This window comes from Tauraco erythrolophus, chromosome 6, assembly GCF_009769465.1.
Source record: "Tauraco erythrolophus isolate bTauEry1 chromosome 6, bTauEry1.pri, whole genome shotgun sequence".
Lineage (NCBI taxonomy): Eukaryota > Metazoa > Chordata > Aves > Musophagiformes > Musophagidae > Tauraco > Tauraco erythrolophus.
In genome coordinates this window covers 52016853-52088941 of record NC_141470.1, presented here as the reverse complement: position 1 = coordinate 52088941, position 72089 = coordinate 52016853, and positions in this window count along the sequence as shown.

Below are 72089 nucleotides of genomic sequence, written 5' to 3'. Positions count from 1 at the left end.
AGCTACTGCACCTCCTCTTGGCCAGGTTCCCACAGCTCACCCTGGCTCTCTGGAGCCAGGAAACAAGAAAAGGTGGATGTGGATGTAGGCAGATATGGATTCAGTCTTCCTTCTAGGCATATATTCTGGCAACAAAGTGTCATAGCCAAGTTCACATAGCCAGGTCCAGGTCTCACAGTTACCAATGACAGACAAACTACCTTTAGCTAATTAGTAAGTCTGAAAAAAAAACAGCTTTATTAAGGCTGAAGTGAGATGCCTCGGGAAATCTCAACACTTCTATTTATCATTACTATTAAAGCAAAAAATATATTTTAAAATTATTAAATTCAACATAGTTCTCATTTTCATAGATTTTGTTAAGGGATAAATAGAAAATAATCAGGATTTAGAGCTAGGACAGTGCAGATTTGCCCCAAAGCAGTAGGGGTCAAATGCAATTAGTCCTAGCTTCCACATCAAAGTCAGATGGATCTATAATAGTTTCTGCATGACCTGCTCTTAGTTTCAGTCTATAAAAGTTTAGATTGGAAATACTGTCCTGAAAAGAACACTGATTGTAGATACGGTATTAGATTAAAATAATTATGAAGAACTATTTAATTAATTAACTTGAAAATAAAACACAATATCCCTCAGACTTTAGCATATGATTTCAAATTAAGGTCAGCTGGACTCAACAGTTGTTGCCAGCTGATGGCAATTCTGTATGAAATAAGTGGAGTCCAGCACAGTTATCTCTGGGCATGTGTGCACAGCAAAAGTCACAGTCCCTGTTTGCTATAACTGGCCCCTTGTGAGGCCAAACAAGCAAATAAGCATGGAGATGAAATTATCCACTTATTCACTGAAATGTCCCTCTGGGCTAAGTTGAGGGACAGAGTGAGACAATATGTATGTGTGAAAGGAGGATAAAAGCATGGCTTGTGCTTGTGCTGTATTTCTTTTATGAATAATTGGAGACTTTCATTGTTCAAGGCTTTCAGTCTGATAAAGCAGCACTGCAACGATTAATCATAGAAAACAGTGAAAATAAATCTTTTCTACTCACTAAAATTACAAGATGGGTAAATATAGAACAATGCATAGGCATCTTAGTATGTTTTCTACTCTGTATTAAAATGAGAAGCCATATAAATGTCTTTATTCTTATTCTTCTTAATATGCTATCAAATAAAAATTAATCACACTCATCTCTTCTCACCTTCACCAAAAAAGTGAAGAGAAAGATTTCTTTATACTGCACACAGACTTATGTACAATCTCCATTAACATTAACGACAGCCTTCGGCTAAATCCCCAGCAGACTTCTACTCTTTATAATTTAGGGAAGAACTGAAAAGATAGTGGAGTAAGACCCAACAAACATTAAAAAAAATATCAGCAGAAATCAAATAGTAACTGGAATTGCAATAGGGGGCAGCAAAAACACTGCAGAAGTTTGCAGTTCGCAAAGGAACTTGGATTCCGACAGGGTTCTGAAAAGGTAAAAATAGAGCTGGTGTGAAAAGGAGTGACAGGAGTCCAAGCAGCTTAGGAAGCTCAGTAGCCTATCATCACCTCCAGAAATAGTGGCATAAGCAACTCCATGATGCTGCAGAATGGAAGATATGGTATTATTTTCCAGGCATGAATCAAAGTGATACTTTCTGTCTGTATACTGTTCTTGGTTAGTGGGTAATTGGCTTCTTGGAAAGAAATTTATCTGTCCTTGTTTCAGCAAAGGGAACATGGAAGAAGATATATATGAACAACTCTGCTTTTCCAAACAAAAGTCAAAATAATATTTCAGACCAGATGAGCTCTTGTTATAGCTGGCTGTATATTAAATACAATTTTGCACCGTAAAAGTTCATTCTTTCCGTTTTCCTCTGTCTCTTCACACTGCACGCGCACTGAAAGAAAATGAGACACATTCAGGGGTGAATATGTCAGTCTTGGCGAACTAAGTTACTGTATCTTATCACAACTTCTGTTCTCTTATCCCACATCTTGTAAGTTAAATCCCATATCAAATCAGACCCTGTACATGACAGCAGAATTTGATGTAAACAGAAAGCAAGATTTAATGGAATTATGCCAAGAATATTTTTGGGCCAAACTGTATGTAATAAAATTTTTGCCAGTGAATTGGGTGACAGGAGCAGGAAAACTAATAAACTTTTTTACCGTGTTATCATCTTTGAATTTAAGTATAGACAAATAAATGTCAGAATGTATCATTTCCATGTTGTGGGAGGGTTGCAAAAATATGCATATTAAATGAAATAGTCATTTGAAAGGCAGAAAAGAAGGTGAGTTTAAAGGAGTCTGATCCAGCGTGGGTGAGGGTCTCCAGTATATGGTCTGGGAAAGTATTTTTTACACCTGGAAGAGCTGTGCTGCAGAGCAGGGTATTTACGCAGGGCAAAGACAGAAGTAATGAAAGATTTAATTTATCATGTGCTCTACAAAAAGGCCAGCTTCTTAAGGAGCAGGAATAATTAAATTTGAGCATTAATTTAACATGTAGAAGTCTGTTCTCCGAGTTGTGATTAGCACTATGATTCTAGGTTAAGAAACACAGATTTGGTCAACATTTGTGTGATACGTTATCTGTGCTGTCTGCTTCCAACAAATATGCAAGACCCTTCTGTGTTCATTCAAGTCACTAACCACAGCTTGTTTTTCACTCCCCTTTCAGCTGTAGTGAAATCCAGAAGTTAATCCATAACTTGAAACTTGACACTGCAAACAGTTTGGCCCTCTTGCAAACCAAGAAGCCTTGGTTTACTGTGTCCCTTCTAGCTGTTATCTTACTTTGCAGTGAGTCACACCTATAGTTAGTTGTATTTCTTAACGAATGAAGAATCAGCAGAGTAAAATGGCTACAAAAAATGACAAAGACTGTGTTTCACAGTAACAGATGTAACCTAAATACTGCACAGAATAGAGAAGAACTGATATTTAGGATCAATATAGGGAAAAGACTTACATTAGCCAAAATAAAAGAAAATTCTCTACTGAAATAGCTAAACAGCTGTTCCTTCTTCCCCATTAAACTCTTCTATTATTGAAATTAATACATTGATGTAGATGGACTTTATCAGGAAATTCTGAAGGATTACGTTTTTAAATATATGGGATCTAACTTCTCTTTCACTTATAAATGAAAAGTAAAGAACTACCACAATTAATGTCATCATTTTGAAAAAGTGATGAGAGTTCTAAAAAAAATCAGAAATCCATGTTCTGAAATTTGTTACAAGAAATACAGTGTATGAATGTATATGTGTATATTTTTCTGTGAAGTTTTTTCCCTTCCTTCTAAATCTGATACAAGTTTAACCAGAGCAATGATATCAAAGGGGTTAAAGACATAACATTAGTGCTATATCACACTGATGTCAGCAATTTCTAATGGGATAGTGGGTTTCAGTGAATGGCACAGGACAGAATGTTATTTTAACGGCATGAAAGCCTGTCATCTTCTGTTCTTGAACCTTTGCTAACGTACTAAGGTGCCATGCACAGATAGAAAAGGAATGTTTTTCAGCTGTTATGTGGTGGCTATTAATATAGTTACTGCTATACAATAAATATGCTGCTACTGCTTGCCATCATTTTAAATTGAAAAAGATATAGGAATCTCTCAGGACACCATTGTTTCTAAAGGGTTATATCCTTCATCCAACCTGGCCTTGAACACTTCCAGGGATGGGGCAGCCACAACTTCTCTGGGCAACCTGTTCCAGTGCCTTTGAGTTAAATTGATTGTCAGGTTTGGGTTTGAAAGTAAATGTTTTCTCATTCTCAATTGGTTTTGGAGAGAGGGCATTATTTATTGTCCTGCCTACTGTGGGTAATATTCCACTTCCTAGGCTCATGTTGGAGTTTTGGGCAACCTGGTGTAGTGGAGGGTGTCCCTGCCCATAGCAGGGGAGTTGGAACTAGATGATCTTTAAGGTCCCTTCCAACTTTAACTATTCTATGATTCTAAGATTCATTCCCTATTCAGATGAAACGCTTAATAACTTAGCTCAGGAGAAATTCTCCTTTCAAGAATTTTAAGCCCTTGAGATCATTCGGGTACATATACCATGCTGTGTCAGGGCATATTCACTGTGACTGACAGGGCATAATGCAACACACAAGTTTGAATTTTTCTGCATTGCTGCTCTCATACTCCTTTAATATTTTTCTAACATGCCTGAAAATACCATAGTCAGATCCAGCACATGCTCAGCAGAAGGAAGACAGACAAAATGCTGAACATTAGGACTGATTTACCATTATGTCTGACTAAAAACCCTCACGACTCATGCTGGATGAATAAAAAGTTTAGCATTTGTTTAACTCTTTCCAGAATTTCCTTTCTTTCTGCTACCACTTTCTCAAATCACTCACCTGCATTCCAAAGCTTTTCTTACTTCTTTTCCAAAATCAAATAAAAGGTAAAGAAAAACATTTTGTCTAGTAAAAAGGAGGTTTTTTTATATACGGCGTTTGACCAGTTTCACATGGTTTTCTTTTGGCTAGGAAGTTCTTGAAACATCATGGCCAAAGACTATAGAGCTAATTCTTCAAGGCCCAATAGACAGTCTTACATATTGTTCATAGATTACACATGTGCTCTTCTAGACAAATTATCAATAATGCTTGTTCTTTAAAAAAAAAATTCTATCTATACCATTCAACAAGAAAGAAATCTGAGTCACCAAGATGAGCAGATGCACCTTGATCATCCCAGTCACCTGAGCTAATTAGGCCACCTGAGCTAACATGGCACTTGGAGGCATCGGATCGCTCACAGCATCAGCTCAGTAAGCTGGAAGAGCAAGAAAATTCTGTGGAATCAGAGGAACTTATACAAAAAACATCTATAGAAAAATATTTACATGTCTGTATTTGAATTTTCTATATGTCTGTAAAAATAAAATACTTCTTTAATCAAAGAAGCTGTTAAATCAAAGTAGCTGTTAATGCCTTTTATACCAAAATAGAATGTAACATGTGTGTATACATTACTGCTCATATTTAAAGTAGTGCTACAATAGCTGTAAAACTGGTTATTGTTCATACCTACTCATACATTATTCCTGCTCAGAAAGTTTACCACCTACCTTTCATGTACTTTGTTGCCTTTACTCACTCTGATCTGTTTTTCTGACAAAAATACATGAAACAAAACTTGAAAATTCACTGGAAAATGCAGAAGTGTAGTATCATTTCCCTTATACACACAAGACAGAGAGAGAAGGGGGAAAAGAAAGGAAAAATAAAAAAGAAACAAACTAAAACTGTCTCCTGACTGCATCGCTGCTGGAAATGAAAATTGAAGAAACTTTAGACAATGCTGAACAAGATCTCAGCAGAGGAAGCAACTAATCACAGAAATAGGTGATCTACTGGTCCAAGCATAGAACTGCAATTTGTATGAGCACATGCTGTAGAACTAGAGGAGGCATCCTGGGTCAGTGAATCCAATTCCCTGCTATCATAAGTAATCATGTCATATAATCCCATTCATCTCATTTGAACTCCATCTTAAAACCCTTTTTATGAATTTACAGAATAAATGCATTCATAGCTAGTTTATATTCATTTGTTCTTGTGTAACCTTGTCCTTTAGCAAAAAATAGCTCATCCTCCTCCCACTTTCCATTTATTTATAGAAAGCAATCATACTTTTTCTCAGCTATTATTTTGCTAGGCTAAGTCCAGCTCTTCTAGTTCCCTCGTGTAAAATAGGTTCTGTATTCCTCTAATTATCAAAGCAGGTGGACTGTGTACCTGCTCCAGCTCAAACATTTGTTTTTGAATACTCTCTACAATGTTCCAAATAGTTCTAACCATTCATACTATTAATCATCAAGTTTTCTCTACCTACTGGAAATACTTTGCTTCACATATTCTAAGATGTTTTCCTTTTCTCATTCTCTGTCTCTCTCTTTCTCTTTTTTTTCTTTCTCTCTCTTTCTCTCTCTGTCATGGCCAAGTCACACAAGTGTTTTGTGATCGACTCATACATCCAAGTCTTCATTCCAATGTGTTGTTTTCCCAGCCTGCAAGTTACATTTTTTGCTAATTAACAATATAAATGAATCAACACCTAATATCTTTGTTTGTTTTGCTTCGTTTCATCATAAATATGTTATTTCTGTGTCCTAGAACTGTCAAAGACTTCTCATATATTATCGTAGCACTCTAATGAGAATTCATCTCAAATTTGTGTCATTGGTTAATTTTATTCCTGATAAATTCCTAAATGAAAATGATAACAATTGTCAGATCCAAAGGTAATGCTAGAGGAATTCTGACAATAATATCTGTGGAGACAAGTGATTCCTTTTTTTAGCTCTCTTCCTTTTAGTTGTTTTACACTTAGAAAACTAATTGTTTCTAAGTCTCTTAAGTCTCTAAGTGTCTTCCTCAGGCTAAATAATTTCACCATATCAGATGTTCTCTTGAAGTCCAGATAGAAAATGTGCACTATAATTTTCTTCTAGAAAACCAGTTGTGTTGTTAAATACAGCAATCAGGCTAGTCTAACATGACTCCTCCCTCTATCTTTGGCTAATGCAAATTGCATTCCATCCCATTTTTCACAGATATCTATGTTCTTAAATATTTGTCTCAAAATGTGTTTTAAATCCTTGGTTATGACAAAGGCAAAGAACCATTAGCCACCATAACAAAGATGATCACTTCCTTCTTCTATCTTCTCATATTCCTTGTGTGCTATTCCACAATTATGAAGAATGCTTCAGCAGTTACTGTTTCAAATCTTCCAGATTTCCAGGCTGAAATTTATATGTCCTTAACTCTTGCTGCGTTCTCCGATGAAGGATCACCAGTTTTTAAATACATGTTTCTATTAGCCTTTCTGCCTTTGCATTTTTCAGTGTAATCTTCACTGAAAACTCAGTTATAGAGTTCTAACCCTGATACTGAGACTAATTACTTGGAAGGAGTTATAAAAACCTCTATCTTCAACCGTTTCTTTAAAATAGGGATAACAAAATATACGTCACTGATATATTTTATTGTATTTACATGTTGCTTTGAAAACAAAAAGCACTGTCTATGGCATCATCATATGACCAGTAAATGACACTGTGATCTCATAACCTAAGTGTCCAAATGCTAGCCCTTTTGAGTGTCTCACAAGTTCGCGGATGAAGACTCTCATATATTTAGGTAGTTTCTAGAAGTGTGTCTAGATAATCATTATAGTCTATTTTTTTGCTGTTGTGCTATGATATAAGTTATTATCTGTTACTATTGTTACAGATTATCTTACAGTGACAAAATTGCTACAGTTTTATTACAATATCTTATAATTCATGAGAGCAGATAAGAAATAGAAAATGCAATTTAGGCTGAAAATTCTATAAGCAATGTATGCAGCATAGATAATATTATATGCAGGTATGTATATATACATATGTATGAAAAATATTTATAAAATATAGCTCAGTAATGTAGACTAGTAGCTGAAATAAATGCACTTTAATCGGTACTAAACCTAGTCAGTAGGTGCTGAAAACACTGCATGGTGCCAAAAATATAAGAAAAAGAAGACAGTATAAAGTTTTAAACAATATGGTAAGTAGCAAAATCCTAACTAATATAAAATAATTGTTTATATTGAAAATATATGCTATACATCACAGAAGAAAGAAGGGCAAGCCAGACACTTCAGAAAGTTCTAAAGTCTAAAACACTACAGAAATCCTAAACTCTAATTGTTTACAGATTTTTAAACAAGTTTCTAAGCTCCTACTTAGCTCCTGAATGATTAACAGCTGTCTTATTCGCTCCCTTACAAGGGCGTGTATCTTCATATCCATTAAATATTTTTAATTTGTATGAAGAATGTCCCGTATCCATACAAATAGTCGATACCTGTCCTGATCATAACTTTTTCACTTGTGGATATCCTGTGGCACTGCATTCAGCAAGATAGCTCCTAACTATAGAGAATACAATCACTTTAGTAAGTATTTGTCCATTTTATAGTATTCTTCATTATAGACCCTTGTTCTGATATAATGAAAAAGACAATGTGAATATTCAATTTCTCCCTATCTGCCTAATAGCCTTTGTATTAAAACATCAGCTAAGTGGCTCTTCACTAACTAAACTTTTAAAGGCTGATAATTTTTTAAAGGTGACAATTTTTGCCCACTAATGTACTTGATTTCACATGATTTCACAAAAGTGTTCATCATGATTATTTCAATAAGCTTAGGCAAGTAGCATGATTTAAACTTTACTGACACTATAATCCCTTTAAATAGTTCCAGCATAGCATTAACTTATTACAGGGAATGAAAATGACAGTATAATACCAAAATTGAATCAAGTAAACTATAAATAAATTTCTGTAGAAAGATAGATCTCATTTCAGACTATTTGCAGCAAAGAACATGATGATAATGTACACTATTTGTGTACTTGGTCTAGAAATGCTTTAACAACTTTTGCTATTTTGGGACCTCATACTAATAACAATGATAGTATTTTCTGTCTTAAATCTTTGGAAACTGTGAGATAAGGTAAATTAAATAAAACAATTGTATTTTGTTCAGTCTGGAAAAAACTTGAATAGTCCATCTGGATTAAATTTTCTGTCTTTTGATAGCAACAAAACTGTTCAGGTACTTTCCCCAAATACCTTTTTTTCATTCTTCTTTTTATTAGTACTATACTGATAAGCTTATCACAAAAATTTTGTGAACACCAAATCTCTTTTAATGTTTTGCAGCAACACGTAAAAATTACTGGAAGCTTAGCTCGGACATTTCAATTTTTTTGCTCAAAATGCTTGAGCATATTTGAAATGGAAGGACGATTCTTTAATATTTATATTTTTAACTAATACAGATGGACATATTTTCCATGCAGTTTTACCAGTGAATTCATCTGGACAGCTACAGTTCTCATATTACTGAGATAATGTTATTGCTATTATAATCTCAAAGAACCCCTGAGTTTGAAGGTATTGCATAGAGCTGCAGATGCTGCATAAAGTTATGTTTTTATAGCTAAACCTTAAAAATACTGGAACTCCATACACATGCGTTGTTCTGCTGTGTGTTTACCAACAAAAAGCCAGAAATGAATGTGACAGGAATGAATACTTGAAGGAAACATAACACTATATAAATGACACTCTAGTGCAAGCTAAGCTTATGGTAATATAAATATTGATGTTATTAATGCACCTAAAGTATCCAAGTATAAAATATACCTCCCTATCTCGTGTGCAACATAGCAGTTATGTCAGCGAGGAATTACTTCTGTTGCTATAAGTTTTATTTTAAAATTATTTATTGCACTGAAGTCCATCAGGAAGGAAGAGGAGCTTGAGGAGACGCACAATGGGAGCAAGAGAGGCATGGGCAAAGAAGGGAGAACCAGATGCATGCAGAGGTCAGTAACATAAATGATCATAGTACCTTTCCAGAGCTTTCTACAGTACATAATTTTTAATGTTGGCTGTAACACACCTACTTCTCTTACGCGAATGTGGCTGCCTGAAGTGAATGGAAATTTGGACATTTGTAAGGGTTTAGCAAATTGGCCCTATGCATATAAGATCTGGAATATATACATAACAGATCTTAAGAATAGGCACCTGGACAAAAACTCTGTCAGTGCTCAATAGACTCCTGCTGTTATTTCAGTGTCAAATAAAAGTGTACCCATTATCTTCTTAATTACTCGCTCACAGCTCCAATTGCCGACAATGATGTTGCAGTCAATGTATTCTTTGTTAAAGGAAAAGGTAGGAATCTTATGGTAAGACTTAACCCTGGTCATTCCTTTCTGCTATTCCAAATGGTCAAACTTGGTAAATTAGTTTATCTTAAGTGATGAGATGTTTTCTTATGCCAGCTGTACCAGCCGTCACTGCAGGCATATTTTCAACACTAATACATCAGTACTTTTTGAAGTTAATTTTATTTGTGCCTAGAAATGAGGCTCCATAATTTCTTGGAGACTGTGTAATAGGTTTTGCTCTTAGAAAAATATCCTGATGTTTCTGCTAAGTTGAAACAACAGCTAAAAGAGTAAGCTGGTTCCCGGTGCTGAGACAGTATCATGATTTTCTGTTTCTCGAAGAATACTCAGCATCTCTCAATAATTTTTACCTGATTATCTGGAGACCTACACTTTAAGAAAGGCCAGTTTATTAGGGTCTGTGAAGAATTCAAACCTGAATATTACAAATAGTCTATAAGGCAAAACTATACATGCAAATTTTGGCCCTGGTTTTACAGACTTCCTTTAGTTTTTGCTGACAGATGCTACATGCGATACTGAGCCCTGATTATACACAGAACTCATATGTATTATCTTAGATTCCATGTGCCTGTAAAACACTTTTTTTGTCTGACTTTGGTGTGTGGAGTTGTCTCAGTACCAATGTTCCATCAGTGCACTGAGCAGGAAGAAAAGGATATATCCCTTGCCAGGTTGCTTGTAGGGCTTCAGAGTGGAGTTAACACTAGCAATCAGATCACAAGTTCGGGGTTTATTTGTGACCTTTTATAGATAGTGCTCTTTGCATGAGAGAGAAAACATAAAGAGTTCATAGCATATTAAAAGTTTAGCAACTACCCAATGATGTACTTGAATGAAGTCCTAATTAGCCATAAGGGGCATGGACAGGGTTGCCCGAAGAAGTAACTCCGCTCCTTTGAAGTCAGTGGGAATTATTTTTATTGATTTTGCTGAGGGCCAAAGCATCACCTAGGTCTTTGACTCCAGGAACTTTAGCCACTTATATTAGACATAGTAACTCTTAGCTTATTTTGGTGTTATTAGACATGCAAGTGCTTAAAGATCAACTATATTCAAATTAATCATTACATATAACAATGGGCTGGTATTAAATTTCTGAGGTTCATGTCAACCAAAATATTTCTTGGAGGAAGCAAAGTAAAAAATTCTGAATCACTTCGATACCTTATTTCACCAAAGTAAAATGTTTATTCAAAATTTATTTAAATATTTCTAAAATTATCAGCCAATTCGGAGGCATAATGTCAAAAAGAAAATTCATGACTTTGTGTTAAATTTAAGAGGAATAGCTTCATCATCAATATATTATATTTTTATATATTATAATTTTTGCTACTCTGGGTAGCTAATCTAGAGATCAGATCATCTAATTGACCATTCATTCCTTGATTCAATCCTAAACTAATGAACTCATCTGAGATAATTAAAGCCAAGAAATTATGTCAGGACAGACCAGCTGAGTAGCAGGCCTGTTTGTTCAAATTATAAATATTTATTTTGGCATCATCAGATACGCTAAATACCAAATCAATAACTAAATGACCAACTTCCAACCCACTGGAATCACACCTACTGCAATATTATAATATTTTCGCTCCAGGAAACACTTGCGAAGGGATAATTTGAGATATAAAGGAGAAGAACTTACTCAGGTGAACCTCACATTGTGAAAGGATTCTAGTAAACATTCCTTGTTTGGGAAATTAATTTTGGATTTTTAGTACAGAGAAAAGTTGAGCAATTCAAGCAAACCAAGATGTTGATGGACACGCAGAAAACGTTTCCTTTGAAACAAATTTTACTTCCTCCAATGTCTCTAGAAGAAAACTGTTTTCAACAGACTATATTTTGCCACTCTTTTATTTAATAATTCATATCAGCATTTATCAAGGGAGATTGGTCTTTGCTTTAACTCTCATTGCATGCCAGCCAACCTGCTACCTATTCTTATGACTTTTATTACTTATTGCTGTAGTTTTGTGGATTTTGCAGGTGATATTGCTACAATTAAACCAAAAAAATCATCAGCATGGGAAAATTTGATCTTCAGAAAGGCTTTTATTTCAAACTGTCTCAGATTTATAATTTAGGTCACATAATATTTTGAAATGAAATCTTTCTCACTCGAAAAACTAACATTATCATAAGTGATGCTTCTTGTTCCTTCAAATAGAGAGCTGCAAGCCATTTCTGTCTGTTTAAATATATGGTGGAGACCACCCTGCAAGACAGTTATCGTATTCAAACATATTGACTTGGAATAGAATTGAAAGTATCCAGAAATTTGCAGAACTTGGTCTCAGCTGTGGAAAGGGGATTGCTTCCCAAATTTATTTTCAGTCAGGCTGGAAACAGAAAGAGCCTATATCATATGTAGAAGAAAATGGAGGCCTGTGTTTCTCAGGAGTAATACCTTACCCACCTTTGTGTGACACTGGGAAGAGGTAGGGGAGAAATCAAAGCAACTTCTATTGTTTTGGCAAGGAATGACTGCAAAAATGAGTGCAGCTGCATCATTCTTAAGCTTCGGGGAAAAAAAAACAGTCTTAGATACTGTAAATTCAAGTCATGATGGAGTCAATTCTTCTCAGGAGCAGTACTCTATATGCACTGAAATACTAAGAAAATATTCCTGACATATTGCTACAACGGAGTGTACAATCCTTAGAAATCAACTGTGGTTGCCTATAGCTCTTTGTAAAAAGTGATATATACATAAGTTTTAATAGTAATAGTCACTTTTTACAGTATTCTTAAGATCTTTCAGCCTTATAACATCCTTCCCCTATTTACTCCAAATTCTGTTTGTGTACGGAAAAATAAGATACTGTCAAGTTGCAGCTTCATTAGGAATTATCTGATTACAGTAACATTTCTAATGCAGACAATTGTTTTGCTGGATTTATTTTATTATCCTCTATGGGCCCCACACACTCAAGAGGCAGAATGGCCGCATGCTAAGCACGTGTATGAGTTTCTCTACAGGATGGCATGCTAATCATCAAAATAAATCAAGATATTTGGCTCAAATAATGTGATAATTCTGCTATTGATGGATGCCAATTTTTTTCACAGTTCATATTAAAAACTAGAGGATTCTTTTTCATTTCTCTACTACTCAGTATTTTTAACAAAAATCTAGCACACTTTAAAAAATGAATTTGGGACACTCCCTTTGGACTAAACGTTCTACTTTTGATTTTATTTTCAAAATGTTGTGATTTTTGCACTTACTTTTAAACTCTGCTATGAGTGGTGTGTACAAATAGGCAGCCTCTTGTAGTTACCCATTTGATTTGTCAATATCCTGATATCCCAGCATTGATCCATAAACTATCAGCACCCTCTACTTTACTTCAGTCATTTCACACAGTTCCTGCACATGCACTGCATTTTAGTTATTTACAGTTCTAAACATGTTTTGCAGTGAGGCTGTCAATTGGTCTGATGTAAGGATGGTCATCTTTTTTCTGCTTTACCCAATGGATGAAGATTTGAAACAGTGAGTCTCTTCATTTTCAGTTTGTAGATGTAAAATAATTCCAGATTTCAGAAAAATTAACCTGGATTTATACTGAAGAAAATCTGTGGTGAAAGTGTGACCAGTCACACACTAGACTTGCTAGTCACTTGCTCTTCCCGAGAAGATTTAAATACTGCAAAATCATCAGAAAGATCCTCTGCAATTTCAGGCTAGTAACACAAGATATGGAAATATCTGGTTCACAGGATTTTACTTCCAACATTGCAATGCATATAAGGGAAAGAAATAAGGATCTCCATATGATTGTCAGCAATTATATAGCACACTTATCTATTTGTAATAAGGAGAATCTTCCTACTGGAAATTGCCTGAAAAGCAAGCAGTACGCTGGGCTGATGAATTCAACTCATATAATTACCTGGGAGAAAGGAACTAGAGTGAAGGAAAGGGAGATTTTATTCTTGTCAGATCTGCTCTAATCTCATTTCCACAAAGTCTAAATGACAGCTTTGTACCTATAGCTATTAGTGAACCTGTAGACTCCTTTGTAAACTAGCTCTCTCAGATAAGAGATGTGAAAATAGAATCATAGGTCTGTGAAAGTACACCCTTTAATCTTAGTGGGAAGATCGAGGTTTCAATATATCTAGCATTTTAAGCATTGGAGGTCGAGATAGTAGTTAGAAAGAGGCAGAGTGCAACAGTGAGAGAGAGTTGCTGTATACCATATTTACAAAGAACGATCCATTGGGATTCCCTTTTGCAACACTGTTATTTGCAGTTGGAATATGCAGCACAATTGATGTCATTTTGCTAATTACTTATCTAAGAGTATTCATAAGTATAAAGTCATTGGAGTTAAAATATGATCCATACAATCATAAATAATTGTAGGTACAAACCACTGCCCTGAATTTCATGTTCAGAAGTGAATTTAAAGCTTTGCAATTCTGACTCACCAAGCCTCTTGTATTAATAATTGTCTGTGTGCAATAAAGTCATTCGATATTATCAAACACCGTATAATTCTTTTGTAATGACACCTTTCACTAAAGTTTACAGATTGGCGTTAGGCTACTACAGTGATGAAGCAGAGTATAGATCAAATAGAACAGGACTGGCTCATTACTATTCAGATTGTTTTATATTAGTTGCAAAGCACTATACTAGTTTCTATAAAAGAACAATGACTAACAAATGGATACATTTATTCTTAGACATTAACTGCCTCTGGTGTACTACTTTAATTTATACTGAAAAGGTCACTAAATCCTGTACTAAAAGACATCACTGGTTACCAGTGAGCAAAGCTCTGCACACTTTTGCTGCCCATTTCTGTGTAAAGTCTGCTGTAGATTCTGGAGGTAAATATTCACTCGCAAAGCAGCAATACTTGATTATCTTCAGTAACATTAAAGCTATTTCCTCATGCTATTCTTATCTTCTTAGACAACACCATCATCAGAATATGCACAACTATAGACTTAATTGAAATAAACAAGTGGCAAATTGATAAGAGGACGTCTGTCATTATTCTCCCTACTCCTGCAGTAGAGAGTTCCCATAGCAAGAGAAATTATTGAATTCACTAAAACCAATCAGTTTGAAATTTAATGCAACTGTCAAAAGTCTACAGTTGCATGACAAAACCATTATGTCTGTAGTCCTCCAGCAAAAGGAGATGAAGGTTAGGCTGGTAAATTTTTTAGAGTCATACTACATAGCCACAATGGTCACATGCGTGTAAAAATCAAGCTTCATTAGATATAGCAATGGTGGAATGTGTGAAAATGTCATGGAAAATATGTCAGTCACAATGGGTACAGCAATGAGAGGGATATAAGAAACATAACTGAAGTATAAATAGATACCTCAATAAATTACATAACCATATCCGCATACGAATCTGAAACTCCAAACCATGCAGCCAGTAACTAGACCAGTGCTGTAAACCTGACCTTAGATAATCGTATGCCAAGCATTTCCTTAAATTACTAGTTAAATCAGGAAAAAAAATATTTACATTATGTGAGAGATTTGAAGAGCGGGGTCCTCTATTGATTCAGAGGCAGCTTTGGGCACAAACAGCACAGTGTCAGCTCACAGACCACAATTCTCTCCCTTATTGCTAAAGAAGGAAGGCTGGCCTACAGTCATGGCTCTAACAAGGAACTCAACAGAGAAGTTTTCTGTTTTACACTGTGGAATATTCAGCTGCTGTAAACTGCTCCAGCCCTGATTTACGCGAGTGCTACGCATCTAATATCAAGCAGGTTTCTGAATCTGCTTGTGCATCAGCGCTCCTTTAATCAAACGCTGTTATTAACTCTTCCTTCTATCTTTCATTTGCATTATTCCTTTTTATGTTAGGAAAAATAGTACAGAATTTGTTTCTGATTATGTGCTTTTACAAGGACTTGTATGTGTGACTTAGGCCTCAGTTCTGCTTTATAAGCACAAAGGAAGAAGAGAGCGTGGAGGTGAAAGAGCAGTTCATCCCCTTACCCAATAAATCTTTTCACTTCTGACAGGAACTGGAAAAATGAGGCTCAGTTTAATAGTGGTGAGTTACCTGAGTCCACCTTTCATTTCATATAGATCACTGTAGACTATGTCTGGATTTCAAATAGAAACAGAAAGATTTTGTATTCAGTAGGATAAACCTGTGTCATTCTGTCCCCTCTTAAGCTTTAAGAATATCGCATCTTTTTGTTATTCTTCTTAGATTGTTAAGAAAGATGGGTTAGAAGCCATGATATTGTTGCTGTTCTCAGGAAATAAAACAGCACTTGGCTAGTAAGAATAATTCAGGGTATTTTCATTTTCAGTCTACTTCATTTCTGTAAGATATATAATAAAAGACTGGTAAATCTGGCAAAATATTAATTTTCATCCAACTCCCTAAAAACAATTATTTTAAAAAAAAACATGTTTGGCCAAAATTTAGTGCTCATGAAAAGAGAAGAGATACCACTGAGTGAAGCGTCGCACACAAGTACCCCTGAGCAGTTCTGCCAATGCTGTTCAGTCCCACACCTGTCCTGGAACTATTCACAGAGCTAATCTATGCGGTAGCTATTCCCATGTGGGCAACTATCCATGAGAGCTTGACTGAGACCAGCCAAATCATCTGACTTGTATTTTATTACTCACAGGAAGCTCGATGTGAAAGAATGAAGGGCTAACACGTTAACTCATACAGTGCCATCTTTCCACTGAGTTTTTCCTTCTCTTTTGCAGCTACGATCACTGGATCCTAGTCAGATTCTTTACTAGACTTTCTGCAAGATTACAAGTAAACAAGTAAGTAGAGCCATATACTGTCCCAAATATTATTACTACTTGTGGAGAATGCTGAAATCATAAAAAAATTGCACACCCTCTCTAACAAAGCAAGGGCATATATCTTTAGCATAACCTTCCCCATAAATTATCTCCTTCCTTCACATTAAAGCACTCAGATTTGGTGCTGCTGATGACTGTGGGCATTTGCTGTGCCTCGGGAAGAGAAATGCCAACCTTCCCATATGTACACACATGCAGGGAGTTTCTGTGACCGCCGCGGGTTCAGTCCTCAGTGTGCACCACTTCTTGTCCCCTTGCTGTTTTTAGAATCCAGTGTTGAATTCTGCCTTGCCTTAAGCTGCAAGGGGAAAGGGCATACTGCAAGCTCAGACCATATGTAGAGTTTGATCAATGTTTGACCTAGACGGTGATTTAATCAACAGGACAGCATGAATGTGCCAATGACGCAGAAGCAACATCACATTTCTGTACGTTGCTGTGCACGATGATCTTTTCCCTCAGTATGTTTCTTATAAGTAAGAATAATAAAGATCCACTTCAGTGCCATTTGCCCCCATTGTACTGTCCCCAGTGCTCCCCTAATTCAATCGTTTTTCATTACATAATGGATCTCTAATCTTTCAGATGAGAGGTCTAATGGCAAGAGAAAACTGAACAACACAAAAGCTGTCAGACCTATATTATATATTTTAAATAACAATACTACTCATTATTCCCTTTTTAATTTACCTATATAAAGCTGAATTTCTGTGTATATACCTATGCCTAAGAGGAAAATTGGAGACTAGTTACTAATGGCTTTATCCATCTTCACTCTGTATCCATTTTTACTTACCATTAACATGCACAGTTTCTAAGGTCACAAAACTGGGGATGTGGAATAATATTAAGAGGGAATACACAAAGCTCACCAAACCAGACTCACCAACCCAGTAAGGGTTCTGTTCTAGACCTAATATGCTCTGAGATAGCATTAGCTTTGCCTGATGATTCCCATGTGTTATTCTCACCACAGAAAGGGGTAGGAATCTGTGAGGGGACTTCACAAATCCTTTTGTCCCCTCACAGCTCCTCCTAGATTGTGCATTGCCCTACCTCTACCTCTCACGGCAGTGAACAGTCTTCCTCTCAGAGGAACAACAGCTTAGGTGCTTAAAACTGTGACTATTAGGAAACTCTGAGTTCCTGTTGCACTGGAAGTCAACAGTTTATCTCTGCACTTCATTCAGTCAGGACAATTTTGATTACTCACTTTCATCCTGTTTTCCCCCCAGTTTTTCCTAGTCACTTTCCCTTTCCTGCTTTTATCTTCCCTTTGCACAATATTACAATACTTAACCTGCAAAAACAATATGGGAAATATTTAAATGAAAAGAAAAGCTTCCATCAGCATTATTGCTTATTTTAGTCTTGATAGTATCTTTAGGACACTTTGCGTCCTCAATGCAACTGATACGACAGACATAACACAATGAACTCCAGCTTAAGAGAGAGATCCTTCTTAGCTAAAGAGCTCACTAAAAATTATGATTTAGCCTGTGCTGCCGCATGTATTTAAAAAATAAAGAGTGAGTGAGAGTAAGAAACAGCAGAGAAGTACGCTGCTACCAGAATACAAATGCATGTTAATAAAAGTGCCCCAGACGGTGGAAGGGAGTGTAAATTTCATAGCAAAGCTACAGATCTTTTCAGGTTTTCTGCTTCTAATATGCAAGAGATACTCCTTTAGCACAGCATTGAAGGAGTTAAAAAGAATGCCTTTTTTGCTAAACATGGTTATCATTCAACGCAAGACAATACACAGGGCTACACTTAAACACCCCTTCCCACAGATCGCCAAATATTTCTTCACAAGACCTAAGCATCTTGTGAACTGATACTGATGTAATCTGAAATGTAAAGGTGTTTATTCTCCCAGTGCTCAAAAGGATCATCTTTCTGCAGTTCATTGGCTGGACTGCGCAATGTCCTCTCTCGGTCAGCACATGCATAACCAGACAATCATTCGGCAGCTTGTAAAATATGATTGCATATTAGATATCGATGGCCTAAGGGAAGTTCTGAATATCAGAGGTTCATAATTAGAATACCTATGCATTTGATCCAATAGAGTTTCCATCAATGTCACAGAGATGAGTGGTTATGAATTTCAGAGTCATCTCTGCTCGTACAGACTGATTATGCACTTCCAACTTTGGGCAAATGAAGGGCGAAGAATTAAAGTCAAACTCTTCTACCTAGAGAGCTCCTTATCCTTTGAGGGTTCCTGAAATTTATAATGGCCCCTCCTGGAGCTCAGGATCAAGCTCTGCAGTTGGTAACTCATGACCTATTTATGCTCATGCCATCCCTCCACTTTCAGTCATTCTGTCCTCTTATCTGTAAATCCACAGTCACACCATGTAGGATGTGTGGATCTGCTGATAAGAAATTTTTGCAGGAAAGAGAATCTCGGCAGATCAACAGTTCTGTTGCCAGAGCTGCTGGCAGCAACTCTAACATCTCATTTGTTCCAGATTTATAAAGATCTGCTGTGCTGATCTGAGCACAGAGCTGAGTGTTTGACTTTTGTGATAATAGACTATCTAGTTGAAACCTGTATTTGGTACTAAATATAAGTTAAATAGATACTGATAAGATTATCCCATGTGGGAAAGAAAACAACCATCTTGTTGGCATTAAGATTTCCACAGTTCCTGGGCTATGGGTTTGAGTTTTCTTTGGTTTTGCTTTTGGGGTTTTTTTTTTGTTTGTTATTCGTTTTATTTAATTTTAAATCACTGCATTTTGCTGGAATTATACGTAACTAAAAACTAAGGCAATAGTGTGAAGAAAAGGATTCAGTACTCTGTAGGCAGTACCCAAAAAAAAAAAAATCCTATTGCATAATTCTTTTTAAAACTGTATTAAACAGTACTACTTGCAAAAACAGTTCTCTATTTAAACTATGAGGGGAAAGCACCAGGGAGAAAGGTAAACAAACTAGAAAAACCCATATACAGTTTCCATTTCAAAATTCTACAGGATCACTGACTGCCCTGCTATCTAGTTAAATAAAAAAAACAAGGAAGATGCTAACTAAGCTTCAGAAGAAATAAATTTTGTGAAATAATCCTTTACCACTCTAATTCTCTCAGAAAGCTCTTTTTTTTTAACATATTATTTGTGTGTGTGTGTGTGTGTCCTGCATGCGTGTATGGTTATCATTCTGAATACACAATTCCACATGGATAAAAAGAGCTTTTGATAGGGCACAACATGGATAAAGCAATTAGAGTACTCTTACGGTTAGATGCTCTGCCACAGAGGCTTAGGCATCTCTGGGCAATGATAAGGGACTTGGCTCCGTCTGTGGCATTCAAAAGTGCACACTGAAAAAAAAGAAGAGAGATGTCCATTGTGCTTCTTTCTTGCCTAAGTATTTTCAAAGCTATAATATTAGGCACTTTTCTCTCTGAGTAAAGACTGTTATTCTGTTGCACAACTGCTAAAGAATAAGGTTCTGAAATTAATTTCGTCAAACAGCGAAAGTAATTTCTCAAATAAAAAAAGACTTCTACTGGCAAAATGCATTTTACAATTTACTGCTGAACTGCTGCTAGAAGCAGCTCTTCACTGAGAAGCATGGCACAGGGCCAGAACGAGCTATTTCAAAAATCACTGTTGGGCATACACCAATTTGATACACAGGATTTTGCCACACAGTTGAGAATGACTCTGCGTGTATGTGTGTATGTGTTCATGTTCTGTTAAATTTTAGTAGCCTCTAACTGTATGCTCATCTTCAGTATGAGGAAATTTATTGTTAGACTGCCAGATTTGTTTTAAAGAAGGAGAAATTTATCAGGCTGGATAATAGCACTTTTTACTTTTTAAATTTACTTATTTTGTGTTGGAAATTAATTTGCTATGGGCAGTTCAGAGAATAAAATGTCTCAGAATTTTTGAAAACATTTAAATGAAGAATGAAAATTCTATGAGTGTACTAGAGAGATAACTGTAAGCTGTTTTAGTCTTATAGGTCTTTTCTACATCCAGATTCTCTTGCTCAATGAATAATGGGGGGGTTTACTGTAGTCAATCAGCACAATATGATGCAATATGCATGTGGAGCATGGACATATTAAGTTGGAGTCCTCCAACCGTCCAGGTTCATACTGATTCAGGTATCAAAGTGACTTTTTTTTTTAGATCATTATAATAAATCATAAAATGAAGAGCAAATATTCAACCAATATGGCTCAAGAAATATTGTTTAGTCTAGGACCATTTGCAACTAACTCCAAAGCTAAGTGGTTAAAGATATGAATAAGGTTAAACCAAGATCAGTCAATAAGGTGGCCTGTGAAACCAGACAAACAAGATTGCTAAAAGGGGTACATTTAGTTGGATGCAAATCTCAATGACACAAGAAGCACCACCTAGGAAAAACTTCCTAGATCACAAATGAAATTATAAGGTAATACAAAGACACTACTAACAAATATTCCTTCATTTAGAGACACCTCACATGGTTTCAGCTGGTATTTCAGGCATGCAGCAGGATCACTAAAACCACCTCACTTACCAACATCATAATTCATTAAATGATATATATGCACACCTGTTGCCTAGTCTACAGATAGTTTTTACAGAAGTACACCTATGTAGGCTGTGTCTGTATAAAACACATATACTGCTACAATCCTAATACGGATGTAATTCTAGTCATTTAAATAACTTGTACCTACATAGCTTGTTTCCCCATACGCACACGAAGCAGCTACTAATGAAAGCATATATACATTAGTATAACCAGAGACACACTGATGGGGTTGTATCATCTTCAATTACAGCTAAATGACATCACTTTGGGGTATTCAAATTATTGCTCACATGAGTAATCTCTAATAATGAGAAGAGCGCCTGTGAAATTAACATGCCAGCAAAAGAGAGAAGGATTGAGTCTGGAATCAAATAAATTAATTTAAAAAGCACTCTTACAGCTGTGAAGTTCTATTTCATAAGCACAGGTAAGTTTGCTACAGACTCTTTCTATTGACCTTGGGAGCAATACCTCTTGGGAGCACCACATTTTTTTACCCAGTTTAGAAACTTCCAAGACACTGGAGGAAAAATACACGTTTTTCTTCTTGTATAATTTGACTGGCAATTCACAAACAAAATTAATTTTTAAAGAAAACGAATTTTATGTTTTGAAGGGTCTGAAGGAGACCTCTGCAATTACAAAGTCACAGTTACCTAAATATGTAACACACACAAATTATATATATGTGTGTGTATATAAATATAAACTCCCTGTATTTCTTCTTCAGAACTGTGTATTAAATTTCTTCTTCTGTCAGTAAGATGTTGGTGTAAAATAATATTATTTTTTTTTGCATTGTGAATGTCATTGCCATTTTAAAACAGTTCTAATGTTGCATTTCTTTTTCTCTGTAGGAAAGCATGCAGGCAATCTCAAGAGAAAGAAATATCTGTAACTCCGAACCTACAAGTCTGTGTCTGATGATCCTATGACTGCAGTTTGACCATGGTTTGATCCTCTGCAACCTGTATGACTGAGGACTGAGGAGCATCACCAAAGGCTCCCGGCAGTGCTAGGACGTGCCGCAGGAGAGCGGTGTTCTTTCCCCACGTGGGCAGCCCTTTTCCACATGATGTCTCTTGGCTAACTCTCATGGAACAGCTCGGCAAGGTATGAGCTACTCGTGCAACTACGTGGTGCTGGAATGTTGAGAAGAGCTCTTCTCTTTAGTTTAATTTTCCCTGTTGGTTCGGATGAAGGAACGACAAAAGCTGTCAGCAGGAACTGGGAGTGAGACTGCCATACACAGATTTCAGTTCTCAGAAGGTGCTGATGAGGCTTTTCGTTCAGAGCTCTGACCTTTCCTGCTCTTGATGGGTCATGTAGTATTTCCGTACAGTTTTATAGTATTTACTACGACAGAAGTGTCTAGCATCAGCCTGCCCAGACCTTGCTGAGCACAGAAGTGCATGACAGTGAACAGCTAATCAATCAGAGGGATGAAATTCCAAAGTCTTTTGCCTCTAATTGTCCCTCAAGATCCCTGACATTAAACAACTTTTGTCAGTTTTGGCTGAATAAAGATTGTGGAATAGTTTTGGATTAATTCAGTCATAGCTAGCATGTTTTCAGGAAGGAACTGAGTTGATGTCTATATGATTCTGTATTTTTAAAATAATCAGATTGCCCCTGAAAACTTGGCCACAAAAAAGAACTTTGACCAAAGAGCAGAACATCTGCCTCTTCATCCAAACATTTTCACTGCAATATATTCACAAATAAATAATAATAAAAGGAACTAAATACCCTCTTCTGTATTCTGTGGCTCAAGATATGTCTCCACCTGGGCTGGGATTTGTAAAACCTGACTGCACACCATTACAGTAATCTACAGATTATTGTCCAAACTACCTTTCAAAATGATTCTTTTTCTTCAAAATTTTTGACTGCAGTCTTTAATCCATAACTGTTGCAGAAAATTGCAATGATATTTTACCTTGTGAATAGGCAACTGGTGATTACATGTTATGAAAGCGGCCTATTGACTTGGAAGTCAAGCCAGAATATTATCTGTGACCTTTAATACTCTGCTTTGTAAGAGGCAGATCCTACAAAATACTGGCCAGGGCCTGTCGGAAGCAAGTCGCCTCTCATCTGGGGCCAAAGTAAAATCATTACTTTGCAGGACCAAGTCTAGCAATGATCTGATCCTATACGTCAAAAGCCTATTACGTTTTGTCTGCAAGGACTGAAGGATCGGTTTCAATGACAGTGTACCTTTGAATGTTCAAAAATCCTCTGTGCCATCTGCTTTTATAAATGCATCCTCTCATTAAACTAGGCTAGAAAAGGTTTATTTTACAACAAATTAGTAAATAAAGCAGTTACAGCTTAAAGTAAAACGTACAGGAGATTGTTTCTAGGTATTGCTGATAGGTAGCAGAAGATTTCTTTTTAGAAGGGATTTTTTACAGACCTTTTTATGCATCATGAAGTTTTCAGGAATGCTGAACAGAGCATGATGGATCTGTTTTAAAATGTTGCTAGTATTTACTTTTGATTCGGTTTAAAAAGCCATGTCAGAAGAAGGAATCAAAGAAGGGAAAACAGAAAACAAACTGTTAGCTGGGTAAATCATCAATAAAAAAAGGACGACGTAAGAAGGTTCCAACACATTCCACCAACGGCTGAAAATATCAGATTGCACTGTTTCCGGGACATATTGTTTGATGTGACTAGAATATAGTTTGTTAAACAGAGAATAGTTTCAATGTCAAGCGTTTCTTTCCTGAGCATTACCTATGGATTAAGGTTTGGGTTTGTTTTAAATAAATGAATAAAACATGCCTGTCAAGAAACATATTTTAATGATGATACTTTGTGGTTGTTTTTCTTTAAAAGAAGTCAATTACTTGCAAGGTGCAGGTTACACATAGCCGTAGGGGAACTAAACCTTATCTCTTCAGTATATATTAAATTAGCCTTCTTAACAATAATAATGATATATTATTCTTTTTTTTATATAAAAGACAAATAAAATACAAATATTTGTTTTACCAAAAGAAAAGAAAATGCAATTTTAATACCCTTGGGGCAAGTTCCAGCTCTTTTGGTTTCTTGAGGAAACTAATAAAAAGCATTGGCAGAAAGACTCCTAAAAAGACTGCCCAAGGGGGAGGGAAGGAAACACCTAAAAACATCATATTACCATGCACTGAGGTAATCAACTACAATCTGGGAAATGTCAAACAATGGTATTCACCTACCCAAAGATATTGCTGATCAAGCCCTCAACTGCCATTTACAATGACTAACTAAAACATAGAATATAGCTGTGGATATAAACAAGAGACAAATTAGTATTGGGAAGCTGGGTTTAATAATCCCCTAAAAGAGACCATCTGTTTATAAAGACCCCCTTTTCCTTGATCTCTGACATGTATTCCTAATATAGACACAGCTGGATTTTTTTTTTCATTTTTTAAACACCCTGCTACTATAAAGTCTACTTATAGTATATGTGGTCTGAGTGTTTGTCTCAAGTTTCAGTTATTATGTAAGCACTCAGGGACAATAAAATTTCACATAGATTCAGGCTGCTTTAGAGTAAGTATTAAATCATCAGATGAACGTAAACGCAATTCCTTTATTACTGATATTTGATAACCCTGGACATTTTTTATTTTTCTTATTTTTGCAAATATTCATCATTTTATCACTGGAATAGCTGGAATAGATTCAGAGTACTTTTCAAGTCCTTGATACGTGTTTGTAGTTTGGATTTCATGTTTTCCTGTTTAAAACACAAGGAAATCACATTGTTCATAATGGATATGACATTGATAACCTGACAAGCTAGGTGATTTTCAGGTATAAAAGATCAAAACAATTTATAGCCTGTGTTTCCAATCCACTATGGTGAAGAAAAAGAAAAAAAAAAAAAAAAAAAACAGCCATTGACTATACACTTCTCACAGATAGAGGTCACTAATGGACTGGATTTGAATCCGTCTGGTAAAAGCCTGAAAGTTACATGAAAGTAATCTAGTGAAAAATGAACTCATTTTGCGGTTAAAGAGGTAGCAGAAATGATTAAGAAATAAAGCTCTCACCTTCCTGGAAACAATATTATCTTAAGTGTGCCTTCTTTCCAGTTCTTTAAATAGAAAGTGCAGTACAGGAAAAGCCTGATAGTGATGCTTGTTTGAACTCCTTTTTGTTTTCTTGACTTGTTAAAACTGTGTCTCCTTCTTTTCTGTGGGAAGGGTAGGGAAGTCAGCCCTAATAACATCCTACATTTTAGATACTGCTGTTTTGAGCAGTTAAAGGCAAGCACATTCTTGATTCTCGAAGGAACTATAGCCTATGTAATGCATATTCCAACTGGGAGGGTGTAGGGTTGCGCAAAGGAGATACGTCTATGTCCTAAATCAAACTATCCAGCAGGCCAGGATATAAATGTGACTTGTAACAGTGGCTCAAATTAGATCCAGACTCTCAAAGCCAAACACAGATAACATCACCTTATACAAATATAGGGTGCATGTGCATGTGAGGAGTGACTCTTGTAGGAACGCTGGGTGCATTCCAGCACCACTTCTTGCTACAGTCTTGGACTTTGGAAAACACTGTCGACTGCTCTAGTCACAGGTAGTTTTACAGACACTGCACTTACACAGTGCTCTGACTTGCTTCACCTACAGTACTCCAGGCCTGCACTCTCTTACTTTTAACTGCCTCGCTACCATATCAGGATAAAGAACAACACTTCAAATAGCAAACCTCCTACAAATAGTAATGATGTTTAAAATCTCTCCTCTCGCATCACTTTCAGGAACAAGATCAATACTAACATTGTAACATCACTTTTGTCACTTAGAAACAGTGACTTTTATATAACATCTGTTCTACTTTTTTGATTATGCAAAGATTATGTCTCAGTGATAACATTCCATACATTGACTCTTTAAAGGAAGAAAGGAAAGAAAGGTGGATAGAGATCTAGGTACAGCACCTTTTAAGTGTTTTGAAAAAATGCCAGGAAGGATTTTTTTCTTTCCGGATTTACATATATCTGAAACCAATTCATGAATTTCCTCTGAAACTACAAATACATAAGGGTGCTCTTGGAGAAAGACCACGTCAGTGAATGAAACAAGGAATTAAGTCCATGGAAGTTTGGGGAGGGGTGTGCCTGGTTGGTTTTCTTAAACCCAAGTAGTGATCAATCTCAGCCTCTTAACTGCTTAAATTTCCCTGCAAGCACTGTAAAGTTAGATGCAGCAAATGAATCTCTCCGTAACACACACCCTGACTTTCTGTGCGCCTGTGTGCGTGTGTGTGTGCGTGTATGTGCACGTCTGTGTGTTAGAGAGAGGTCTGACTTGTGTTAGTATCTTTTCCTGCTCCTCAAGCAAGGAATCTCTCCCTTTCTATTTAGCTGAGATCTGCATAGCAAAAGCAGCATCTGAAGAAATCTAATCAGTACCTTCCACACACAGTACAGGAATTTACACGGATTTGTGCCTTGGATTTATTAGCTTATTGTAAGCCTTAAAACAGATTTCCTCCATTAAAATTAATTAAAAGCTCCTGTTGACTGATTCCCACTCGAAAAGAAGGTGGAGAGTCTTACTCTCTTACTTTGCTGCTGATTTCTTTATGTTTTATGGGGTTTTATCACATGTTCTATAGAGATCTTTTCAGCTGTTTGACTTCTTTTTGCGATCTGGGTGGTTTGGTTTTTTTTTTTTTTTAGCTCATTCCCCACCACCCCCTCGCCGCAGTATTTGTTACTATTTTGCCAGAGATCACCGTCTAAATCAGCAGGTCTTTGAGGGGCTCCTTTGTATTCAGAAGTCCTGATGCAACTCTCTTAACCTCGCCCCACCCACTCACCACCAGCCCCGCTCCAGAGGCTGCTGATGGGGACCCGATGGATCCTCCCGCCGGGCGCAGCTCCCCGCTCTCCCCGTCCTTTCCATCTCTCAACGTCTGCCAGCGCCGAGCTAAGCCGGCTGCCTCTTCCGAGCAAGGCTGACCTTTGAAGTTCCCTTTTCTCAAATAATACTAACGGTGGTGTTGCCGCCGGCGCCCTGCCTGTCCCCCTGCCGCAGGGCAGCTCTCGGCTCTGCCATCCCCGCCCGGCGCCGTGCGGGGGCCACGGGGTGGGGGCCGGGTTCGGCACCCGCCCGCTCGGCGCTGAAACGAGACCGGGGATCCGGGACCCCGCTGCAGCTGCCAGCTCCGAGTCCCGCTCCTAACCCGCACGCTGGAGTAAAATAGCGCGGGGACCCTCCTAACACTTGCTGCCGGCCATTCATAAATCCGTGCGTGTGTGTACCCGGTGCCGCACTCTGGCAGACACGGGGGTCTAATGAGACGGAGGCGATATTTCTGACACACAACCTCATCCCGGCTCCTTAACTTTGCCTTCGCGGAGAAAGCAAAGGGCACCGGGGCTTTAAATCGCCCGGACCTACAATCACCAGAAAGGAAAAGAGAGAGAAATGAAATCCCAACTGTACCTGGCAGCGTCTGGGAATCCCTCGCCGGCACCGATCATAATCCCCCTCCGCGCCTCTGGCCCCCCACACCAAAACTTTTCCGCCGCCGCCGCTCCTCGGTGGTGGCCGCCGCCCTCCGCGCCGCGCAGCGCGGCCGCCCAGCGCCGCTCCCGGCCGGCCCCGCGGGCCCGCTCCCCGCCGGCCGCCGCTCCGGAGCGACTCCCGCGCCTCCCGCGCCTTCCTCCGCCCTTACGAGGCAGCGGCATCGTCCTCCCCCCTTCTCCGCCACCTCCTTCTCCGGCGCGCAGCCCGCGGCTCTGGCATCCCCAACGCACTTTCTCTCCTGGATTCGCTCGCTCTTCCCCGCGCCGCTCCTCCTTCTCCGGTAAAAAATAAACGAGAAGGCTCAGCGGGTACGCCTGGTCTTGGGGTTCCTTTCTTTTTTCTCTCTTTCTGTCCTCTGGAAATGTTGAAAGGATCACATGAGGAGCAGGCACGGAGACCCAGGACCCTTGGAAGTCGGAGAAGGCATCGGACACATATATGTGAGTATATGTGTGAGTGCGCGTGTCTGGCTCTCTCCAAGTCCTGCGCCTGCCTTCGGTCGGGATTGCAGGCTGCTCTTAGCAGTAATGATGCCTCAGATCTGACTATTCCCTGCTAATGTAAGTCGTGCCTTTTTTTCCTCCCTGCCTGACACCCCAGGGAGATGTTTACAGTAATGAATTCAGTTGATAGCCATCTCTCTCTCTCCCTCTCTCTCTCTCTTCTGGAGTCCCTCCCACATTTCTAGTTTAAAGAATGCTTGGAAGGCAGGGCTGCAACCTAAAGCTTTCCAAGAGGCAAAGTCAGGCTAGGTTTTCTCTTTTTCTTTCTTTCCTTCCTTTTTTTTTTTTTTTTTAATCTCTCCCGCTTTTAACCCATTGCTTGCTGAGGGCAGTTTAGCTAACTCCGTCCCTTTGGACTCTCCCTCCTCCCCTTACTCTCAGCGAGGGGAACCAAGCGAGCGGCGCTGCCCGGGGAGGGGGGGGTGTGTGTGGGCTGCGCAGCCCCCGGACCCCCGCCCCGCCCCACCGCGGAGCCCGCCGGGCCGGTGCTGCGGGAAAGGGAGGTGCGAGTATCGCTGCCCTTCGCGTCAGGGCTGCCTCGGCCCCTCTGCTCTGGGGTGTCTCGGGGTGTATCGGAAGGGAAAGCGGAGAGTGAGCTGAAAAACTCCCCAAGCTGCGGTCCGAACTGGCAGATGCCCTCGCTAGCAATAATTACAACCGTGCTCTCCGCCAACATGGCGATATTTCATGTGCAGCCACCGACAAGCCCGCCCCCCGCCCTATCCCCTTCTTTCCTTCTCCTTCTTCCCCCCCTCCCCCGCGAACTTTTAGGTAAGCAATAACAGCACGGGATAAATATAGAATAAAAGAAAGTCCAACCCTCAGGGAAGAGACGGACCTCCTTCAGTATTCCATCTGATTTCCATCATCAGTCAGAAAGACTTTAAAACCGCTGGAGAAACCACCTTTTGCCTTAAAGCGCTACCAACCCCCCCACTCCCTCCAACGTCTCCTGCAGTACATTCACGGCGTGTGCGTGTGAGTGTTCATGTGTGTGCGAGTGTGTGTATATGCATCCCGGGCTGTCTGCTCTTGTTTCGGGGCAATCCTTCCCCCGTCGCCCGGTTCCCTGGTAAGCGGCTGCCTTGTCCTGACAAGTCCGCTTAAAGGCAACGCTATTTAATACCGAGAAGCTCTTAAACGATGGGATACAGCCGTCAAGGTAGGACGTGGAGAGTGCGAAGAGAATTTGCCTCAGACTCCTCCATTAGTAAAGAAAATGCACGAGACGTCTTTTGCTGCAAGTTACTTTAAGAGAGGGGCTGGGAGGGATGGAGGAGACAAGAGGAGAGCTGATCAATGCCATGTGTCGAGGAAACAGAAAAGGCAACCGAAATGCCTCGGGGTTTGCTTCCCCCTCACCCCCGGCTGCTCACTAGCTTTGCATTTTCTGCTCAGCCGTACCTCAAAAGCTGAATCACTCGCCATTGTCTCCGCACCTCCCTCGCCCTTCGCTTGGAGGGGCTAAATTACTCACGACTTCGAAGACTTAATAAACCGTACCGCGGACCCCGTCGCTGAGCCCTAGCGAGGGTCAGCCTGGCGGCGGTGTGCTCGGCGCGGCTCCTGTCCCCCCGCACCCGCCCTGCCCTCCACCCCGGGCCCTCCAAGGGAGCTTACGAGAGCCCCCGGCTATTGATAAACATGAGCCGCGCTGCCTGTCCGCTCGGAGAAAAGGTTGTGCCCTCGCCCACGGGGATGCGCGGAGTGACGGGGGGGGAAGGGGGGGAGGAAGGGGGAGCGCAGGTAGCCCGGCGTTTCTCAGGGGACTCGGCGAGAGGAAAAGAGTTGAGAATGCGACCCTACTTCCCTCCTGGCATCATTGTCTCGGGGGCCGGTGTCTGCTCTGGCCCCTCGGGATGAAAGGGAGGGAGCCCGGGGCGCTCCGCGAGGCTCAGCGGGCCGGGAGGGAGCGTGTCTGGCAGGGGTCGGACCCGCGGGGAGACCCTGTATCCCCGACTCGGAGACGGGGCTGCTCTAAGTCGAGTCTCTGCCTGCAGCTCCCAAATAGTCCCGAGGGACGAAAGGATCAGGAGCCTCGTAGGGTCCAAAAGCGAATGAACAACCCTTTTAAAGATTTTTTTTTTTTTTTTTAAGGCTCTGCATGCTTTTCAGAGCACTTATTTGCGCATGTTTTATACCTTTCCCGAAGCTGATGCACAACTGGTGCATTTTCTCGTGGGAAAAAAAAAAAAAATACCCCTTCTAAGTCTTTTTCATCCTCTGTCCACCCATCCCTTCTTTCTCCAAGTCCCCGATATTAACAAACTGTCGACAACACATAAGGCAGAGCAGACCTTTGTAGATCACAGGCATTTCTGCCCTCCATGCCCTCGATCACGGAGGAAAGTGGGAATGTTAAGAACTTCTGCAAGGCTGCTGGCCGCCGCCCTGCCCCACAGGCTCAGAGAAGTTAGGCAGAATTATGCCTGTCCACCTCCCTGCCCCTTGCCCCTCAACCAGTCCACCCTTCAAATCACAGAAAGATATTCAGGACACACTTTGGTCAAATCAAAATCGTGTCAATCCAGAAAGTGGCTTAACTAGCCGTTACCTGCTCCTGCGGAGGTGGGTCCTCCTCGGTAGGTCACCCAAAGCCCACCGGGTCCGGCAGGTTGAAAGAGGAGAAAGTGGCAGAACAGCTGGGCTCCGGCATGGTATTACTTTAAGGATCACCACCAAGGTCCCTGTTTTCCATAGCTGCCAATGGTCACCATCACCCAAGGTTTCTCTCAAGGAAAGGAGGAAGGGAATTTTCTTTGCAAGCCGCTGTCCAGCCGGTCATTTGACCCTGACACCCACCGATGCCACTGAAGAACACCCTGCTAAAGCTGTTAAACGCCTCGTAATTTCCTTTCTTCTCTTTCCCCCGGCGGCTCCGGCGAAACGCCACGGAGCGATCTTATCGCCGAGTGATCGTTACTCACCGGTGACAACCAGAGATGCAGAGCTCCTAAGCGAGGGTGACAGATTTCAAACGCGTGGCTGCGGCGTACTCTGCCTCAGACAGATTCTTCCTCAAACTTTGCCTAGCAAGCAAGTCAGCGGCTTAACCCTTTGCAGCCCTTTCTCTCGCCCGGGCACCGGGACCTCAGCACATGGGAGAGAGCTTATTTGGGAGGAACCGCAGTGCACACGGCTGCTTGGCTGGGGACTTTTTGTTACATGTCATTTTCTAGTCTTGGTGATTTTCAGTTGAAACAAATCAGAACTTCCAACCCTAGGGAGCAGCTGGAGAGCTGAATACTTCTCCTCTGTGATTAGGGGCTGGAAAAATCCTCTCGGCAAAGCAGAGCTCTTGGGAACTCAGCTGTGGTCCCTACTTTGCCACCGAGTCTGGTGTGCAAACTGTCATACGCTTCGCATGAATCCCTCTCACACACGCATACACAGAGCTTCTGCACTTTCCTCAGCGTGGTGTGGCTGAAAGTACAGATCCGAAAGTGTTATTTCACTCAGACCTCCGGATTCAGCTCGTTTACAGGTTATTAATAACAGCAGAGAAAGGAGCAAGCGAGAACGAAACATATTTCCATTAAAAAAAAAAAAAAGCCTTTTTCATACGTGCATTCTGTAGTCCAAGGAAATATTTACCACCAGCAAACTCCAGCATGTCAGAGTGTTTCCTCCGAAACAGAAGAGAGCCTTAAAGTGAGAGAAAAAGCATGTGCAATTCAAAGATGAAATGAAGTGCACGAAAGCTTTCCAAACTCAGTACCACCAGCTCGGAGCCTGATGTCAAGACAACGCTGTAGCACTGTAACACGAAGATGTAGAGAGAGAAACCAGGAAATTAGCAAACTGCTAAAAAAAATGGTTTTCTAATATTCATTTTTATATATATTCAATAAATTGTGATGTTTCGGTCACCCTTCCCTGCTCCTGTCTACAAAAAAAAAAAAAAACCAAACAAAGAACAAACAACCCCCCCCAAAAAAACAACCAACAACAAACAAGAGGGGGACCTCTAACTGCAGCTGAACGACACTGGGAGCCTGGACGTGGAATGGACTACCCGGGAGCTCCTTCCAGAGCCCCAGTGGTCACGAAGTAGGAAGGAGACGGAGGCCCAGTGGTGTGTGTGAAGGTGAATTTGAGTGCTCTCTTCATTAAGTGTGTAAGATAACGCTGGACAAAGGAAGAAGAATCCTACAATCAACAAACAGGCAGAAAAAAAAAAAAGGAAAATTATTCTCCTCCCACCCACATTTCTAAGTCTCGAATTTAAGCACAACAGGCAAGTAAACCTCCTTCGAAGAACACCCTCCAGCCCCACTCCAAAAAAAACCCAGACCCTTTAGACGTTGCATATATACTTGTCCTATTTATAACAGCGGGGAACACAGGTGGAGAGGGTGACTGCACCGGACCGACTGAGGTTTCCCAGGCAGAAGGACAGCTGCCGCGGGTGCGCAGCGGGAGCTCCGCGGGCGCGGAGCGGGGCCGGCCCCTGCCGCGGCCCCGGCCCGGGTCCCGACCCCGGCCCCGACCCCGGCCCCGGCCCCGGCCCCGGCCCCGGCGCGGCGCCGCCTGCACGTCCCGCGGCGCGGCCAAGGTGGCAGCAGAGCCCAGCGCTGGGGCGCCGGAGCCGGAGCGGCAGCGGGGGAAACTTCCCCCGCTTTCTCCTTCCAACACACTCTGTTCAAACTGGTAACGCGTCGTGTCGTTCCCCCGCCCCCTCCTTTAATCTTGTTTGCAGTCTCATTACCTGGACTTTAAACAATTTCACCCCTCCCAATGTGTGAAGCGCGTATTTATTTATTAACCGCTTTGCATGGTTGGAAGGCTGTAAACTGAAAGCAGAATATAGAAATATCTTTAAATTGTCTGTGTTCATACAAGATGGCTAGCCTGGAGTGATGGTCCACTGATCCATAATACAACCTCACTTATTTTAAAGAGAATGTGAAATGGTGTAACATTAAGAACGATTACAAAAATGAAAGTGTCTTTTTCATAAATGTCCTTTTTTTTTTTAAAATGATTTCTACAGCTTAGGAGCTAGAAGCAGTTCTGTAACTGGGAGGCTGATCTACAACATACTGAATGATCTCAATTTTTGTTGATGCAGCTGTAGGAAGATAAAAATCACAAAGTGAATTCTTCATCAAATTCTGGCCAAATCGGTTTCCTGTTTTTATTTTAAAAAGAAGTATTTTGAGGGAAGGGAAGGGAAGGAAAATTTAATAATGAACCAGATAATTATTAAAATATTGTTATATTATATGAAGTTCTAGACAAGATGAAAGTATGAATGTGTTTCTTTCCACTTCAATGAAGCAAATGAAGTACTTTAACTAGAACTACATTAGACTGGAAAGAACTCACACCCAACATGTATTTTCTCTGAGCTTCTACTTCTATGGTGAACTTAAAAGGAAAATACCATACCAGTTCTGAAACAGACTTTGGCAGAGTTTGTGATATGACTCAAACGGTAAATTTCTACCATTTTGAAGTGTAAAGATTTTATTTCCTTCCCAAATAAAATTAATAACAAAACTTAAGTATGTCATTAAACTGTCCTTGTTTGTTGTGCTTCTCATGAGCTCTTTCCTCCTTTCCCTTCAGCCCGCTGTTACCTTCTCTGTTTTTGACTTGTCGTTAGGTATCACCTTGTAACAGTATGCGTAACGCCTTGGGTTGCTGCATTTCACAGCTCTGACCTAGTAGAGACTCTCCCTTCTTTCCTCCAACGAATTTCTGCATTTAGTGTTTGACAGTATCATGATAAACTATTTCTATAGATTACCTTTGGCCATCCTTCACTGTCTTGTCCCATGAGACACAGGAATCCGGGAGTCTTATAGATCTTTTTTTTATTCTTTAATACTGAGGAGGATGTTCCAAGGTTTTCTGTTTGCAACCTCTTTGTCAAGTTGATTTCCAATAAAACCAAGAAATAAGCTGATCAAAATCTGTTTAAAGTATTTTTTTTTCTTTTGAATACTTTAGAGATTTATGTCAAATTTTGTTCAAATCAAAATAGATCCATCCAAATGCCATCGGATAGACATGCTGGAAGTAGATAGATAAATCTATAATACAGGAAGACTGGTCTGTAATATTTTATTATATTTGGAACAATAAAAGGTATATTTTTCTGACCACAGTTTATGACCAAAGTAAACTATGACAAATTGCATCACGTATTGTGCCATCTCATTTTAAGCAAAAAGTCTACAGGGAACACAAAATTCTATGTGTAAGTTGCTGGTTGCTCATCTTAGTGTTCATACTGAAAACAGTTGCACTAATCCATCCAATGATTAATTACATCTGACAAAATTCAGGTAATTGAAACGGCTAAATCATAATGAACATAAGAATCTGGCAGTCATTAACCATTGTTATTGGTTCTTTGTTTTTTCATATATGTAAAACACAAGAGAAAATAGAATGATGAGAAAAGCAACTGGCTGAAACCTATACATGTAAGGAAAAGAAAAGTTCATTTATGATGATTATCTACTTACCATGGTGGAAATGGAAGATATAAGTGGAACCTTGTGAATAGCATACAAATGGCCCATGTAACTTGTTTCTTTAACGGATTCTAAGTAAAATCATTATGGTCCTTTTCATTGTCATAGCTAGCTTCTAAAATAAAGGGAATTTTTCCACCTCCGGTTCTGTCAATGAACCTTTACATTTCTGAAAAAAAAAATCCATGCACTTCTGTCAGACGTACTCTAGCTACACTATATAGAACTGAAACATCACCTCAGTGAAAGTCACACGGCATTCATTAAATATCCCCTTATGCATTCATCACTCTTATTCTAAGTGGAGGAGGCTGGAAGGCAGACTATCAATCTACTCTAGAAAAAGCAGCACTTTCTGATCGCAAGGCCATCTGCCCTATCTCTCAAAGGACCTCAAAAGCTCACTCATTCTAATCTTCTACTGATTAAAAAACTAGATTAATTTGTACTTTCTTATCCACAGGTTCAGCAAGATAAAATAATTTTTTCACTTTTGTCCCTGTCAAGTTCTTTTCTGTAACTTTTTGTATTTTCAAGGGGATGGTTACATTTTTGGAAGAGTCCCTCTAAATTATCTAAGAGGATCCAGCTTTCCCTTGGCTCAAGAAATATGAATGGACAGATTTTAGAATTATGAGGATTTATAAAAGTGGGACAGGAAAATATTATTTTACAACAATTAGCCTGGTCAAAGTCTCTGAATATTACTTTAAGGGATACCATGAAGAAATTGCTACGTTGTGCAATATAGACCCCAGGGCTCATAGCATATCTCTTATAGCTTTATAGATGCCCGATTTCCATGCAGCACTTTGCACAAGACTATGACACTTTGTTCTACAATGTTTTAAAAAACCTGGAGCTCTATCCGACTACTGTTGTTAACCCCCTTTCTATTACAGTATAAGCTAATTATGTGTAATAGGATACAAAGGAGAATGTAGATTTTTCTGTTGAAATTTATTGATTTTTGTTTTTTTTCTGGGTTAATCTCTTGATTATGATAAAGAGGTAATGTCATTTTGTGAAACCTTTTCTAATCCTTCCTATTTATCTTAGAATATATTGTAAAAGGAACACGTGAAAAGGAAAACTTGTTCCCATTACTGAAAGAAGAAGGTATAGAGCCACTACCCTCACCATTGAGGTCAAGAATCAGAGGCTACGTGATTACACCTCTAAACTCAGAAATAAATGAGCAATACCCTTTGCATGCTGCTGTGCCAGAAGGTCCCCTTTCCAGGAGCTATTACTAGAGGGCAGAAAAGCATGTCACCATGGTACAGACTGATCACCCGAAAGGAAAGCAAAAAAAAAAAAAAGTCCAGGCAGAATTACAAGGCAGATGGTATCTGTTTTGAATCCTCATAAATTGGCAGTAAGCTTTCAGGTCTTTCAGGGGATTCTGAGGCAGTGAAAATATCTTGTGAAACCACTTGTCTTGCTCTTCAGCAGTGCAAAGCACCAACATTACAGATTTGTGGACTCAGGGGGACAGGAAGGTTGTCACAGCAGTCAACAACTCTTCATCAGTTTCGAAACACAGGGTGCCAGATTAATTTTGTTCAGTCCTAAACTTTTTCTTAGGATCTTATGCTACTTCAATAACCTCCTTATGAACAGGAAGGCATTGCCTTTTAGACTTTGGAGAAATGTTGTTATAAGGAACAAGGATCTCTGATGAGATCTACCGAACCAGTGAATGGTTCAGCACCCATCCATGGCCTGCTGGCAGAGAAATAGAAGGGATGTGCTTTAATGATGGATGTGTGCTTTGTGGAAGTAGAAATGCATTGCTGAAAGGTTTGAGGCTACTTGCTACTATGATGCTACGAAGAATCTTTAGTCACTAGTACCAGTAGAATTTTTCCTAATTTCATTCCCATTCTATAACAGAACTGAGAAAGATTCTAGATTTATTTCCCTAATGGGATACTGGAGGAAATTTCTGGTGAGAAAACTCTTGCAGAATTGCACCAGAATTGCAAATTTAGGGTGAGTATATTTCAAGTAGAGGTGGTTATCATGAAATTCCATTCTTCTTGCTTTTCCATTTTGCAGTCATCGCAGTCCTCGCAGTCCTCAAGACCTTGAATAGTCCCTGGGGAATGACCTATATCGGCTTAGTATGTACTATTTTCATTCAGTCTGTGAGTGCTGATCATTTTGTATAAAGAAAATAACTGTATGCAAAAGTAACAGCACATGGAAAGGCTTTTCTGGATTATATATATATATATGCATGCATAATTACCTTGCATAATTAATAATTAGGTAATAGCTGTCTGCTGTTTCTTTGCTTTTGACTCAAATGGACCCTTCCTCAATTCATGATGAGTTTTCTCTTCAGTTAATTCTGCTTCTTTGGTGGTGATAAATTTCACTTGAAATCAACCATGAGCTTATTTAGTTAAACACACCACACCTACAATGTCCTAGGTGGAGTAGTTAGGAAGAAGAATCAGGAATATACCCTCAGGATAAATTGAACTTTTTACTTGCATCATAAAATGATCTTCCTTTCTGTGCCTCAGGCAAAAAGAATGCTAAGAAGTTAAGCTATTTTTTTGGTAAGGTTAGAGAAGGTAGTGAAATCCTCCCTGAAGAGAATGAAGCAGCTTGAGTGTGTAATAGTTTATTAGTGTCTTTTATTGAGTCCAAACAAAATGAGTTAAGGAAACGAGAGTTTTCAGGAATTGACTCATCCATTTTATTTTTGAAGCACATACGGGGTTGTCAGCATTCATTCAGCAGAGGGACAGATTTCTACAAGCTCAGAGACAAGCTGGGTTTTCACTATAGGAACATCTTTGGAGTTTGTTTCTTGCGTTTGCTCAACACAATTTGCCTCAACCACTATCGAATAAAATAGGCTAATTATACACTTCTATTGTCATTGCTCTTGGATTTCTCTGGTTTCTGAGTTGTTGTTGGCTATTGAACATTGTTATGGCTAGTCTTGGTATTCTCACAATTGATGGCTTGTTCCTGGACTTATTGTCAGAGAGCAGCTAGAACAAGGCTGCTCCAGAAGGGAGGATGAGCTGGAACAAGGCTGCTCCAGAAGGGAGGATGAGCTGGAAGGCAAGGGTGACCCCAGGCAGGGCCAAAGCCCTCAGGCAGTTCTGCAGCAGGGAGTAGGGTGGGCAGAGCAGTGTGCTGGGGATAGGGTCCATTGACAGTCCCAGACAGGGCAGGGTGGAAAGTCAGGCTCAGAATCCACCCAGGACCAGAGACAGGACTGGAGAGAGGTCTGTCACATATGTCAAGGATTGGAGATCTGCACACCTCCAGCAGTGCTTGGGACAGGTCTGAGTGCCAACCCTGAGCTGACACAGAGCCCGTGCACTGGGGCAGAGGGTATGTGAGGAGTCCCAGGGAGGATGGACCCAGTCAGGACTTATGGGTGCTCCCAGGGCTCTGACATTTGTGATATTAACCACCAGCACCTACATACTTGCCTTATTAAAAACACATAATGCTTCATTATACCAATAGAGAACATCAGCTCACTGAAGGGTCTTTTTATAAGCTCACAAACAAGCTTCAAGTCTTTTCTTAGACAGGAATGTTTTACCAACCCATATTGGAAGGTCTACTACAGCAAATACTTGAAAGACATAATAATTCATCTACATGTGAGAAACATTTTAATCTCATTGAAGATGGTATCAATGCTTCCCCTAGTCTTCCTCATTGCTATACACAAGATTGGACAGTCTCATAGTGGAGATGCAGTATTACCATTTTGAACAGTTGTATTATGATTTTCCTTGTAACTGATAATTTGACAGAGCTAATTTCTAGACTAAGGCAATTGTTTGAGACACTAAAACAATTTTGAGTGAGACACTCACACAAATTGCTTTTGCAGTCACCTAAACTAAGGTGGTTTAAGAAATTGTTCAAATCTCTTTACTGTGCTCCAGGTATTTTTTGCCCAGCAGGTATTACTGAGATGTATTCTTGAACCTCTGCAGTTAACAGCAAAAGATTTACTAGCACTAATGAGGGTCAATTTTCAGCTTCCTTTTTTATGCTAGGCTGTAAACTGGTAACTATCAGGAGTTGCTGCCAGATGAAGAAAGTTCTTCCTGTTGAGGGAAAGTGAGGAAAGAAATGGGCGGACAACTGGAGGATGTAACAACTTTAACCAGTCCCGCTTGATCCCTCACTGCAAATGAGTCACTATTCACCTCTCTAATTTAAAGGAAAAGTGTCTAACTTTCCAGAACATAAATCCTCAAAGTGAAAAAAAGCCAAAAATCCAACAAACCCATCAACCAATCAATACAAAGTAAGTGAATAAAAGGAAATTAATAATCAATTTTGGTTTAGATTTCCATCATGATTTCCACTGGAAATGAAGGTTTTGAATCTCATGATTTTCAATTGTGTGACTGAGAAACGATTTGAACTAGCAGTTCTTTCACCTTTTTTTTCTCCTTTTTTTGTTTCCATAGTCTAAACTGGCCAGAAATGCTGAATCATGTTTGTGCTATGCGATATCTGAGCTAAGGAGCACATTACAGTACTTCTGCACTCTTCGTTGCCCAGATCCTCAGGGCCTCGTCTACTGTCACATACCTTATGCTCTCATAGAACTGATTTGACTTAGCTAGGCTTATTCTAGATTGGCAGGGGATAATATTAAGAAATTTATCATTTCCTAGGAGATCTGTCTTCAGAGACATGGCAATAGATCCTTTGGGAATATGTCCTCTGTAGTTGTACTAAAAGAGATAGTATGAAATTGCTTCCTATGGATTTGGTTACTAATACAAATCTGGAGTTCTATACTTCTGATGGATAAATGGACAAAAATGTCTCCTGCTTTCTTAGGACACACTCTATTGATTCAACTGAGTCAGATCACACTGACTGCACAACTTTCGATGCCACGAATCAAAGAATTGTTATAGCTATGTCAACATCCTGCTACTTCTGGCCATGTCATTGTTTGACATTTTAGATAAATGTGCAAAAAATCCACAAACCACCTGGCCAATTGTTTAAGTTACATATCTTGATTAAAAAAGTTATGAATGAAGAAGTAGAAGTCAGGGAAACTGATGATCGTTTTCTAGCTGAGTGCACAGATAGAAGCCTTGTATTTCACAGTACATGAAGAAGCTCCCTTTTGTTTCTCACTATTTTTCTAAATGCTTGTATTTTATGAAGCATGCACATACTAATCCACAGACATACACTATTGGACTATTAAGACTCATTAATGCATTGATTTGTCTTTCTTCTTTTTGTTTCTTATCAGTCATTAATGATGCACAATGATTTGTCTCCCGATTTTTTCATCTGTTTTCATCGGTATTCCTCATATTTTATCTCGAACAAAGAGTAGTCTTGTGCCATGAAGGCTCATCAAAGTCATAATTACATTTCATTTGTCTGTGTTGAACTGTCTGTCATCTGTTAGCATTTTGAATACTCTATATGTCTTTCTGCACTTATCTTCATTATTCCTCATTATTTACTCCTCCTCAACCATCCATTACTGATTGTTAACTGCTTTCTACTTTCTGCTTTTAATTTTTTTAATTACCAGATGTGTTTGTAACCTTCTAGCAGTTTCAACCCAGAAATACTGGTAATGCTTTTTTCCACATTTAGCAAGTGTTTATACTCTTAACACTGAAGGTTTATCTACAAGACCAATGTGCCAAAGCAAGGCAGGATAAATCTCAAGATTGGGGATCTGTTGTATCCCACAGCTGTCTACACACTTTTTCCTAGTTTATCTCTTATGCTCTGGATACTGTATTTGACCTAGCCTAAAACTCAAAAGCATTCCAAATTCCTTGTTGTAAGTAATTTCTTTTGTGATATAAAATTGTCAGCTGATGAAGACTAGATTGGAGGTCAGGAGCGAGTAAGGACTGATGGTTTTCATTCCTTCTTCGTTTTATTATGCATCATGTTTTATTTTTATTTAATTAAAATATTTCCTTATTTTTTCCTTCTTATGTAACTGCTTACAGTTGTCTTTGACAACTGTAAATAAAAACATCTTCTTTTAAAAAAGAGTACATGTTATCAGCAAAGTTGTCTTTTCACATATATGCAATACCTGGCAAAGTTGGGTCCCAAAAGGTGATTTTTCAACTTAAATGAAGAGCTCAAATTTCAAAACCTGCTTTGAAATAAATAAATGTCAAAACTGTGAATTATAGGCTGTATAAATAACTGTACTCCTTATCTGTAAAATGGGACAAATGAGCTTCATTTCCTTCACAAAGGAATCCTTCTCATGAGTAGATGAAGGTTATCAGACAGAAGATTTCTGTTGAAGGATAAAATAATATATACTTTATGGTTTAGATTCTTGATTGATGTGCATTGGTATACCTTAAACAGAGTCAATGAAACTATGGTGGTTTATATAAAAAGAAAACATGAGTTTGTTTATTTGTTTTTGCTTTAACAGAGATTCAGGCAGATCTAACGGTGGTATCATTACATCACGCAGGCTGGTTTCGGAGGCCTAAGAACTTTATTTACTTGAGTTCAGGTGAACAAAGCACCATTTAGTGCTTAGTAATTCTTTAGACTAGAAATAGTAACAGACCACAAGAAATCTGCTGAGGCTCAGTCTACTTTCATAGCTCTCTGTAATTCATTTTTTCTCCTTTCACTAAAACAGAAATTTCTGATAGTGTGTGCAAACTGCTATATAACATTAAAAAGAGCAGAAGCCATCACAAAAGTGAAAAACGCTTCACCAGCCTTCTTAACTTTTCATATACTGGTTTAATTTAAATTAATTTTGTAAATACCAGAAATAATTCGTATCTTTATATACTCTGTACCATGAAATTAAGCAAAACAATCTATAAAAGGTGTTATATTTTTAAAGTAGCAATGTAATCACCTAAGGGGTCTATGTAACATTGCTAGAGTATGCCTAATTTGATTTAAAAGTGTTTATATAAAGCTAGTAAGTTTTAACTGAGAAAGAACATATAGCTTAGAAAGGTAACCAAACCCTTGATAATCCATCATGATGGTTAATTGTCTGCAATGTTAGCTATACATTTGAGTTTGTCTGTCTTGAATTTTCAGCCATTGGTCTCTACTACTGATTATACATAATTTTCTTCATGCAACTACTTATAAATGATGATCAAACAATATATGAACTTGCCCTTCACAAGCAAAATGTATTCATCTCTTTAACGCTAAGTAATGAGATTTTTTTTTCCTCTTTTCCACTCTTTTGTTGGTTACCAGTTCCTTGTCAACTACAGCATCACCCTCCCACACATCCCAGCTGTCACTGTCTCATCTTCCATCCAAAAGAGCAGAATGCATCACCTGTTATCCATACTGCCATTCATTCTCAAGAAACAATCAAGAAATAGGTGCTTGTCCAAGACTCCTGGCAGTTATCCATGTTTGAAAGATTGAGGAATTTTATTTCAAGTCTATTTCCTGATCTTCATCAGCATAGAGTATAACATGGCTCTGCGAAACTTCCAGACTTCCACTAGAAATAGCTAGTCACACAATGGGAATGCAACAAATTTGTGGTATTGCTGAGCTAGTGGTGAAAAACTAATTTCCAACTGCAACAGCCAAAGGGATCTCCATTCTCCTAGCCCTCAGGGCCACTGATAGGACTTCACCTCTGCCTTCCCATGTCTTCTGCTTCTCTGCTGCTTTGTCACAAATTCTGACAGTTTTTTGTCTAGTCATTTCACAGCTTGGTTGTTCCTGCCATTTAATTTGCCTTGCTAAATGCTATAGCACATTCAAGCCTTTTGACTGACTCTTTTGCTGCTGTTTAATCACCTTTGCTAGCTTTCACCTCTTTTCTGCCAATGGATTGACTGCTCCACTGCTGCTACTTGTGTAATTGAGGTTGTTATTTTATTCTTCTATACTGAGGTATGCTGTGCATTAACTCTTTCTTATTATTAGTTCTTAACTTTGGCTTATTTATTGCTTCAAGGACACAATTCTTCTCATGCTGCCTGCTCTTCTCTTCTTGTACTCTTTTTCCCTTCTCCTTTCCCCTATTCTTTCATTTCTTAGCTTCCTCTTATCTTACCTCAGAATCTGAAGCCCTAAATCACTAAGTGTAATGCAATAAGCACGAGTGACTGTACTGTTATATCTTAAAAAAGAAAATGAAAAAGTGTCAGGAAAAATGCCCCAGTTCATCTCTTCTCCTGTGTTTTATTCAGCCATTTTTACCCCTGCAGGACAGGTAGCAAATGCTGGCACTTTCAACTTTGCCCCAGCTTGCCCACAGGCAAAGACAATGCAAAGTGGAAGATGAAACAGCCATGGCCCATAAAAATGCATATTTCTAGAAATGACATATTCTTGCTTTTATTTTTGTTCTTTTTCCTCCCCACAAACTATATCTTCTCTTAAAATTTTCTCCTCCTGTGTTATCAGTAGCGCTTTGTTGTATCTAAACAGAGCACATGGTATATCAGGGACCACCACAGTTTTCATTCTCAATTCTGCTTAGCAATGGCAGGTGAAAATGAAAACTCTATTCCAGTTTATATAGCTGACAGCATCATTTAGACCTACTGTCTGCTTGACTGGTTATTGCTACAGTCTCTCCACCTAACAGTAACTGCTCAAATTCAGTGTTTTTTGGCTCTCCTACTCCTGCCATACTGCTGCCAGGGAAGTTTATGAGAGGAACTAGCCTGAGACAGCTGTCAGCTAAAGAGACTTTGAGTGGGAGGCAGAATCTGACTATATTCAGGACCTTGCTGCACAATTCCTCATCAAGAAGAGAGTTTCCTGTTCTGTGGAGTTGCTATCGAGATTCTTCATAAACCAAACTGGAGGGAAAGAACTTTTGACTGGAATGAGTCCAGCAGTGTTTTAGGCCACATATCCCAAGTTCTTTCCTGTCTTCAGATAAGAATAAGTCCATGCTGTGACTGAAACTTAATTGATACCTTCTGGTCATCCACCAGAGCACAAAAGCATTTTGGAAAAAAGATAGATGTGACCTGTTTTACATTTTGGGAGCACAATGGTCATATTTTGGTCATGTGTTGAGGAAGGATGATGAGGGCCTTCTGAAATGAAGTAATCCTCGCTGTCTTCATCCAAATAGTTAACTAGCTTATATTGCATTTTCTGTACTTCTGTGACCTCTCTCTCCCCATCAGCTCCTCCCTCCAGGGCGAAAGAGTGACAACATGGCTGATGGCACCGGCTATTAACAAAATTAATTCTCTAAAGAAAAAGATGCAGGGAACAGTCTATAATTTACTCTGTTTGTGCAAGTTTCAGTGAAAGTGCGAGGGGAAGGCTGAAAGCAAAATCAAAGATATGTAAAGTAAGGGGCTTTTTACAAGGCCATGTAGTGATCGGACAAAGGGCAATAACTTTAAACTGAAAGAGAATAGATTTTTGATTAGATACAAGGAAGACATTTTTTACAATGAGGGTGGTGAAACACTGGGACAGGTTGCCCAGAGAAGCTGTGGATGCCCATCCCTGGAGATGTTCAAGGTCAGTTTGGATGAGGCTTTGAGCAACCTGATCTAGTGGAAGGTGTCCCTGCCCATGGCAGTGGGTTTGGAACTAGATGATCTTTAAGGTCCCTTCCAACCCAAACCATTCTATGATTCTATGATTCTATGAAAGTTTGGAAGCAGTGGATATCAGAGCTGTTTCATATTCATTTTAATTTGTTAATAAGCAGTCTGCCATATTTTTTTTTGTTTGAATGTACTTCTCGAACCATGAAACAACAAGACAAACCAATTGCTTTTCAGTGTTAAATGCAAATTAAGGTTGTTTGCTTTATTACCTTTTGCACTGCAATATTTTGTGAAAATAATTTTTCATCAGTTCTTTCTAGCATAGGCAGGAGTCTTCATCCATACGCATGTATAGTATATAAATGCATGTATACACAAATAAATATGTTTGTATAGTCAGGGATCTACTTATACTGGAACAAACTTTAAGCCAAATTCAATACCTATACGACTTGTCTCTCTATATTATCCTAGTGTGTTTGGATTAAGCAAGCCTGCATCTTTCTAAGAAAATATCAGAAACTCTCCTTTCCCACCCTGCACAGCCTGTACATCTGTGACATGATTTTGGTAGTACTAAGAAGAGGAAAGATCACTTCCTGGCATGTGTCCTGCTTCAGTTGAACGTAGCAGCAGGCTCTTCTCCATTGCTTATCTGATGTTACTGCTCTGTGAAGGGATCCCCTCACCACGGAACTATCTCTTGCTCAGGTTAGTGGAAATTGTTGAATTATACATTAGTCCTTTACTAATCCCAAATCCAGCTGGGAAGTGGTGAAAAAGCAATGTCCTTTTTGACCCAGTGTGAATCACAGGCATCTACTCCAGATGTCTTGCTCAGTGGTAAGTAACTGAATACTGGGTGAGGAAGGAGTCTCTTGGTATTGTCAGGATGGGAAATCCCTCTCTCCTATCTTCTCAGAAGACAATGATTAGCTGAAGGTAAACACTCATGGACTCCAGTCTTTTGAAAGAACCCATCACAGCTAGTCATCACAGCTAGCAGTAAATGCCTCGCTGTGTTGAAATCTCAAAAACTTCAAGTTTTCTCACAGTCTCTGAGCTCTCAGGTCATAAAATGACATCAGTCTGATTGTCTGCTTTCTTTGCTCCAGTGTTTTGTTTCTAACTTGAGAGCAATAGTTATTTTTCACAGCAATTGTTATCACTTAAGAACTGGAAAAGACTAAGAACGTTGCAAAAATTTGATATCTTCTCAGGAATGGCCAAATTTGTGCTTTTTCCTTCACCCTCCCATTCTGGATTTCAGTTAAGTAGGCAGGAGTTGTTCTCATCGATTTAATCTTCAGTTTCTGTTATACTTGTTACAAAGTAGATGGCAGATGTGCATCCTCCACATCTCAGAAAAGAGTTTACATTGATAGCAACCCTATTAGTGTTTATCTCATAAAAACATACAGCTGAGTGCAGCATGCTAATATTTTTGGCATTGGTAAGCGAAAAGTTAAATTATGAACAAGTTGCTGTGGGGATCTCAGCAGATCCAGCGATTAATCATGTACCTACAAGAAGTTTGTGCACATTTCTGGAGATTTGTAGCAATACTCAGGTTTAGCATTGCTTTTCACAGGTATGCTTGACTTGCAGCTGAAGAGTAAATAAAATTTAAAAAACTGTATAATATATATGGGCAAATAGAGGAATATCATTATGAGACTGGATGTGTATTTACACAATGTAGAATAATGGTTCCAGAGAAAATTTTCTGGCCTATTGGGTGAATAGAATGCATTCCTTAAAGCATACCAATAATACTTTCCTAGTATTATGGGGGAAATGGACTACTTACTACTAAGGATGTTTAAATTAGTTTCTTGTGTATATTTACCTGGGAGACTCACGTTGCTTGATAGGAATTTTCAGCAATTATCATCTAACCTCCTAAATAATGTCCTCTTTAATTCTAATGGAAAATAAATAGGCTGGAAAGTCATAAGCAAGGTTTTAGTTTAATTTAATTTGCTTACTTAACTAAAGATAAACAAAAACTTAAGACAGCTCTCACTTAAAAAAAAAACAAAAAGCAAGAAACCTGAAGAGAAAGAGGTGTATTTAATGGAAATTCAGTGAGCCAGAGATCTGAGATCAGAGATCACAAAGATTTGTGAAATATGTTTCTGATGGACAGAGATATTAAGAACTGCATGACCAATATGTGTGGCTTGTCTGGAACAAACATATTTAACATAGTTGTTCCAAAATGTGCTGTGACTGGCATAGCTTATTTTCCTTGGTGGGAAATTAGCATGAGCCTGAAGAGGAAAAGTAGAGTTTGTTCAGAATGATGTGTAGTAATTTTAGTAGTGCCTTGCACAAGTGCTAGAGAGGTATATGGGCATTCAGGACAAAATCCTTAATGAGACAACTTGACACCCAGGACATCTCTTCCAGGGGCTTCCTTTCCAATGTTACTACAATACTGCTTTACCCTAGTTCAACACATTGCTGAAAGCAGAGTCAAGCCATTGTCAGATGAAGTTACTCAGGGCTTCATTCTATCAGACCTTGAAAATGTACCAGGATAGAGACTGTACAACCTCTTTGGGCAACCTGTTTCATCTTGACTGCTCTCGTGGAGAGAAAGTTTTTCCATATATCGTATGAACCACTCTTCTTTCAGTTTATGCTTCTTGTGTCTCATTGTCTCACCAGACATCACTGTGGAAGGGCTGGCTCTGCCTTCTCAACACCCTTCATGTAGGTGTTAGGTCACCTTGAGGCCACCTTCTTCTCCAGAATGAACAAACCCCTGGTCCCTCAACCTCTCTTCACAGGGTAAGCGATCCAGCCTCCAGTCACGTTAGTGCCTCTGCAGAACTCACTCCTTTTTATCAATGTCTTTACTGTATGGGGTGGGCCAAAACTGGACAAAGTAGTCTTATGTTTAATAAGTGCTGTGTAAAGGGGGATGAAAGCTTCCTTTGATTTCCTGAAAGTGCTCTGCTCATGTTCATACAGCTCAGGATGCAGTTGGCCCTTGCTGTTGCAGGTGTACACTGCTGCCTCATGCTCAGCTTGCTGCCTGCTATGAACCCCAGGATCTTTTCAGCACAAATACTCACAATCAAAAACATAGAAAAACGTGAAGACACTAAAAAAATCAGGGTTTGGGTTGTTTGTCTGGGTTTTTTCCTATCACAGTTTTGATCTATCTCTGAAAAGAGAAGCTTAAGAGGAATGTATGTTATTTTCTGTTTTGGACCATGTGCTGAAATCTCTATTATTGAACATCATTCTGATTCACTCTCAATTTTACAATGCTTCTGTTGGCCCCATTCCTTCAGCAGGTCTGGATCCCTCCACCCTTAACTGTATCAACTGTTCCCCCTTTCTTTATGTCACCTGCAAACTTGAAGAAAGAGCATTTCATCACCTCCTTCAGGTTATTGTTAGAGATGCTAAACAGGACAGATACGTATGCAACATTTGTGTTTCAAGAACTCAAGTAGTTCATTGGGTCTTGCTGGTTTTGAAACTCACAAAGTCTTTCCTAACTGTTCTTAAGCCTGACCAGCTGAAGTGATTTGAATTAAGAGTAAACTGATGGGTTGTATCATAAGACCAGAAAATGTCTTTATTTCACTGAAAATGTCATCTAAATGAAGACTGAAAGATTGTGTGGTTCATAATATTGGGCAGGATTTCAACAGAGGGATTTCAAGAAAATCTCTGGTTCAGCAAATGCTTAAAGCAAGTCTTTTGATTTTCATAGCTGTACAGTGTGGTGCAGGCAGCGTGAGCGTGGTGTATAATTATCATTTCTAAGAATGAATTCTATTAAAATTGAAATAAAAGATCTTTGTGAAGCAAAATGAGCTCTAAAATGTGAGTGTTATATTCTACAGATTGTCATTATTTTGAAGCCTTAAAATAAATAAATGTTTCCAGAAGCAAACACAAGCTATTCAGATGCCAAACTCTTTTATTTTCATAAACGTCCCTTTGAATGCATTGAATTCAGCATTTAGCACTTGGCATCTAATTAATTTGTTATCAGGGAGGAAGTCACGAAATGATGCAATTCCCCATTCTCCTAAGTGCCAGAATCTGTTCTAAAACTGTGGAGGCAGAGCACTAATAATAACAGGTTTCTCAGCTTAAATACTATTTCCCTTCCAGCTCCACATCATACCTTAAAGAAACCCTCCCCCAAGCTCAGGGGGAAAAAAAAAACCACCACCAAAAAACCCGATCCCCAAAGAAACCCTCCCTAGCAAAATATAACTCTGAGGACTTTTTTGTATTAGTAAAGTAAATCACATTGTTCTTTTATGCTGCTTTGACAAATCTCATTCTCAGTACATTTTTAAGTTAATGGAGATAATATTCTGGGGAAGATGAACCAAGGGGTTTGCATATTTTCTATAACAAGGCTTCCAAGAGACCAATTAATTTTAACTGGAGTGATGGAGGGACAGTTCTGTTATTCACCTTTTCAAAGTGCAGAATAGGCCTTGCTTTTACTGAGTAGGCTTATCAAATTTACATCATCATATAATTACATGTTTGTAGCAATAATTGACCTCAGGAGTAAGTCATTCGGTAATAAATAGGTTCCACTCTTTCTAAATAGTATTTTACTGACTCTAAGATGCTATTCATAGCCTAGTAGCTTTGCCACAAACCTCATCAGCAACTTACTTAAATGTAGATTCTGTTGTAAAATTGAGAGTGAATGAGAATTAAGTTTAACAATAGAGATTTCAGCATGTGGTTCAAACCAGAAAATAAAATTATTTCCTCTGAAACTTTTCAGGGACAAGAAAAAACTCTAAACAACCCAAACCTTGATTTATTTAATGTCTTCATGTTTTTCTATTTTTTTGACCTGCTGAAATAATTGCTTAAAGAATTCTGTACATATCTCAATTTAAGTTCAATAATGTTTCATGCAAAAGGCAGGAGGTTTTTATTAATTTTGATGAAATACAATGATAACCTCGAGAAACCAAAATGAACATACATTTAATGTCCTCCCTCCTCCAAACTATCGATTTATTACTCTGCTTTTGTTTAAAACTTACGAGCTAAGTTCAGAGGTGATGTGTAAAGTGTGTAATTTAGAGTCCTTTATGCTCAGTTAGACACCTTAAGACCTACTTACACTCACTTACTAGAGTATAAGTCAGTGAAATGGAGTGTAAATTGATGTAATTTACATGTGGAAGAGCTGGGAGAGTGAGAAGATATTACCTATAGGAGGGAATAGACTTTTTATGACTGCTTTCTAATATTCAGCTGATTTTCTTGCTACACCTCTGTACCCCTCAGTAAACACGTTTCCATTTGCTTGCTTGAGCTCCTGTGCATTCAGTGAGACTTTCTGGGCCAAAGTCACTGATGAGATGTAAGAAGTGTGACAGAAGTTGTGTGCTGAGGATTGGGTATGAGGTTTATAAATAAGTAAGTAAAGGCTCTGGTCCACCTTCTTTTTAGTTGTTAGCTCCAAATCCAGCAGTTTTGCTTGTTTGTAATGTTTTACTAACGTAAGCAGTTTTACTTACTTGTAATGACTGAAGATTTTCTCATCTAGGGTGCTCGCTCTGACTTCTATCAGGAAGATTTTTACATCCAATGCATGCTGCACGTTGTGCCCTGGTGCCTTGTTTGACAAGCTGCCAGGTAAGAGGTTAGCTCCGTCATGTTTTCTATGGGATAAGAACATGCACCTGGCAGCGATCGCGTTGCTGTAATTTCACACTCCTATCCTGTGGTAAGTTGCTCTTTTGCCAAGTGAGCTACGTAAAGCCTTGTCAGCTCCCAGAATTGTTCTACTTCAAACATGTCTGTTGAAGCACTAGCAGTATAGAGGCAACTCTTGCAGGATAAAGAACCATCATTCTATTAATCTCAATTTCTACTGCCTTAAAAAGTCTGCTGATAATACACCAATTTAATAGCGGAAAAAAAAAAAAAAATCCTGACCAAAACACTTACCTTGAGATCATGGTTATACATAAGCAAAACTCAAGTTTAAAATGAATCTGAAGCGTGATGAACATATGTGGGGTGAAAAGGGAAGCACGAGGAGTAAATGAGATATAAACTATCCTAGTTAAGACTCTGGGAAGACTTTGACCTGGACTCCTCTGGAAAGTTTGCAGCATATGTCAGATAAAGTGTGAAAAACAAAACAGAAAAATCTATCCAGCTTTTGCTATGCTGGCAAAACCAGACACGTTTGCTCTGGCCAAAAAATGTAGTTCATTTTGCTCAAAAAACTAACATTGGCTTTTTTTTTTTTTAAATGCTATACTTTTATAGAAAGCCTTTACCAACTCATTGTAGTTATGTAGTTATCTATTTTAGTATACAAGATGATAAAGGCATTCATTTAGGTATGGTCTATATGTAAATTTTTGCTAAGTATGTTAGTGTGATATACAGGTACAGTTAAACTTTATATACAGGAGGAGTTAAGCCTTCATATGAACTCTAATTTTCCTGTGAAATAAGTTTTTTTATTTTTTAAATTTTTCCCTCAGCTAAACTGTAAACAGGTAACTAAACCACAATAAGAAAACTTATTCTGGGATTAAATTGGTATTTCAGTTTTCATTCAAATATTGATTTATACTAAGAAGATTTTCCAGTGCAGCCAAAAGCTTTTTCTATGTAGGACTGAATCCAACAAATGGTTTCTGAAACTGTAGCCAAGACAGGGCAAGTCTCTTTTTCTTACATGTTAGAATGATCCTATGGCCCAATATTAACTCATTTTCTATCTAGCTAGCGTTTTCTTGATTAGAGTTTGTGAAGGTGCTAATTAGTTCCTGCTAGAAAATACAATAAAAAATTTAATAATTTTCTGAGGTTTTTTTATTCTTTTCTGAATGAAATCTTAGAATCATTCTTGAATGTAGATATATGCTTTTCCCAAATAGTAATTTTAGTTCTAAAATTATGTATGTTAGGGTTACCCACCTAATCTATTAAATCCTCCTTTCAATAGCAAAGACATGAAGCCATCAAAGAATTGTACTTAATTGGTGGTCACAATTACAGCCCGTTCTCAGCTCATTGTTAAACTGTACCTCACAAATAAACAAATATTTCATCCTACTTGTTTCTATCTCAAAATAATAAACATTATATTTAAAAAGAAATGTTTTAAAAGAAAAAATAAAATCCAAACAAAATACAGCACTAATACTGAAATGAGAAATAAGAGAGTTTGGAAATCTTGTAACTTAACTGACAATAGAGATTTATCATGTTGCTCTTTGTTAAAAAAGAAAGATGAAAGTACAAAGAACTAAATTTAGAAGAAAGATGAAATATGCCTACTAGCTTACACAGAATATCCCCAGAGTGTAACGAATATGAGGTCACTTGGAGAAACTGCTGATGTTCATGAGCAAACCTTTATTTTAAGGGAAACTGACTCAGCAAAACAAAAAGTTATAGCAAATGTCGGAGAAACAATATTCTATGAACTAGTGTCCTGGTTTTGCCTGGGACAGAGTTAGTTTTCTTATTATTAGCTAGAATCCCGCTATGTTTTGGATTTAGTATGGGATCCGTGAAAGTGTTCAAGGCCAGGTTGGATGAGGTTTTGAGCAATCTGATGTAGTGGAAGGTGTCCCTGCCCATGGCAGGGGGGTTGGAACTAGATGGTCTTTGAGGTCTCTTCCAACCCAAACCATTCTATGATTCTGTGTTAATAGTTGGTGCTGAGACACCAAGGACTTTTTGGCTTCCCATATTTTGCCAATGTGCAGGAGCACGGCAGTCTGGTGGGGAGCGTGGTTGGAACCAAGGACCCACAACTCCTAGTTTATGATTTGAGATTAAATTTAAGATTGAGACCCAAACTGGCCCATGGAATATTCCATATCATGCAACGTCATGCCCAGTATATGGATGAGAGTTGGCCAGGAAGTTTGGATTCTAGGATTCTTGGATTCATGAGTTCTCTTCCTCTCTTTCCAGATCTCATTTCAGGCCTTTTGCTCTCCTGGGATTGCAATTTCAGGACTTCTCTGTTTTGGGATCGTTTGCTGGGACAGGATAGGCATTGGTCATCAGGTCGTGAGCAATTACACTGTGCATCACTTGTTTGTATATATTGTTATCATTTTATATATTATCATATATTATAATTTTTATTGTTATTTTTATCATTGTTACTTTTATTTTTATTTTATTTCAATTATCAAATTGTTCTTATCTCAACCCAGTCTCCTTCCCATTTGCCCTTTAATTCTCTTCCCTATTCCCTGGGGGTGGGGGAGGGTCAGCAAGCGGCTGCATAGTGTTTAATTGTGAACTACGTTAAACCATGACAACCATCAGGGCATTAGAAAGAGTTCGTATGTGTAAATGCAGCTGAGGAACCAGCATGTTGTCCCCACAGGAACTCTTTCACCAGCTGTGATCAGCAGGACCATTTGGAACAGGGGGAGACCAGGGCCACTCACAGGGTAGCCCTGGCTGACCTGGGAGCTCATCATAGCATAGTCACATGCGTGGAAGTGTTGATTTACCAGCATCGCTTTGACATTTGAAAAGTCTGACTGTGGCTGTGGTCTCATGCACAGATGCTTTGGAATTAACTAAAGGGAATATAATTATCTATGATATTTATGTATCTCCAGTTACTGTACTATTTTCGTGTCAACTGTATAGCTAGGATAACGGCACTGGTCCAAGGAGATATTTCTCTTGCCATGGTTCTGTCACATGTACAAGGAGAAGCTTTTGTATTCCCTTGTCTTTCTGCATTTTTGCTTTTTATAGGGTACTTGGGGCACCACATTGTGTCCCTAAGATTCACAATTAGCATGGCAAAAGAATGAAAATAAATCAAGATGATGGATTTTTTTTTTAATACATTCATATGAAATATAAATCCACCTTGGCGTAGACTAAGATAGGAGTTCAGGAAGCAGATTCAGACTGTGAACTCTTGTAAAATGAAGCCCCAAAAAATACTTCATAACAAATTTATTACCTAGATTCATTAATTCTTTTTATTTCTTCTGTTTCATTTAATCGATTTTCTTGGGAAATTTTGAGCTGAAATTATATATAAATTGTAGGGATTTGTTTTATTTTTTTTTTCTTTATCTCTGTTTGACAGACTTTGGGCAGTTAAATTTGAGGATACCAGAATTTATCAAACAAAATTAAAAGCTATCTGTCAGCACATTCTTCTCCCTATATTTTTCGTAAACATCTTCAACATTTTTTCACCAAATTCTTCCCTGTTGGTATCAGGTATGGAAAGAAATGTAACCTGCATAACTGCCTTTATGTAGTTACCATTGTTATGTAATTTAAAGACAACAAGATTTTAAGATTAGGGTTCATTTTCTGCTTTGTAGAAGCCTTAATAGCCTTTACATGAGTAAATGAGGCATTTTCTTCAAACATTACCCTTATATCTAAGCAGTTCCTATGTATGTGTAAAATGTTCAACATTAGCCAAATTCATTCGCTTGTTCAAGCCAGGATTCTTTTTTATAAAGGGAACGCATAGCTATTTATAGCTGTTTATTGTGTAGTTGCTTATTGACTATGATGCTGACTTACTTGGGAACAGTTTTTAAAAGCTATATTGTTGTCTTAAAAAACAGATAGGTTGCAAGTGGGATTTTCAAAGGTAACTCACCTTTCTAAGGTAGTTTTGTGCATTTAAGAGTTGAAATATTTTATAGAATCTGATCCTCAAGGTTTATACGTTGACATAATCCCAACCTTTTATCTGTGCTTTTCTGTTTTGAAGGGCAGACTGCTGTGCAAAGATTTTGTTTATGTGGTATATATTTTTGGAATGAAGAAAAATACATCTTCAATAGTTCACAAAGCCACACTGAAGTCAAGGACCCACATTCTGCTACAATTGAACGATTGTATCTTCACTGAAGTAGAAAGAGGTGCTCCAGATTGTCAGAAGTGTGAAATGAGAACAGGATCTTCCCCTAACATGCATCACTGTGAATTTTAGCACCATACATACGTCTAAAATCCAAAGAAACTCGTATCTATATTTGGCTTTGGAAATATACGACATTTGAGTGAGCAGTTTTCTCAACCAAGAACTAAAAATAGTGGATAAAGGTATCTAATGCAGAGAAAAATCAGATACAAATGGCATATGAATCTGAACAACTCAGGCTACAACCTCTTTGATTGATTCATGAATAGTTTACGTCCTCTTGATCTTTATATATTGAGCACAGTTATTCCTGATTGTATGATGCTACCTGCATGGAAAACAGCACATTCCCTGATCACTGACAGGTCTCTGTTGAGTCAGGTTTTTCTACTGTGTTCATCAAACAAATTCACATTTGATATTACAAAATGAGAAAAAGCAATTCAAGGCAGTAGTATTAATATTACACCTCATCACCTGTATTTCAGTTTCAGCTGTAAAGGCAGCTATTGATATTATTAAAAGAGAAATATATTGAAGTGAAGACTTAGGAAATGCCTATATCAGAGTCATAGCAAGCTAGGAAGAGAAGTGTTTCTAAGGTCTGGTCTAATCAGTTGGGAGTTATCAACTGTCCTACACAAAGCGAGAGCTCATGAACATTTATTGGAGCAGAAATACTCATTGAGGTCTTTAATGGAAAGCAGGAAGAATCTGTGTTTCGAAGAAAGTGAAATAGTCAATGGGCCTGTCATATCCTGAGTTTCTTTTGTAAAATGTTGATGGTTATATTTTGGGCTTGGGCCCATGTCACTTACAATCTTGCTGAAACTTCCTTTTTTGTATCTGATATCTGAAGCAACAAAGGAAGACCATGTGCTATTAAGAAAAGCATAGCTCCTAGACACAGTCGCAGAGCACTCTCCAGCTCCTTTTTCTTTTTGCTTGTAATATCTGCTTGAAAGATGTGACATGATTCTCAGGAAAGAAACGTTTTCTATGTGCATTAGCAAAGCTCATTAAAAACTCTGTGGAGTATTTTTCACTTGGGCACACACAAGAGCAACTTTTCATTGTTTGCAGTGCTCCATCTGCATTATTTTATTAAGCAGAATGAAAAGAAATAATCAAGCTCCATCAAAGCGCTTCTGACAAAAGATCCAGGTATGTATGGAACTACAGGCAAATCCCTCCACTTAGGTCAGTCGCCTGCTCCCTGCGAGGGCACTGGTTTCACAACAAGCAGAGGTTGGTGGTCACTGGACCTTTTCGCAGTGAGGAGGAGCGGCTCGTTAGTTGGGCTCTCTACTGGATGAAGCTGGATATGATCCTGAGCAATTCTATCTTTCATAGCTGAATTTAAGTTAGATATTCAACCCTCTTTGAGTGGATATTAGACCAATGGCCTCTGGATGTCCTTTCTAGCCCAAATTATTTCATGATTCTAAGATGATATTTTGGTTTTCTTTGGTCCAGGTTGTGGAGCTTAAGACTGAAGTTTGGACCTCTCTGTTTCTACATGAAAAAAAATTATAGTCTTAAGAATATATTCCTTAACTAAACTAGTAACTTGCACGCTCAGGAACAACTGAGTCAGTCAGTAAAAAGAGTAGGTGACATCAATCTTCAAAACATAAAGAAAGTGTATTGTATTTCACCATTAAAACTCACCTCCTTATCCTTAGGATTCCCTTTAAAGAGAATTAGTGGGCTAGCCAAGTAAATCAGATTGCAAGCCATGGTTCAGAGACTCAGAAATCACAGCGCCTGCCTGTTGATGTAGCCTGGTACCCCAGAGGGCAGACTCTGCCCTGACAGCATTGCATGGAAACCATTCCTTCAGTGTGTTCTCATTGTTTTCAGAGTGTATCTTTGACATCCTGGTTAAAAGGTGACAAGTGGCTTCCCTCCCTCCTCGGCTGTTCAGATAAACTTAAATGGGGTAAAGTGAATGACAGCGGTGACATCTTTCATTGTTTGTCTACTTTGGATAATCATTAGTTCGGAGTTTGGCCTGACTTGGATTCAAACTCTGGTTATCGCCTCTTGGTATGCTATGAACTGTCTCAAAAAGATGACAGGATAAGCATAAAACTCTCCTACCAAGGACAGAAGCAGAAGACAGCTAGCACAAGGCATATGCTGTGGCAGGAACAGCTGCAATAAAAGCTGTCTCTGTTTGGAATGGAGCTAATGAGCAGTAACTTTGAGAGGGAGGGAAGAAAAACTAGAGAGATACTACACTGTGGCAGCAATGATTTTTCCAGTCATGTTTTAAAGACCAAACTGCATTAGTCATTTCACCAGTGTTTGCATCTGGGAAAAATGGAGAAATAATGAATGAGTTCCAGGAAGAAGTTAGAAATACATTTGTAGAAGTATTCACTAGAATTATTCTACAAAGAACTTGTAAGTGAATGTTGAAGACTTGACACATTTATAAAACTCCTCATTTCTGTGCCCAATATATTTCTGATGTTATTTCTGCCTTCTGAGTATATTATCTTTTATAATCTGGTTAAATAAACCGTGGCTATGAATCCAAATTTTTCTTTCGCTGATATGTTTTTGAGCAATGCTTAGCATCACCATGACATGTGGTAATTATGAGCAGAGTAACATCAGTTTCTGGCTTTAAGGGCAATTAAAAAGGGGATCAGTTGTAAGATACATAAACTACAGACAGATGAAAATAGTGATTCTAGTAACTGTTCCCTTCACAAACAGTGGCTCTGCTCTCGTGTCAAGTTCTTGTGACGGTGAGTAAGTACCGAAAGAAAGAAATCAGCTCAGAATGTCAGTGTAGCAGAAGCTATATCTCGAACTTTGCTCTGAACTTCTGATCCTATAGAGATAATGCCCTTCTTAATGCTGCTGAACTCCTAAGCTGAAAGTAACACCCAGAGAGTCAACTCTATGCTGTCTTCTTCTCAAAAGAAGATTTTCTATTTTGTGCCCATGAGTAAACAGATAGTATCTGAATATGACTTTTAAACAAAGCTTAGGAACCAGTCACTCTGCTTGTCTACATAGCTCTGGGTATATCCTGAAGGGCGGAAGAGAAGAAAATTGCTTAAGTACCTTTGAGGATATTCCTAGTAGACACTAATGTTGCTCCTTTTGGCACGATGACATAGATAAAAAGAGATAGACAGCAAATATCAACTTATCAGGGACCTCAGCAGAGAGAGATACTTATATACAACACATTTATATAAATAATTTCACCTCCTTTCTTCAGTCTCTCTGTCTATTAAATAACTCTGGTTACTCTTATCAGAAAGGATCTTCTAGGGGTCACTCTAATGAACTGTGCTAGTGTGCATTCAACATTAGCTCAGCTGTTTAGTAACTAATAACACTGTAATTTCATAATTGTGATTGCAAAAATGTGGTGAATTATGGCTCACAAAAAATACAATAGAGTTTTACAGTTATTTAGAAGTATGACTTGTGAAAGTTATCTGCTTTTTCACTGCTTTTCAGTCTCTGCAGGGACAAGGATTTCCTAGGAAAATCCCTGTTGCTCAAAGAGAGGATCATCTCATGCTGATAATATCTTCTCTCCTCCAAGCCAAGACATTTTGACCCATTTATAATTCAGGTCAGTTTATACTCAGGACAGTTGCTTTACTGGACAGCTAGTCGTGTGGAGCTGTCTCAAGTCAGTTCTCTCTTTGATTTGACTTTAAGTTCTCTCCCTTGGGATAACTCATTAATGGACTAGTGGACAAAACCCTTAGGTTTCACCACCAGTTGCCATAATTCTTGACTAAACATGGTCACAAATAAGGATTAATTTGCCTGAAATAAATTGTAGCACAAAACTTGTGGGGCAGCAGGATAGGGTTCCAGGCACTTCGCGGCAAAATTATATTCTAGTGGATTGTTGTCTTTGATGAAAGCAAGGGCAATATCAGAGCTTTCATATCTTCTGAAGGGAAATTATCTCAGTATATATAATGTTAACACAACTTTTCAGAAATGTATGTTCAGTCATCTCAAGTCATCTTAATTCTATTCTTTTTTCCTTGAATTTTGTTGCAAGGCTTGACAAAAATATGCATCAGAACATTTTAAATCAAGACTGGGGGAGCAGAACTCCTGCAAAGTGTTTAATAGGTGTGCTGAGGAAGCCTAATGATTTGGTGCGCTGGGCCCATGAAAAAGAAACAAGAAGTTCCATTGGTGATTAGTGAGAATTCATGACTGATTTTTAGCCTGAATATCAAGGCTATAAGTACAGTCTTAGGACCTTATTGACTCGATAAATTAGGGCACTTCAGCTCACTCTTTATAGATTTCTTTTGCATAGCCTTTCTAAGAATCAGTGGGCATGTAATCTTCTGGGTGCTGCATATCACTGTGTAAGCAATGTAAAAGAAGTTCAGAATGTGTGCACCACTGCACTGTGGCGTTTCAGTCACCCTTGCTTGCTGTTTCCAATATCCAGATTTACAGCCTTCCTTGACAGAGCTATCAAGGTTCTTTTCTCCTAAGAAAATGAAATTCTACATATCAGATTTCCTTTCAGGGTGGGGTTTCTGAATAGCATCACCTTGCTTTTTACATAACTAGAACTCTGGGAGTGGTTTTCTTCTGTGCTCTTTGATACTGGCATACTGGCTTCACTGGGCTACCTTCTAATTTGTAGTGATTTGGGTGAGAGGAGATTCAGGTCTGTCGTGCCAGAGATTTGCATGAGCACCTCTTTGTTCCATATGCAACACTGTCATTTAACTTTTGATGGGAAAGTAGAACTCTTGGTGTCTGACCTATTTATCACTTTTTTGTTCCGTTTTTTGAGATAAAAGTGCCACATAGATGAATCGCAGACAGCAGAGTATGTGTCTTTGGTTACTGTGTCACTTTTGGTAAATCAAATGGAAAAATCTTTTGTAATCAGCTAGCCTTTAACTTAATAACACTTTTGATAAATTGCTTGTGTACAGTAGGTTATCAAACCCAAACATTAAAGACTTCAGTTTGACACTGCAAGAATGAATCACACAGACAGAAAAGGCCAAATTTACAATTCTTTATCTGGAGTAAAGAAAAAAATATTCATATCGATTTCAAGACCTGCACTAATGACTGAATAAAGAATTTTAGAACTTGTCTATGGGAGCTAAAAATATGCTTGAAGTGTAACTGCTCATTACAACAACATTTCCAATTCCAGTACCAGTGAGTTTTAGCACTCTGTGGATCATTGTTCTGTAGTTTATCGCATGGTACCATTAGGAAAGTCCTCCTTATATACTTTTTTTCCCCTTCTTTTCCTAATTGATTCCCCTGTCTTGTACCATTTCGGCTTCCCCCCACACCCTCTGCTGGAGCTGCCACACTTCGAAATATGTGATTGAAAACAGGTTTGACAGACTTTGGGGTGGTGAAGGATCTGGCAGGAGCAAGCTTCTCCAGCATGCTCATCAGGTTAGTAGGGATAGTGTCATGGATGGCAATGTCTTATACTCTTGTCAGTCAAAAGCATAAAGTGATCGCAGCCAAATCTTTCCTCACAACAAAAGGAGGAAAGACTGAAGAAACCTTCGCTAGATAGTGAATTGAAAGATTATAATGCTTTCCAATTTATAAAACAAGGCTCCCTTCAAAGTACTTTGCAAACACACCTGCTTCTCATTTCTGTCACTTTCACACTATAAAGAGGCCTTACAGTGGCTGTAAATATAATTTATTTGAATTTTATAGTCTTTTATGCTGCTGGAACACCGTGCTGAGGCTTCAGTGTAAATATGAATTAAAAGCCAGATTGTGCTATTAAGGTCTTCATTGGCCTAATTTAGACATTCCCCTGACTGTGCAAAGGAAATACCTACTTCAGTGTTCCCAGGATTCAAGCACGCCCTCTCTTCAGCAGCCCTGTGTGCGTGTGCGTCTGTGTATGCGTGTACACATGTGTGTACACCTACATCCTTCCTGTGCCTTCAAGTGGCCAGCAACTACAGAGACCCTTTCCAAGGTGATGATATTAAGGCAGGCATATCTGGCCCATTCATTGGAAAAACGTGGGGACTGTAATGTGGTGGCAGACATGGGGAAGCAGCTATCCATCTCAAGGTCAGTACTTCAGCAGCAGGAATCTACCAGCAACTTCAGTTTATGCTAATTGTGAAAACAAAAATACAATTTATTCTATATCAGTTTGTATTAAAATGTACTCTGTTCTCCTTTCTGCAAAGGTAATAGTCATCATAACCATTAGCAGATGAGCAGGATAGAGAATAGCAAGCATTTAGCATGTTTGTCGTCTCTGTGATATCACACCAACAAACATGACTAAACATCCTGAGGTTGAAAGAAAAAGATAGTACATCTCCACTCCACTCCACCCTCATAATAGCCAGGTAAAACACGATTTTCACAAGCTCCTTTTGATACAGGTAAAAATAATTGTAGGCTATTTAAATCTAGTAAGTGAAAGACTCAATGTTAAGTGATATTTTCTAGGTCAGAAAAAGAATCAGCATCTGTATTTGCAAAGGAGTGCCAGAGCCCTGACTTCTGTCTTGTGCTCCCACTGCTAAATCCTACCTCATAGAGCTGAGCAGTGGTGATGAATGTGCTGTGGAATTTGCTTTGCAAAACAAATATTTAACTTTCTACAGATCATTGAAGACCCGATAAAATTCTTAAGTGTCACCTAACAGATTTCCTTTTCTTTTTAATCGAAGAATCTTTTCATCTAAATGTGTGGTTCAAATAAAATTGGAAAGACCATTTACAGTTCTCTTCAAATATCATTCATGCAAATAGATTTCACAAAGTCAGAGTGCTTAGAACAAGGCTTTGAATGAAAAATTCCCATGAAAAGCATCAGTTATTTCATTTTTGAAATCACATTTGCTGTTAGTCAAGAGGGACAATGCTTCCTTCTTGCTTTTGGGTGTGGAGAGGTGAATGGCCAGGAAGGGGGGGTGATGGCAGCTTCGGCAGCCTGGGCGCTGCTCTCCTGTGCACAGACTTGTGGTGAAAATTCCACGATGGGGAGGGGCAGAGCAGGAGCCAGCAAGTCCTCCAGAGAGCAAGATAGCGAGAGACAGATAGCTCCTTCCTAGCAAAGACTGGGAATGTCAGTACGAGCTAATAATTCATCCAGCCCTGATCTCCGAAATGGGAGATTGAAGAGCATAAAAGGCATTCTGCATGTGACAGGAGAGGGTTGTGGGGTTTTGTTTGTTTGTTTGTTTGTTTTAATTGCTTACAGTGCCTTCTTCTGACAATTGAAGGCTTTCATATGTTTGGCTAGAAAAGCAAAGACAGCACAGATGCTGAAAACTATATCCAAATACAACGTTGGTATGAAAAAGCCAGTTCGAAAATGCCAGTGTGGTGGAGGGTTTCTGCCAGGGGACTTTAGACAGTTGGTTTTCAGCTGTTTTCAATAAATTAACTAAATATATTATCTATGTCATTTGTTGTTCGTATTTGTTTAGATCACTCTAACAAGATTCCAATTGGACAAAATATTTTATTTTTCTTAGTTTATGATCTTGTAGATTTAAATTTGAAACGTTTCATGTCAAACTTTATTCCTCCTTCACTCCTCCCAAGAAAGCAAAGGAGACCTTTTACAAGTGTTGACATATTTAATCTTGTCAAGTTCCAATATGAAAAAAAAAAGTGCTTAGAAAAAAAGTAATCAAGACTTAGGAAGTATTAGGAAAGGGACTGAGTATGAAATGAAATACATCATTGTGTTATCATATATGTTGGTGCAGTGCCTATATATTCAACATTGAATTAATTTCTGATCTTCTTATCCTAAATTGGGATATAGTAAAACAAAACAAGATGCATCAAAAGGAGAGAAGGCTGATTAAAGAAACAAATGGCTTCTATATTAAGAACATACAAACAGGTTAAGATTAAACAAGACAGAAAAGACATAAATAAGGGGGAAATTACAGAGATCTAAAGCAGCGTTATTTGCCTGGAGAAGGCAGGTTTATATGCAATGACTATTCACTGCTTCTCTGAATACAGGAAGCAATGGAAATCAAATTAAGTTTTCATGTAGTAAGTTCAAATCCAACAAAATGTTTCTTTTTTTTCTGCACAAAAAATTATTAATCTGTGCAACTTGTTGCTACGGTATGTTGCTGATGCCAAAAATTTACATAAATTTAAAAACTCATTAAGCAGACTCAGAGAAGAATAATCTATCAAAGGCTAATAAACATAAGATACAACCTGCTACTGAAGAAGACCTTGAACTTCAGATCAGAGAAAGCTGTTAGATTATACTAAGAAAGCACCTCTTTAATAATATTTGCCCTGTTTCTATACTGTTCTGTAGATGACTCCACTCTTCTTGCATCTTCCTTGGTCAGCACTGAAGACAAGAAATAGGACTACGTGTATCTTTTGTTCTACCAAGCTAAGCTACTTTTTTTCTAGAGAACAAAAAATCTGAACAAACATCCAAAATTTAGCAAAATTAAATATTTTGATTGTCAGAAAAATGTTTGCCAGGTTGCTGTGACTTAAGGTAAAAAAGAAATAGTAAAAAGGCAAGCTATCTATTTACAAGACAGAACACCTTATTTTCCTCCCATACCTATTCATATCTACTTGCAGTCATCACAGGTAAGAACATACTGTTTGTAAGGATGTTTAAACTTATAATTACATTAAAGATATAGCTAGTAAAGTAGTAAACCAGGCAGAATCAGATAACACAAAAGTAAGGCTTATTTTATATAGGGCTATGTTTAAAATGAAATTTTCTTGCTATTTTTGGACCAGCTCCATTGAAAAAAATCAAAGAATTCTTTCTTATTGTTTTTGTGATGTTTTAGTTTGGGATTATTTTGTTATCCTGCTTACCTCAGTCAGTTGGCCTAACTTTCACTATTTAGTAGTTTAAAAAAGCAATTTAGAAGATGTATATTTAACACAAAACAAAGTAAGTGAATTTTTATTATGTTCTACTCTGCAATGAAGCAATATCTTCTGCTCTTGCTTTGCAGCTAATTATATAATCAACTCCTTTAAATTCTTGGTAAGCGTGAGTCTGCCTTTTCTGGTGATTGGCATAGGAGCTATCCTGATTTACAAAAACAGGGCACACCTAATCTTAACAGCATATAGCAAAAGGAACTGAATAAGAAAATAAAATGAAGAACAAATCTTTGAAATGTGAGGAACAAAAGAGAGTTTATTGCCCCTAAATATCTAAGTGTGCAAATTGGGTTTCACATCATTACATCTGGAAAGTCTTAGCTACTGTTTATCAGATTTATACTACTATTACCACTTTTAATTCAAGGAATCCTGATGTTGCATAAGAAAAATTTTTGTTAAACTGACTGAAGCTAAAGTAACTGTAGCTGGGAAAAACAGACCACCTTTTACACAGAAACCTTTCATTAAGCCTTAAAAAGAAGCTTTTTTCTTTTCTGTCTCAGAAAGCTGGACTTTCTTTTCTCAGTTATCACTCATTTCAACAGCAAATATTTCCTTTTCCTACAAAGTTTGAATTTCTCCTAGCCTTAAGCAATCATGCCTGTGACGATGCTACTGAAATAAAGACATCTTGAAGGACCAATAGACTGAAAGGTGACTAAGAAGAGGTTGGAGCCATGGCTATTTGTTCAAGAATAGATATCCTTCTGTTACTGGTATGGAGAGGCAGTGATGATCCAGCACAGTCAGAAATGGATCTGCTTGCTCTGAACAGCTGGGAGAGAACAGGTAAAGCACCTACTATTTAGTGTAATTCCGTGTATTAGAAAAATCCAGAGTGTCATGGGAGTGATGCATTGCCTTGGTTTGTCGGATTGGTCATCCTGTGGTACAGCTGAGCCTGTCTGAGTTTGCTCAGTGTTTGAGATAAGAAAAGACTTTCAATCTTTCTAAAATCCCTTAAGAAACCAGACACCTGAACTGCAAACACATGACTTAAGCAGCAGTTGTCAATAATTTAGAAGTTTATCTCTCTTCTGTACAATTCAGTGGGTGTTTAAACATTGATTTTCTTGAAATCAGGATCAGGCTCCTGGGTTCTAAATTAATTTTTAACTAATGTACAGAAAGAAATGCTTCATTAAATTGCTGCTACTGTATTGTTTGTCACAACCCCAACACCACTTTTTGCTGTTGCAGAGGCCTCAGTTCAGCAGCCCCTCATCCTCCAAGCTCCTTGAAATCAGTAGCACTATCTTCAGTCCCCCATAAAATAACAAAAAGATTGTCAGCCTAAATCAGACATAGGACTGAAAGATATGGAAGCTCATGTGATCATTATTTGCATTTAAGAACAGAATAAGGATTGAGAAATACTCTTTTAAAGCTGAAGTGTTATAGTTTGTTGTTTATGTAGGGCTTTGTCTAAAAAAGTTCCTTTGCTTCATGGGCTCTCTGTGGACTCCCAGGCGTGTAAGAAATTCTGACCTGCAGCCTGAGGTCAAAGTCTGAATGTACTCTTCCTGAAGTTTTCAACTTTCCATAGAGCTGCTGGATTAGAGTGTATTAATATGATGTTCAGTTTACCCTCATTTTCCTTCCATTAAGGGAAACGTGGACATTCAGTAAATTTGCCAATCTACTGTGCTTGACGTTACTGGACTAGGTCAGGCAGCCTGAAGTGACTTCTTTGAAGGAGCTATTAGAACCTGACAATCTTTTATTTGTTCTTGTCACTTGTGGGCTCGTTTTAAAAATAGTACGACAGTAACAAACACAATAAGGTTATTTTTATTACACTAAGCTCATTTAGCATTGTTATGTCAGGTTAAATTATACTTTTAAGAGGAAATCACCAAATTACCCATTTATGGTACCAGTATGATAAACTACAAAACCATTATTAAGATAGAAAACCCTACAAAAATAACACTATCCTCTCTATTTTTTCAATTAATTCTAGAATGTCTCTGCAATATATGAATAGATAGACAGCCAACAGTCCAAAACATACAGATGAGTTTGTATGTAGCTGATGCACATTTCATTTAAAAATAAAGCTGCTTATGTACATTCTGTTGTGTGTTCTTAGAGCTGTAAATGGTCAGAGTGCACTTTGCATGTGAAAGCAAACACATTTGCACATCAACAGGTAGGCCATAAGACTACACTGACCCTTTGAGGTCAGTGAAAATAATGTTAGTGATTTCAGTGGGCTTTTCAGTTAGATTCTGGGTATGTATGTATGTCACAGGAGACGTATATTTCCGCTGCAATAGTAGACAAAAGTATTTACAGCAAAATGAATCATCCTTAAAGCATGATGGTTTTGCTTTCACTTACTAACCAAAACTTGCTTGGTTTTGTTCAGGAAGCTTTCACACAGCTTCACTCTCATTACAGTAAAATAAGAATAAAAATTCTATAAACTTTTTTTTGCCTTCTTGCATAATTTTAGAAAAGGGTTTAGTGGTTCACGAATGGTTTTTATTAAGTAAAAATATGTTTAATTTGTATAAATCAATAATTTGACATAATCATGTTTAAAATTTTAAATGAACAAAATGAACAGAGAAAAATGCCTCTTCTAATCTTGATATTGTTTTAGGTTGAACACATTTCATTGTTGACATTTGATTTTGTTACTGGTTGAAGTTCAAATTACAACTGTGGAGGAATATTTGGTTCAGGTTTAAATTTCTTTTTGTTTTAATATAACTGTCAAGTCATGAAAAAAAGTCAGATCATACAAATGACAGGTTAAAATAGAAAAATATTTTATAGAGCAGTTAAATTTCATTTCTCTTAACTTCAAAGAAGAATGGGTTATTTCAAATTTGCAAAGTCACTAGCAACCAATTTAGTATCTGATTTGCTTCATTTGTAAAGACAAGCTGAAACAAGCAATTTCTTGCTGATGTTCACATTAAACATATCCCTATGTTTCACAAACCATCAGAGATATTAGGTTCTAAAAGCTAATTTGAAATACCTGATGAAGAAAGAACTTTTCTTCTAGTTGTCTGTTTCATCTTATAACCTTTCTAAATACTCTGACAACAAGCAGGCTTAAATGTAAATCTATTCAGAATGAATCTCTTGAAAGAGTTAAGAAATAGTCCGGCACAAAGAAATCCTGAGGGAATCATGTTCTGTTGAAACGTATGTGTGTTGGGTTTACACAATTGGGTTTGGGAGCACGGGAAGGGCTGCAGAAATGGCCCCTGTAAGTAGCTGTGAAAAGTTTCGCCTGGCTCCAGAACTGATCAGACCAGTCTCTGGCCAGGTCAGACCCCCCATCCCCTCAGGCCGGGGCCGAGCTGATCAGCACCTTTGTGAATGTCCTCTTTAAGATGGGGACAAAGGAGTCTGAAGGGAGGCTGGATCTACACTGAAGAGAGGGGAGGTGGGGAGCTGGCACCCTGGCCTCCTGGGAGGGTGGCTGCCCATGCTGGGCCACTGCCGCCCAACTGGAGATGGCTGCAGCGGCACAGCTTGGAGAGATCCGAAGTGCCCGATTCCAGGGTGTCCACTGGGTGGAGTTTGTCCTGCCGGGACTAACAAGGGTTATCAGGCCCGGCACGGCTGCAGTGGAGAGAGAACTGAGATCTGAGAGAAATGGCCATGCAGACACCAAGGACAGTGAAGATGGAGCAGGAAGAGGTGTGTCGGAGCTGAGATTCCCCTGCAGCCCATGGTGAGATGGCAGTGGCCCCTCTGCCACCCATGGAGATGAATGGTGGAGCAGAGACCCACCTGCAGCCTATGGAGAACACCTCGCTAGAGCGGAGATGCCTGAGCCTGAAGGAGGTCATAGAGAATGGTCTCCGTGAGCTGCTGGAGGCTGACGACAAGGCGGAGAGACATCTGAAGCCTGTGGAGAACCCCACACTAGAGCAGGTGACTGTGCCCTAAGAAGCCATGACTCTTTGGGGAATAAGCCCATGCTGAAGCAATCTGATGGGTAAGGATTGCATCCTGCGGGAAGGACTCACATTGGAGAAGTCTGTGGACTGTCCTGTGAGGAGAGGATCCATTGCAGCAGTAGAAAAGAGTGTAAGGAGTCCTCCTCCTTTAAGAAAGGAGCAGCAGAAACAACATGTGATGAACTGACCCACAACTCCCCCATTCCTCGTCCCCCTGCACCTTTGGAGAAGGAGGCAGAGCCGGGAAGAAAGGAGGGGTGGGGGGAAGGTGTTTTTAAGATCTGGCTTTGTTTCTTGTTATCTTCTCTGAATAAACAGTTAATGACTTAAATTGATTTGTCCCCAAGCTGAGCCCCTTTCGACCGGGGCCATGTTCATCCCTCCCTGTTATTATCCCGACCCTCAAACCTCCTGTTACATTTTTCTCCTCTTAACCTCACTGAGAGGGAGGAGTGACCTCGTGGTGGCTGAGCTGCCAGATGGGCTGAACCAGGAGAGTATGATTCTGTCAAAACTGCGTTTCTTGTATTGGGTAAAATTTGCAAAGTTTCATTTTGTGGGGGGAAAATAAATAACTGTCACAATGTTAAAAAATATCATTTTACCATTTTCATAGCAATGGAGCTTAGCTTTTGATTTTTCCACTTACATTTTACTTTCTATTTCTGTCATGTTTTATCCCACTGTAAATTACTACACTTTAAAAGTTTAATCAGCCACAGTAATTTTCCCTCCCTTGTGTCACTGCTGCTAAAACTTACCTTCCTGGATGATCTGAAGTCTGAGTGGTTTGTTATACATTGGAGATTCTTCACAAAACAGACCTAGCTCCTGCACAGCTCTGAGAGTTGCCTCCAGTGTAAACAAATTTCCTAAAAGCTCTTTACTGTCCTACGCAGATTTAATGTAAAAGAGTGATAATTCTGCAAGAGTCCACGTGCAAAGTGTCCAATGCTTGGTGTGGCTGAAGTAGAGGTGAGCAGACCGATTAAGGAGGTCATAGATATACGTCTCAGGTAATTCAGGACACACTTGGCTGTCCAAAATGAGGAGGATAAGCTTCCACAGAGATGACCTGGGCTTGTGGGTTATTTTTCAAGCAAAACACGAAGTCTGCCCACTTCATGTAAGGAAAGGAACAAACAGAGGTCCTCCCTCCAGGAGAATGTTCAGGGCTAGAGATCAGGAATGGCAAGTGCTCATGTGCCATTGGGACCCATACGCAAGGAGCGGTGGGTGATGTTTCTGGTGTGCTCCTGACCACAGAACATCCCTGCTCACTGATTCTCATCTAGCGATTGCTGGGGGACACTGAGTGGCTTCAGCCCCCCGAGCTGCCTTTTGGCATGCTGCTGTCAGGGGTCCAGCTCTCGGAATGGGCTCTGCAGGGACTCTGTGCACTCAGTGCAGAGATTTCTGTGCCCAATTTTTTTAGTCACTTAAGTCTTTTGTAGACCCTGTCCTTTTGTAAAAATAAAGCTGCAGCTGAATCTGAGGACATTTAGGGCAGGGCTACGAAAAATGAAGTTGTTTAACAAAGATAATCTCTTGTTCATATATCACAGTGCACTATTGTGCAGTGAAACTGCTTGCCGAATTTAATTACTTGGCAAATCTGAAAAAGAAAATTTTGCTGGCTTGATTTTCCAGGTTGTGTGTATTTGTAGTTTCAGTTAGCTTCAGTGCTTATATACTGTTATTTATGTTAAGTATTCTTCATTGTTATTATATTTATATTGTTCACATAATAATTTTGGTTTTTTGTTTTGTTTTGTTTTCCACAGAGGTATATACTTTCTTCCTTTAAGAAAAGAATATGTATTTCATGGATTCACACAGCTCACTGTTTTGACTGTTGCTGTGTATTTCTGACAACATGTTCAGGCTGTTTGAAAGTTTTGATGTAACTGGCTGCCAGCATTAGAAAGAGTATTTCAGGACTAATGCTTGAAATGTATTTACTTTTTCCAGGCCAGCTGAATAATGAAAACATGTTTAATTATTTCCAGCCTCTGGAATGGTGTACAGTGTAATTAACTATGATGTGTATTTCCTGGCTAATTAGAGAAAGCTGTAGCACCAAGCTAATTGGACACAATAGTACCTCTGAAGAGGAATAAAAGAAGTTTATCACTTCCTGAGATTGTCATAAAAGTAGTAGGAATACAGTATGTAAAACAAAATCAGGAAAACTCTGAAGATGATCTTCATAGCAAGACAAATTCCTAACTGTCAGTTCATTTCAGAATCAAGTGTGCCTTTACCTTATTTCATTCAAGCCTCCTTCCTTTTAAGTGTAGCTGCCCACCAGCATGCTGGACCTCCCCTCTTACAACTCCGCACACCGCCTTCTGCTCAGGCAGGAAAATCTTCCTCTGTAGCTACTTGGATTGTCATGAATCCACTGTCTCAAACTCTCTAAATTTTATGACACAACTAATTGACATTTGGTATTTGTCCTAAAAACTTAGCTTCTGGAGTCATATTAATTTTTATGAATTTTGGCTTTCTTGAGAGGGGAAAAGCATGTATAGGATAAGTCTGAGAATGGATTCTGTCATGTGTTAAAAGGTAAAAAAGAAACTAGGCAAAGAACAAAAAAAATACAAAGTACACTGATGATATCACAGTGATCATCTGAAGGATTTAAAGCTAGTTTCATCATGTTGGTGAAGTCAGCCTCCAGCTCCTGAGTTTTGACTGTCTGAAATTAGAAAAAACTATTACCCCAAGTCCCACTTCATCAGTGTCTGAGAAATTCTAGCCAGCCTTGCTTGGATTCTTTCAATCCTTTGATAATCTCATCTGAAGAAAAAGAGAAAGAAAGAGAGAAAGAGAAAGAGAGAGTGGAAGGAAGGAAGAAAGAGAGAGAGAAAGAACTCTCTAGAAACACAAGTATTTCTATCTTGTTACTTTTTCTTCATTGCTCTTTCCTTATATTTTTATTTCAGGTTTTAAATTATCATAGTCCTCATTTTTAAACAGAAAGGTAATTTTGCCTGAATCCACCTAATGAAGCATTATATTTACATTTCTTTCAAAATACAGCCTAAATCTTTCTCTCTGGTTCTGTGAAGTGTTTCAGAGGTTGACTTCTGAGACACAGCAGACAGCAGAGTCAGGAAAAAGCTGGGTTTAATGCCAGAGCAAATTTGGTTTTAAATGTGGAAGTGAAAAAGTGGCAGAAATTTTCTTGTTACTCAAAGGATGACTAGAAGACAGCCAAGTGGGTGCTTCTTTGTGTATGTCAAAATCCTCAAAGTAGTACAAGATGGCAAATTTAATTTTGGCTTTCTCTACTTCGATACCAGCCAAAAGACTAGTTGTGATCCTCACGGTGCTTCTGCCACTGCTCCTCTCCACAGCCCAGGAGGCTCAGGATAGCGGCATCTCTCTCACAGTTCCTTGGCCAGGGATTCGATGTCATGTGGTTGCCTTTCATGAAGAGAAGAATGAACACTAGTAGAACACTACATTAAGATCCCTGCTTTAAAAGACATGTTGTATTCCTTTGTTTGATTACAGCATGGGTTATGGTCAGTACTTTCTCTTGGAATCTGGGGTATAAATGGAGTGTTAGGAGTGGAAAGTGCATCAAAACTAAAATACAGCTGAAAAGTTCTTTTAAATCTTAGCGTCTATGATAATATTAGTGATCTTTACAGTACAATCATGGGTAACTCTCTCTATGTTCTGTTTTCTTCCAGGCAGTCCTATGTGGTCACACTCATGGCAATAATGGTGCTGGGAAAAATTAGCAGTGGTCTGATCTATGGTAAGATTCATTTATGTCTAAGAAAGTGTAGCTCTACAGGCCATAACTACAGTTAAACTGTAACCTGAGACTGCTCAGATGCACTCAGACATGAAATGAGACTGTAAGCTCCTGAACAACAATACCATTTCCATTGATGCTATCACCAGTTAAACTATACCCACCAGGAATTAATTGTCCAAAAAATCCAAGCATAGAAAAAAACACTGTGAGTGCAATTGTTCACTGTAAAGCATTACAAAAGAGATATTTCTGCCACACATCCCATTGAATCTGCACTTATTAAATAAGAAATGTTATGACATTTTTGAACTTAAAATGGCTCACATCTAACAAAAGGAGACACTTAATTCTGCCAGCTTTGACACACACCTGTTCAAATAAATTAGGCATTAGGGAGATGACCTGCAGGACTATTTGCACTTGAGCTTTTCTTTCTTAAAGAACTAAGTCTGTGTTTTCCTTTTAATTTCCCTAAGAAGAGCTTTAGACCTTGTGTCCCAAGCAGAAAGAAGATGGAAAGTACAAAGACTTAAGCATAAGAGGAAACAGACAAAAAAAACCTGAGTAATTTGGGGGTTTGTTTGTGATTTTCTTTTCCCCCAAATCTTTCCCTGCCCACTGCTGTAAGAGACAGCAACAATATCTTATAGTGACATGACCCTGAAAGTACTAACAAGCTTTAATGACCCTGACCTGCCTCATCTGGAGCATTCACCCCTGCAACGGTCCTAGGAGCTCCATTTAAGCTCAGGTTTGGGAGTTTATTCTTTTCTTGAGCTGACCTGTCTCTAGCTGTCAGACCTGCACCCTGGATGCACCTCTTGTATGGGTATGTTGCATTGTGTCCAGCCCCTCTCTCTGGCCCCAGTGTTTTTTTGTCACTGACTAGGCTTTCTGCTTGCCATACTGGTGGCTCTGTTGGACCCTGTTGCCTGTACTGAGTCTGCCTGCTGTGTTTGGCTCCTCTTCCCCTTGACTCTCTGCTGGACAGCTGGCCCTTGCTCTTCCCTGTTGTGTAGTATGTGTGTGTCACTTGATTCTCATGTAGTGCTCTGGAAGACAGTGACAATGTTGATGCCTTTGCTGTTATATTCTGGGAGAAATTTCCCTTTGGACCCTTGTTTAGTGCATCACTTTTGTCTCAAGCATGAAAGGAAGAATGATTTTTCTTAAGTAATCAATGATTACATGATAACTTAAAATGCAGTGGCCGAATTTTCAAAGACAGTGAACAAGAACTGCTTCTACTGGTGTCAGAGGCAGATATGATGTTTGGAATTTCTGCAATTCAACACCCTACAAGCTAAGGTCCTA